The 72089-nt window shown below is 37.9% G+C and overlaps 1 long non-coding RNA gene across 4 annotated transcripts; it reads right to left on the bottom strand.

Moving 5' to 3' along the window:
* Positions 1 to 14479: 14479 nt before the first annotated feature.
* LOC308420827 lies at positions 14480 to 51216 on the bottom strand. 4 transcript variants are annotated; one of them, XR_013975037.1, is made up of 6 exons: positions 51182 to 51216; positions 47464 to 47524; positions 37843 to 39261; positions 35559 to 35812; positions 15193 to 15269; positions 14480 to 14923 (listed from the first exon to the last, which is right to left on the bottom strand). It is a non-coding gene; the product is annotated as an uncharacterized lncRNA (long non-coding RNA). The 4 variants fall into 4 exon arrangements; XR_013975039.1 differs by lacking the exons at positions 47464 to 47524; positions 51182 to 51216 and having other exon boundaries at positions 37965 to 38078; positions 39137 to 42465; XR_013975038.1 differs by lacking the exons at positions 47464 to 47524; positions 51182 to 51216 and having other exon boundaries at positions 37843 to 42467.
* Positions 51217 to 72089: the final 20873 nt, after the last annotated feature.

Here is a 72089-nt window from a genome sequence, read left to right as displayed (position 1 = left end):
GTCCAAAGTGAGTAGCAGTCATCTTGTCTAGCAGGTGGAGGGCAGAATACGTTAATCAGAGTGTGAAGGGGAAAATGGTTTAGAGGCTAAGGGTTAGGTAGGGTTTTCCCAGGTAGAGCGATGTAAAAGGGCCTTTTGGCTCAGGGTATATATTACATAACCCAGACTCTAACGCAATACGTAGCTGATCATGGATGTAAGGGAAGGAGACAGACAAAAAGCTAGAATGTGGCCATCGAGTGAAACACTCAACAAAACAAGGTGGCTGTGCTCTACAGAGTTGGAATGATCAATTTCAGCTCCTACATTGGATAAATACTAATGCCTGAGTAGATTCAAGAAATTAACATTGAAGTGCGTTGTCTACAATTTCTTTGCTCTTGCTTTATTTCTGGCCCTGGTATTGGAGTCCTTTAGCCAAAGTCTTTATAAGAAAAAACATGGTTTTATCTCACCTCTGGCATTTAGTTAACTATCTTTTACCTGTTTTGAAGAGTTAGGTAAGATTGGCAAAACATTACAATGGAAGATGTGTACAAGCGTGTTAGAAAATAATCTATGAATGCGAACATTTTTTCTTTCGTTTTTTGCAAATTTTTGATAAATCTCCATGTCCAGACCTTTTCTTGTTTGCTGTTTTACTCTGGTTACTAGTGGTGATAAGGTATCTCCAGATGGGACCTGCCTTAGATAATATCATGAGTGATAAATCATTTTTGTCCCTGAAGGAATATAATAGCAATAGGTGGAACAGTCACCACTGGACTCAGATGTGTGTGTGGTGGGGAGGAGGGGCTGGCAAGCAAAGCCCTCAGTCCTGTGTCTCCTCAGTGGCTCAGCAGCTCCGGAGTCCACTGAAAAGCTTTTCATAGCCTAAGTGCAAGGTTGTCTTGATACCTTCTGTCTCCGGTGGAAAATGGATACATTGTTTCCAGAATCCTAGAACAAACTTTTATTGGTTTTGAAAGTGTTCTTTCACATTTTACAAGTTATTGCTCACTTGGACTCAAGACTATCACACAGACGTTCTGTAACCTACCCCTCCCCCCAGATATGTAGTAATTGTACAATCTTAACCTCTGTCAGAAATTCTTGACAAGTGGTGTGTGGAGTTTAATGACTGATTTCGGAAGGTCCTCAGGCCTCCTGAAGTGGATGCTCATTTTGAGTAAGATGCACATTTTAGCACTGACTCCATATCTTTCTCTAAAAATTCAAGTGGATCTTTCAACCTGCTGGAATCAGAGTCTTAATTAATCTGCTAAGAACCAGGGCATGAATCATGGAATTTGCTAGAAAACTATTTAGAGTTCCTAATAAATACAGACATTTGTTTCTGAATGTTAAAACTGAGGTCCAGAAAATTGTAATGAGCTTCCCAAGGTCATTAGCACATAGACCAACATAATTTAGATTTAATTGTATATTATCTTACTTGGCATGCTCCCTCTCACATTTTCAACTTTAATTTTTAAGTGAAAATACAATGACATTGTTTCAAATTCCCTCTCAACCTCCCAGCCCTACCCGTATCTCCTCCTTACTCCCGCTCCCGGTCAAATTCATGCCCGTACTTTTCTTTAATTATTATTGTTAAATATATAACTGCAATCTCAGGAGTTCACTCAGTGTGGCTTGTGTGTATATAAAACTAGAACGGATTTGTAGGTAGTGCTAGGAAGCTACTGTGCCATAAAATGACTTATGACCAGAATGACGGGGGGGGGGGGGATAAAGATGATTCTAGAGGAAACTAAATATTTCATAATTCATAGGCCAACTGTTAGGAGTGTCAAGCCAATATAGAAGAAACATACACCGTTACCACTATTTCTTATGTAGTTAAAACATCTAAGATTTGTCTAGGAATCCTGGATAATGTGAATATTTTGGTTAGTTTTTGTCAACTTCACACAGATGCAGGTGTGCCTACAAGGAGGGGCTCTTAAAGGAACTGGTTCTATCCAGCTGGTCTGTGGGCGTGTCTGTGGCACAAGTCCTGGTTTGCTTTCTAAGTGATACAGAAGGTCTCCATCCAGTATGGGAGGTGGCATTCCTAGGCAGGTGGGACAAGGCTGTATCATAAAGGTAGCCCAACAAGTCGGAGTAGGAAGGCAGCAAGCATCAAGTGTCTTCTGCGTCAAGCTCCTGCCTGGAGCTCCTGCCTTGGTTTCCCTTGATGGTGCAGTGTAATCTACAACCCAAACAAACCCTTCCACCTGCAAGTTTTCTGGGCTAGCATTCTATCACAGCAAGACAACGCAAATAGTACTGATTTAAGTCAGAAACATTTAGTATGTCAGGCAATTTGAAATTAAATGTGAGGATTTTTTTTCTTTTTTCTTTTGTTTGTTTGCTTAAATGAGATATTCTTCATATGACGGAACCTCTATCGGTAGTCCAGAGAGCAGTTTTAATTTTTCTTCCATAGGGCAGCCAGTTTCTTTATAGGCTGAGTAAACAAAGACACTTCCGTTAGCTCCAGATATCTTTGCTTTGCCTTCGGCAAGCGGAGAATTTTGTTTTGTTTTGTTTTGTTTTACATTTTTGTTTAAGCTTCCGTATAGTCCAAGCCTTATCCTTTCTCTTACCTATTTACAAAACATTTTGCAGCGGTTTGTTTTCTTAGAGAACCAAAGTGCCCTCTACTGTTTGTTTTCGGTCATTACAGCCGAATGAAGGGTAACGCTTAGCTGCTCTTTAGAAATTGAAGCAGTTAAGTCCATAAAACGTGTTTGAAGACGCATATCTGCCCCATTTCCGTCATCAGTATGTGCTTTCGAACCCATCTGTCAGTGCTGATATACTTAAGATAAGCCATGGAGTTGCACAATGCGAAATCTTGTGAATTCAATTTAAATCGGGTCTAATAAGTTAGGAGCTTAAATGCTTCAAAGGTCACACAGACCGTGCTCATCTGTATATAATGTTATAGCATTTTCTTCTTTTTGAGGGGGTGTGTATTTAAACCTTTTAAAAATAAGGGCCAGTAGAGCAGAGAGCACACTGATATGTGTGTGTGGGGGGGGGGAGGGGTAGTACTTTAAGAGAAACGGCTTCCTTATAATTTGCCTCAAGTTCTTGTGGAAACGCTTATCGGAACTGGAATTAAAAACCAAAAGAAACATCCGATATACTGATTTACTTTGTTGGCAAATAGTGTCCTTTGAAGAATCCCTAGTGAAGACGAGTGTCATTAAAGTGACGAGGGCGGGTTATACTATTCAATACTTCCCATAAGAAAACCTTTTTAAAGAGCCGGGCATCCGGACCCACTGACAGCGACGCGGAACAGACATCTAACAACCGCAAACAAAACCAAGTGGCCATAGGAAAAGATTCATTTTAATTCTGTCCGAATTTACTTTTGGTCAATATTCCAGTAACACTGTCTCCTCCGTCCAGTAACTCTTGTCCGCAGGACTGTTCCAGGGAGCGGACAGTTGAGGTAATGCAGGAGGGAAGTTAGGAGAGGAACTGCTACAGCTTCGCTTCCATTATGAGTCACGTTACAAAGTCTCGCAGATGTGTGTCCCACCGGGTGTTTGTATTTTGGGATTGTAAACGGGGCTTTTTCGATGTGACTGCATCTTTGTAGTCACAGGCAAAAGACACGATTAAGTTTCCAAAAATTACAATGTTAAATTTGGAGGCAGCTTCAGTGAGTTTTACTGGAGGTGATTATCTCCCAGGCATTTTCTAGTGTAAAGACTTCCAAGAAGCAGCCTACAGACAGTCTTAAGACTTCGTTCAAGATGTTTTGGTTTATTCAATAAGCCCACGTAAAACAATGGGAGTGTCCATTTTACTGTATGTAGAAATAACAGCCCTCCTTCATCGTCGTTGATTCGAATGACAAATTAATCTGAGCTCAACATGAGGAGAGAGATGACTGAGTTAAATGCCTTTACTAAAATTACATTATATGTTTTCAAACTTGGAAAAAAAGAGAAATAAAAGCAATAAACTTATTTCTAATAAAGGAAACTTCTAGCAAATTCTTCACAGTATTTACATGTCATAGAATCTGATCACTAAATAAAAACCAACTATTTGCCTCAGTGATATTCAATCATGTGCTTTATTTTCAAAATGTACATTACAGTGTATGGAAACACTTTCAGCTTCTAGCATCAGTTTCAATCCACCTCATATGACCTATTTTCTCCCGGTGCCACTTACTTTATTTTTAAAAAAGAAAGAAAGAAAAGAAAGAAAAGAAAAACCCCAGGTGTTTGCAATTTAAATATCTGAAGACAGATTTTGAAGGGTCAATTAAGATTGTCTCAATAAAATTCATTAAATGTATTGAAAAAAATTATAGGGTTATGCGGTTCAAAGAACTACAGGACGTTGAGGAATGCCAAAGGCGGAAAAGCAACAGTTCTCCGGGAGAAGAGCACACCAGCGCGTTCTGTCTCTCCAGTTCCAGTGGTCATCTCTGAAAACATATGCACATGTAACATCATTGGACTGAGCAGGCTGTACTTAGATATTTAGAAACATACATATATGCATATACATATAGGGATATGTATGTATGTATGTGTATATGTATGTATGTATATAATAATGAATGAAAAAAGACCATGAATTTTAAAGAAGGCAGCGAGGGTGGATGTATAGCAGAGTTTGGGGGGAGGAAGGGGAATCAATGTAATTATATTACAATCTCAAAAAATGAAATCAAATAATTTCAAAAGGATGTCATGTGATTGACACTCTGAATAACTTGGAATAGTCTTACAAGGTTACACACTGGCTTACTGTAAAGTTCATTTTTTTAAACCAATATTAGCTCCTTTTCTAAAGGATACTAAGGTATCTCAGATCTCTGCACTGTCTTAGCAGTTCCTTGTGAGGAGTGCATAAATATTTCCTGGTCTTTAAATTTCAGCCGGCTCACACTTACAGGTCCAAGATCAGGAGAAAACAGTCTTGCAGAAGCTCATATACTTAATTAATTCAGGGCCATTTTCTCTTTTTCACTCTTTTTCATAGGACTCGAATCATTGCCAAGCCTTTAAATTTTTTTTCCCTAGCTGTTGGGAGCTTTTTAGCTCTTGCACAGAGAGACAAATCTTGGCTGCTGGCCTTTTTGGCATCTGCTAATATTTTCATCGACCTAGACTGAACTTTCAGTCTGTTCCTGGAACTACAGAGGTTGACGATAGAAATGGCATCTGTCTATTTGTCTTTTGCACCGTTTGCTTTCACTCCCTTTCTTTCCTAAGCCACTCGAAAGTACAGTAAGAGGCAGCTTAGGAACAGGGAGAAGAAAACCTGTATCCCCCGCCTCAGCCGGGTCTCTTTATTCAACGTACCCAGGAAAAGGTGAAGCGAACACATTAGAACTGATAGTGGGAAAGTGCATCTGACTAGCCTGCTGCCAGCCTTGATTTTATAATGTGGTCACCGGAGCCACTTTCCTGTGCCAGTTACACTGCAGAAGCAGCAGTGAAGGTTCACAGGCAAGCAGGGATGACATAGTAGGGCACTGCAGAAGCAGGGGGTGCCTGCCAGAGCGCAGGGAGTTCATACTTAACAAAAGTGCAGAACTCAAAATTCACATTGATGCCCAGTCCTCCCTTGGCCTTTAAATAGCACGTTCACCTTTTCTCAAGCCCAGGGGAAATGCTTTTAGGTCCTCTCTCCTGCCCCAGGGACTCTCTTCCAGGGGAAGAGGCATTGGTTGCCTAGCTGCTGGGTCACTGCTCTGGGATTTTGTTCCAAAGTTCAACGCATCTGGATCAGAGTTTAGCCCCATGTAAAGGCCAGAAGGCCACAGGTCATGCCTGGCTGTGAATCTGGGTAACAGTAACTCCCCTACAGCCAGGTTGCTCAGAGACCAGGACATTGCTACTGATCTAGACTGTAGTCCTCACTCAAATCTCACTGGTAAAAATGTCAGGTGGATAGCTGGAAGATCACAGTAGGATAATTTTTGTAACATACTTTTTCTGAAAAATTTTCTTGTCCTGTTTGGTTTTTATTGTGATACAACCTAGTTGCCTGGGAAGAGGGACTGTCAGTTGAAGAACTGCCTAGATCAGATTGGCCCATGCCCATGAGAGATTGATGATTTATAGAGAAAGTTCTGCCCACTGTGGATGGCTCCATCCTAGACAGGAGAAACTGAACTGTATGAGAAAGCTGAATACAAGCCAGAAAGCTGGTAAGCAACACCTCTCTACGGTTTCTCTTTCAGTTCCTGCTCTGGTTTCTGCCCTGACTTCCTCAGTAATAGAATGTGTCCTGGAAGTTGAAATAAACCCTGCCCTTCCAAAGCTGTTTCTGGTCACTGTTTATCACAGCCACAAAAAAGCAATCTAGACTAGTGTGCCAGTTTCATATTCAACATGGAAGGTAATTCTCAGAACTTCCACAACACAGATCATCTTGAATTTTCTAGCACACAAAGCCAAGGGTTTTCTCTGAGATGGGTAACTAATGCTGCAGTGGGGTCTCTGACATTTTGTGTGTAGGTTTCTGTTAAGGCAATATATGATTAGACAGTGGAGAGATAGGTGGGGAAAGAGGCTGGAGGGAGCAGAAGAGGGGGAGAGGAGAAAGGATTCGGGAGGCATCATGGAAGATGACATGAATGTTTCGGCAAATCTCTAGCTTGATGAGGTTGTTATGATTATTTCTAAAGGTTTCTATGGGTTTAATATCTTTTCTGGATGGGCAGTTTATATCTTCGTCTGCTGGTTGTAAGCTTATTGTGTAGAGGGTTTGTGGATTGAGAATTTAACATATAAATCTGTTTGATAACTTGATGGTTGTGAGTCATGTTTTTACTGGGCTGTGGGAATGTGAGGTATATTCTCAGCTGATTAGAGGAGCAGCTGGGGTGAGTGGTTTAAGCGTGGTGGCCAGTCAGCATTGTGTTCTAGAAAAACCTTTATATTAGTTACTTGGCCTGTCACTAAGGCAAAATATTGACAAAAGTAATACAAGGCTGGAGGGCTGTATATTGGTTTGAAGTCTGAAGGTAGGGCCCACTGCGGTTTGGAAGGCACAGGGACAGGAACATGATGCAGTTGCTCACATTGTGGCCAGTCAGTAAGCAGAGAGAGGCGAAGCTGCTCCTCTTTATCCAGTCTAGAACCTCAGCATCTGGAGGTGCTTCCTAGAGTTGGAAGCTTTTCCAATCTCAATTAGCCCAATGTAGGATGTCCCTCACGGCCATGCCAGAGGTTTGTTTTAGTGGTGACTCTAAATTTTATCAAGTTCACAAATACTAACTGTGACAACATTCAAGTTTGGGATAGATGATGAATGCACTCAGGAGTGGGAATGCAGAGCCAACTGAACACGAGGAAAACTGCCATCATGAGCATTAAAGTCCTACTTTAACATGGCCTTTGAAGATCATTTTGCCAACAAACAGGACACAAGCAAATGAAACAGAAGTTCTGTAAATAGATCGAGGTTCCACATAAACTCAAGGAAAGTGTTGAAAAATTTTGTTTTCATGAGCAGGTAGATTTAAACATGATGTAATAAACATATGATCACATCATAACATACCTCATTGATATGGACCATTTTCATGTATTCGCTAAAAATAAATTGAAGTCATTGTGGCTGGCTTCTGGGATAGAAAGGCAATACCAATATTAAGAGTTATAGGCTGGACATTTTTATAAGCTGCCTTGAGTCGTGGAGTCTTATTTCTAGACATCCACATTTCTTTCACCAAGAATCAAAGTCTAGCTGCTAGGCTTGCTCACTGCTACTCTGGTCTTTGCTTCTTGGCCCTTTAAAGAGAGAAGGGGAGACTGCACATGTAAGTACTCCAATACAATGCACAATCCATACATGTGTGTATGCAGAATCCCTTAGAGATCCATAGTTCAGAACAACATGCCTGGTTCTGATCCACCCCCACAGGGTTGTCTTGCTTCTATCATTCCTCATTTATGTCCTGCTTTTTCCACAGTGAGGACTCAACTCACTACATTTACTCATTTATCCAACTATCTAGCATACTTACAATGGGGTAAGAAAGACTTCCCACATGACACTATGATAATACTGTAAGTTGTTGGCATCTCTCCCCCTCTCCCCCAAGAAAAAGGATCTACAGTTAAAACATTGCCTAGAAGTTGTTTATTGGTTTCTTCCTTTTCCTTGTTTTGTGACCTGCTGTTCATTGGAAAACCAACTAGGTGTATGCATTTCTACTGTAATCCCTCCTTTGTTTCACTGATTTTATTTCTGAAATACATAGAATATTATATGCTTTCAAAGCAAACTATATGATGTAGTGTATAACCAGAGTCCCTTTGTTCTGTATTCCTTCTGCCCAATTTCCCCATTCCTCACAAGTAGCCAACTGGATTGTCCCCTGGTTCATGTTTCTTGTGTTTCTTTCAGGTATATTAAGCCATTAGGTGTGTTAAGAATTTTTACTTTATACACTACAATTAATATACAACAAATGCTTTTCATTTCAACTTTTCAACTTATGTCTTGTAAATCATTCCATATCCTTACACAGTTCTTTAGTATTCTGCTGAAGAGCTGCATAATATTCCATTTGCTTAACAATCACAAATATTATTTTATGAATAATTTTGTACAAAGGTATTTCCCTATCATGTCACTGGGAGAATGTGTTCAGGTTCAGAGATTTGTGTGTTGAGATGTGGAATTCTGTCCTTTATGTACCACATGGCCACTGCCATCTTGAAACCAGAGCTGTAGGGTTACCTGTACAAGACCCTTACAAGGTTGAACATATCAACTTTCCCTTGTAGGAAGGAGAAAGGCAATTTGTTCACCATAGACTTGGGCAAATTTGTTTCTTTGGTCTATGGTTGGCTCCCTACCCGGAAATAACATTTGTTGGATGTTGCTATTTTCCCAAGTAAAGTAGTACATACAGTTAGATATAGTAGAGGCTGACAATTTCTTCTCTGTAGATAACCTTTCCCATGTCTCCTGGCCACGGAGCTGGTTATCTACCTACCTCACTTACAGAATTAATCGTAAAGCGTCTGGGTTGTTTTAAGTTTGATGGGTGGAAAGTAGACTTTGTGATTTTCATCATTTATTTTGGTATGACTATAATTGCTAAACTTTGCTTATGATTATGGACCATTTTAAATATATTTTATTAGTTGTTTGCTCAAGCTATTTGTTCAAGTCTGTCCATATCCCCATAAGATTTCTTTAGGTCCTTTTATGTAATTTTAGATCTTGCTAAGTTAAAGGGTAATGGTTTCTTGGTGCTATATGCTGTAGGTACCTTTGGTCACTTGTTATGCTGGGTGTGATGGAAGGAACAGATCGACTTCAGTGATCCCCACACTGCCATTTGTGTTTTTGGGACTCGAGACCACTTATTCTAGTGAACATCTCTATGTAATTCAATTGATTGGCCTTTGTAGGGTCTTAGTCATTTCTTAGCTATACTTGTCTTTACCTGTTGAGTTTCTAGTTTTTAATAAAACTATTTATGATTGGCCAACACAAAGGCAGATGTATTTTACTATATTATCATTATTCATCCAAAGTGTGGGGCCTGTTTTTACTTAAACACGAGCTTGATAACTATTTAATTCCTGATTGTGAAAAGTGATTTAATCTCCCTCCAAGCTGTGGATTATGAAGTCACTGAGCATCACTGCACTTTAACACAGCCTTGACGAGATGCTGACTGCTATTGCCGCTGCCTCTTCCACCGTCATCTCCCATGGATGCCCACCTCTCCCTGTCTTGGGTACCAGAAAAGGGGAAAGCAGCAGCACTGCGTTAAATTAGCAGCTGAAACAACTGCTTCGCCACCTCTTTTGGGGTTACTATACCTCCCAGAAGTACCTGCTCATAACCATATCATTAATTTAAGACAACTATAGCCAGGGGGATGTGGGAAGATTTAAGAGAGGGAAAACCATACTCACAATATGCTGTGTGGGGAAAAAAAATCTAATTTCAGTTTAAAAAAGAAAAAGGAAAAAGCAAAGAAAACAAATTGAAAGCAAAACAAGCAAAATATGAGGTAATGAGAAAGTAACGAATGCAAGTAATGACGCAAATTATGAATGAAGACATAAAGCTAATAGTCCCTCCAGTTCTGACTTTGTTACGAACGTTTTATTGTTGGTGGTGGCTAAGCCCACAAAATACATGCCATAGTGAAAAGTGTGAAATATGATGTGAAGTTTCACATCTTCAGTCTTACATGCTAGTTCCAATTGTGTAAGTTCATCAAGTCATAGAGACTGGTTAATTTAGGTGTGTGATGTACTTGCAAAACTTCTTTATAATAAAGTTTATAATAATTATAAACGACAACTGTGATCTACTGTTTCTACCTTGTGGGTAGCTTTAGACTATAGGGCTCCTACCTGTTACAGAAGGCTGAAGGGAAAGGGACCAACCCCGGTTACATTATGGTAATTCACCAGTTTAAATTAGGATAAGAAAATGATTTGCTAACTTCACTTCTTTCAAATCAGTGAGTCCCAAATAGTATTCGGTTGGGTCAGGGATGTAGCTTGCTTCCCTTGTGTGAGACCACAGGCTTGGTTACCAGCACTGGGGAAAAAAAGAAGCTGTACGACTACACAGGCAACCATTTGCTTAGCATGAGATACACTTTTCATAGCAGATATTAACATTCTAACACTTATGTTTGCAATAAGGTTCCATAAAAACCAGAGCTATTTTCTTCATTGATTCTGACTAGTTTCATAATCTCAATGATAAGCAGAAAGAATAATCAATAGAATTGTCGACTCCACTGGCATAGTTGATTTTTTTTTTAATGCAGTTCAAATATGGCATGTCAACCTAGATTTTAAACTTTGTGATTATGAGAAGCCAATGAACTGTCTCTTGAAGACTTAACCCCTCAGTCAATAGACATTGCCTTGAGAACTGCAAATTTTCAACTGTAGACAATTTTAATCATTCAATGTCTTTGTGAATTATTACTTCATGCATGTTAAAGTCTATACTGTGGTAAGACTCTTACTCGTGACTTAATTTCCTCTGTAAGTGTCCTAACCTCCTATTTGTCTTCATGTGTTATCCCGGGATGTAGTCTATTCCCATGCTTACATGCTCCTGTGTATTTTAAAAACTCTAATACTTGAAAGGTTTCCCTCCATCTCCAGATAATAAGAATATTCCAATTTGACCTTTTAAAATTCTGTAACTCTGGTACTGTAAGTCAATTGTTACTTGTCATTAGAGAACCTTGTACAATGTTCTCTATATCCCAAACACTGAGACTAAGATTACTCAAATTAGGAACTATTGGACAACAGGTCTCATGAACGGTGGCATATTCATACAATGCTGTAATTCTGGGTAGTCATTTTTTGAATTCATATTCAAATATAAGTAGATTTCTACCTTCAGTAAGTTTCTAATTTGAAGTTAACTTCTGGGGTTATTGCCAAATATATGCTACAGAAAATCATATCGAATTCTTTATGAATAGTAACTTAGCTCTGGCCAAAAACAAGAATTAAGGTCTCTGACCCTAAAACCATCTGATCAGTATCTATTTGTATCCTTATCAGAATCTGATTAGATTGTGGTGTGCGTACATTTGTATGCACATGCATGTTCACTTAAGAGGACATCTTGTTTCAGATAGGGTCTCTTATTAACAGCTGTATCAGGCCACCTGGCACGATCAGCTGTGAGGCTTGTCTTTGCTCCCCCTTTACCCAGGAACACAGGGATTATAGATACCAACTACTACACCTGGCTTTACATAGGTTCTGAATTTGAACTCAGGTCTTCATGCTTGTGAACGAAATGCTTCACCAGTACAAGCCATCTCTCTAGCCCCATGATTTAAAATTTGAATGGCAAATCAGTGTTGAGTAAGCAAGCCTGGCTTCTACTATAATATTAACAGTCATCAGTGTAACCACTAGTCAGAGGACATGTTACATTCCAGAAGCCTTGATGGGGTCAAGAGCAGTTATTTGCAGTCCTTATTGTGTACTATGTACTAGCAATGTGGCAGATGCCATGACTCGGTAAGAGATAAAATCATGGAATGGGTTGGGATGACACATCCCAGTTCAGACTGCAATACCATATATCAGAGGTACTACATAATAGGCAGCATCTGGTCTCTTTATGCATGGACATGACTGGCTTGCAACTGCATTAAACATTTAAAAATTAAATGATATTTTAAAGATATTTTATTAGTTCTTTGAGAATTTCATCACAATGTATTCTGATCTTATTTACCAAAAGCATGCCTGCAACGCTCCCCAAGTCTACCCAACCACCCCACTTCCTTATCCCTCGTGCTCACGCCCCCAACCAAAAAACGACCCAATAGTCTTTAATATCAGTCTATACTTACAGGGACTACATGCATTCTTAGTGAGAACTTACCATGCTCCGTGTCTGAGGTTGAAATTTCATGGTCAACTCCCTACTCTATGCTGGGGTTTGGTGACTTTATAGTTCCCATTCATGCTGTCATAGCCACTACAAGTTTGCATGATCAGATGACCTGGTGTGTCTGGGAGAGTTTCCACTGGAGGTACTTTTAAAGGAGCATCCATGTCTAATGTTGAAAGCCTTTGAGTACTGTTTAGGAAACTCAACGGTTTTTTAAAAAAATGAAGGACATTGCCAAGTCCTGAAAGTTGTCAGACTCTCAAGTGCTAGACATGATCAAACTACATATCTGGGTTTCTCCATTAAACCTTAATATAAAATAACATTTCTCCCCTGAGCCAAACCGGAGCAACACTGTTAAAAAAAAAAAAAAAAAAAAAAAAAAAAAAGTTGAAGCTTAAATATCTGAACTTTTGGTATTTCTTTTATTCTCTTAACAAGTTTCTGTTAAGAAGCTGTGCTTAGCATTCCTGTATCATATAAACCAACACATAAAGAATTCATACTTTTAAAAACAAAATCTATCTTTTCCTTTTCCTGCCCCTTAGCCTGAGGTTACTATTAAAAATTAACACAAACAAAACCAAAACCAAAATGGGGCTAAAGAGATGGCTCAGAGACTAAGAGCACTATCTTCCAAGTTCAATTTCTAGCAACTACATGGTGGCACACAACCATCTGTAATGGAATCTGACACCCTCTTCTTATATGTCTTAAGATGAGAGTGTACTTAGAGAAAACAAATCTTTAAGGGCTGGAGAGATGGCTCAGTGGTTTAGGGCACTAATCTTCAAGAGGTCCTGAGTTTAATTCCTAGCAACCATCTGTAACAAGATTCGATGCCCCTTCTGGTGTGTCTGGACAGTGACAGTGTACTCATATATATATAAGATAAATCTTAAAACAAAAAACCACAGCTGACATTTTAGTGACAAAGCTTTTGAAAAGTCAACAAAATGTTTGCAGTCACTCTAAAGATACATATTTTACTCAGTTAATTTCTAATCTTTAGTTTTGATTATGTTTTTAGATGTATTTCTCAGACCTGTCCCAGGAGTATACTGCAGAGTTAATAGTTCCAATTTTTCTGTAATTAGATTATCTGTAAGGGTGGGCATCTTGATACTACTGTGATTTGGGCTGAAATAATATATTGTTGGATGGCACTGTCCAAAGCATTTTTGGTGGCATTTTTCAATTACTCTAACATCACAATACACTGTACTATATCCAGAAGAGTGTTCTGTAAAGCATGTTAACAGCTGGAATTTGATCTATAAAGGGGTCAAGATTTCTTTTCTTTTGGTTAATTATAGATTTAAAAAATTTAAGTGGTGTTTGAAACTAAAAAATATTTTTCCTTAATAAAAATTTTAAAAATAGTCATAAATCATTCTCCTTCCCCCCAAATTAAAAAAAAAATCTCAACTATAATTACTCTAAAAATCTTTAAATGAGAACACTAAATGTACAATTTATATCCCTGTCTTTAAGGAAATCTCACTTAACACGATGCTAGAAGACTGATATTTAATTTATCACATTACTTATTTGGTGTGTGTGCTCTACTGTACATGCACACATCGGCCAGCAAATGGCTATCAGAAGAAACCTTATGGGAGGTGGTTTTCTCCTTTCAATATGTAGATCTTAAGGACTAAACATCAGGCTTGGTGGCAGAAACCTTTACCCACTAAGGCACATCAAAGGCCCAAGGACACTTGAGGCATCCCAGACAGCAGCTAGCAGGTGTCTCTTTCATACCTCCCAGAGTTGATGGCCCTATGACAAGGTGAAGCAGTCTGCCCCACTTTTACCTTTCTCTATGGTGTTGAAAGGTGCCAACTTTTCTTCATTTTTGTTTGTTGCTTATATAGAGATAACTTATTTAACTTTTCAATGGCTGATATTGTAATTAGTAGCCTGCTTTCTATAGTTTCAAATGAAGACTTTAAGTATATTCAAATTGGGAAGTCTTAGTCAAATTAGTTTTACAGAAAGAGATCATCATTAGACGTAACATTAATGTATTAAGACAATGAAGCAACTCATAGATGAATGAAATTGGCAAATCTTATTTTATTAAGTTTTAAACAGACTTACAATAAATTGATAAAAGCTTTTTAATTTTTCCAATAGAACATTGATCTTTACTCATATCCTTTTAAAGCGTTTACAGCATTGTTAAATTATACAAATATATAATGTGAAGATAAAGCTATAAATATGAACAAAGGTTTCAGAGTAATTAAGTTTACTTGTAAAATTATAACATTTGCATTTATATAATAGATAGTAAATAAACATACGTTTATACTGGTTAACAATATTTTTCAACAAAGACATATGGCATGTATATAAAATACATCAAGAAAACTCTGACCACATGTTTACTTATGAGTTAGCCATGTCATGGTCACTAACTATTGTTACAATGAAGACAGATGAGGAAGAAAATGGGTTGATCTTTAAGTGTTTCACAGACAATGAAATCAGCATTCTGAAATTAAATTAAAATCCACTTGGTATCAAAGATCTGAAAAGGCAAAAGTATCATTGAATACAGCTAGATATTTTACATAAATACACAGAATACACAGATCTACCATAACGTATTATTTATCTCTAAGTCTCAATACAGCAATCATTTTTCCCCATCACATTTCTATACCCCAGAAGTGGCTGACAGTCAATAAAATGTGTTTAATAATAGAATACACATAATTTTTTTTCAACAATCTTTGAAAACCTAAATCAGTATCAACTTTGATCTGGAATATCCTGATGTCTTTCTTGTTAATTTACCTCAGTAAAAAGCAGTGAAGATGAGAGCACTGCACATGCTTCCGGCAGAGCTGTCCTTGCCCCAGCAGTCGGCATCCCTGGCAGAAAGTGCAAGTTCAATCAATAGTAACTGTTCCTTTCAGAAGACTATAGAGCATTGTTTTGAAGGTTTCATTAAGCCTGAAGGCAAATCTAAAAATGTTAATGACTCACCCAAGCTGAGCTTAGCTGGTACTTTAACAGTATCTGTAACTGATATAAAACCAGTTGGTCCAGATACTTTCTTGAACTCACATGCTGAAATCACTGTTTCATACACTTTTTTTTTTTTTTTAAACTACACTAGTAGTCCTTATTTACATTTGGGGAGCTGGAAAAATAAAATACTTCTCTAATGTACTTAAGGCACGAGAATGTCTTTTGATTTAAATGACTGAGGCATGCTAGTATGCCAAGGTATATGTGAGTAAATATGTATAGATAAAACTTAATATATACATTAAGTATTTTGACATCCTAGGAGCTTGCTGTGTACTGTATCTTCAGTATCTCTGAAAAGAAGACTTGTTTGATATTGATTAGAACAATATCTAATTGTTGGGGTTGGGGATGTAGCTTAGTGGCAGATGCTTGTTAGAATGCCCAATGCAAAAGACTCACATTTTGGACAATCCCAAATTCTAGATGAGGTGTCCAATAAACATTTAATACGGACGATTTATTGGAAAAAGAAACAGGTTAAACCTGAAGTTAATTCAGTAGATTTTACTTAAAATTCCCTTCTTGTATCCCAACTGCACCCTACAACCCCACCTTTTCTGGAAATTTATAATTATATAGTTGTTAAATAGCAGGTTTCTGCCATATTGTTTATCCTACCATTCTTCCTACATGAAGATCTAAACTGCCTCTGATCTCTGGTAAAGTAGCAAGTCCCAGACACCATCAAAACACAAACTTGGTGTATAAAATGCTAGCCAAGTTGGTAAGCTAATGTGCAGGCACTTAGTGTTATATTGATTTCATACAGCAGGCTACCACAGCAACACATGAAATATAGTCTCATACAAACCTTTTATGAGACAGGTTTCTTGATGTAGCCAAGGTTAGCCCAAAATGGTAGTCCAATCTGGTTTAAGCTATTCAACAGTCTCAGCCTCCCGAGTAGTGGGATAATAGGTACACACCACCATATCTGGTCTTCTTAAACAGTTAAAAATAACTCCCAGATCTCCCAAAGATCCCTTGCACTTCTTCACACGGAGTAGTTCACCCCTTTTTACCTTTTAGAATTGACCTCATAACAGATCACTGATAGGATCAACTACAAGACACGGGCCATCTAAAATTCATTTCTCTTAGTTGATTTCCAAGGCAGAGAGAGTAAACAGCCTTCTCCCAGCTTTCTTACTTTTCACAGCTGAGAGTGTAGGATGTTTACAGTATCTGTCACTCAGTGCTCTCTAGAGCAGGTTGGCGGTGAGCAGCACAAGCCTCAGGATGTCCTGGAGCATCTGGAGATCCCATAATGCAGGAGATAAAAACCAGAGTATCTTTGTTTTTTTATCTCCAGTTCTAGGTCTGGAGAAGGTTAGAAGGCTGCAGGCTGCTTACCTTCCCAATGGTTACTCAGGTCCTGTTTTGCAGATGCCAGGATTTTCCTGGGATTTCTTAGTTTGGCCCTAACACCCAGGCATTTCTCTGCTTTCTCAAAATGGTCTGAGGAGTCTCCTTTCTAATTACCATCCTGCTCTCTAACTTCAGGAAAACAAGTCCACCTTCTCACTGTTTAAACTATATGATTTTTGTTCTGTTTCATTCCTGAACAGAACTGAGAACTATTCAACTATATCTGCAGACCATCCACAGTTTTAATCATTGATAGCCAGTTATCTTATTGATGGGTTATACAGTCATAGATCAATCAAATGAGCAGAGTAAACATATTGGTTGGGATATAAATTAATGCATTAAGCTGGTATACTAAATAACATAATCATAGAAAATGTTAAGTTTTGTATGTGGAACAAAAATATATAACTGGAGGCATACACATAAATGAAACCAATTGATTCCTAAGTTCTTATCTGACAATGAATGACTCAAAAAGTTCCTGGAATTCATTTGCTAAATTCATCTGTTGGATAGTGAAGAAGAAAGTCATCACTATACAACATCACAAAACAAACCTACGTGATGAAACTACCACCTGTTAACCAGAGTGGCATACAACTCAGCAACTGCCACAAACCAGACAAACATTTGTATGTACTTGCCACACAGCAGCAATGGTGAGGAGAAATGCACACTACCAATCTTAATCCTCCAAACCCAACCTTGAACAGATGCATCGATCGTAGTGTAGGAGGTACTGCAGTGGGTCCAAGACACAGCCCTGAGATAGATGGAAAATGAGACACTACTGATATTAAGTTGTTAGATGAAGATGTGTTATGTGGACCTCAGAGGGCTGCACACTGAAGAGGATACTATCTCACAACAGTCATAAGATGGAGAAAGAAAAGTCTATGCTGAGACATTCCAAAATGTAGTAGTTAGATGAGGGGTCAGAAATGAGACTAGTGAAACAGATGCTAGGGAAGGAAGATGGGTGCCTTAAATACCAGGCTGTATAAATGGAAAAATTAAAAACTATAAATACACACAAAGAGAAAAGCAGAGAGATAGGGAAACTGAGGTTTTAGTGACAAGGCTCTCCAAGGAGAAGCAAGTGATGGAGAAACCACATATCGATACTGACATCCCCCAGAATCAGGTTCAGAAGGCTCACAAACCCAGCTTGCTGCATACTGGGCTTCTGTTGTCCTGAAGGAATGAATGCCATCACAAAAAAACTTCAAGAAGCCTGTTTATTCGACTGTTTCTAAAGTCTGATCACCTATCTAGTCCCATACTGTCTCAAATCCCAAATCAAGCATTTCTCTTCCAAAGCAGTCCCCACTGATCTTTGGCTCAATCTGTGCCCTGTCACCTTGGAGGAACTGCCTATTCTGTCCTTTCTCCACCACTATGCCTTGTATATTTATCATCAACTCATGGTTCATTATTGCCAATATTATAATTTTCTCTTTATGAAACCAAGTTACCTGGTTTTACTCAATTTCATTCTATTTAATGAAAATCCACAACACAGTCAGGGTTTATTAGCTATAAACAGTAAGTATTTAATAAATAAATATATGATCTAATGTCTGGCAATTTAATGACTTCAAGAAAACTATAAATTTATGAAAACAAACAAAACAAAAAAAGAAAAGGAATAACAGTTTCAGAAACAGTCTTTGTAATTACTTAGTACTTCAAAATACAGCTACTGTAGTTTTCTATGGCATTCATGGCTAGGAAGAGGCTACCAATCTTTTCTTAAATGATAGCAAGACCTTGAGGAAAGGTGACCTTCCCTGAGAACCACCTGCTTCTTACATTTTATTTCTCTGACAGATTCCAAACAATGAAAAGTCAGGGTGAAAAATAACCTCAGAGAGGTCCATGTAAATAATATGTAAACAGTTTAAAACTGGACAGGAATGAAAGGAAACTGCTGTAATAGTTCTGAATACTGCATAATCATTTAAAATGTTCTAAGCCAAACAGTAAGAACTAAACAAAATCTTGAAGGTAACTTTAGTTATGGTAAAGTGGAATCTGGTCTTTTAAGCTTTCCAAGGCTTTCCGGAAATTAAAACTTGGCCACTTTCAGTTCTAAATAAAAAAGACACTCAAGTGTCTAAAGGTTTGAATGATGAAATATATACTTTTCAATGACATAAAAAGAAAATGTTCAAATAAAATTTCCTCACAGCCAATTTTACTCCTCTCTCCACATGAACTATAAACACAGATCACTTTGACACTGTTAGACACAATTAAGAAGTATGGGTCTTATGTTGAAAAGCTAGCTAGTTCGGGTTATGGGAGTGTAGCAGTGGTCAAATGGAAGGTTTGTTCAGTGTTAGAACAACTTATTAAACAACTGTAAAAGTTAATCACTGCTTTTTAATGGAACTGGAAAATCGTAATCCTATCAATGTTTTCCTTAAATCTTGGGCATTTACTACAGTTGCACACTAAAGCAACTTTAAAACTGTTGCTGAGATAGAATATCAAATTGTTAATGGCATGACTTAGGATGCTGGACTGTACAAATACTAGCTACTTTGTTTCAAGTCTACAAGCCAACAACAAAGTATGTGCATGCACTTTAGGAAAAGGTATGTGGAAAACACAGGAAAGTGGAAGCTTTAATATGGCCAGAGAGAGGAGAAAGGAGGAGCTGAGTACCAAAGATGATTTTTAACCTTGTTGTCAGTATTAATTTTTAAAAAGAGAATCTATTCCTGCAACATTTATACAAATGCAAAGTTTACATCAGTGTACTGTGATCAAAATAGTCATTGTTCAGCATTCATCTGAAACTATAACTTCACCAGAAATGGAATAGAACTGCTAACCTTGCCTTTGAGTACCCTCAGATGTTATGAAAAATATGGTGACCTCCCATGATGTGTCTGTCAGGCATGTTCTCTCAGAGTACCAATCCTTAGAAGCACTTCCTGTGATACTATTATACAGACATTCCAACTTTGCTACATAATAATGTCTTCATTCTTTTTGGCCTAATCTCTCCTGTAGGAAGAGGACAGCTCTTTCTCTTAAGCCAAATGTAGAATCCAAATGTGGTTGCTGCTTCTAGCAACCATAGCAAAGCTTAATAGTCACAAAAAAAGGAGGCCTTTTATGACATTGCAATGAATTAAAATGATTCTTTCTCAAAAAGTGGTCTAGAGGGGGAAAAAAAGTACCAGCAGGTGTCACTAGAACCCAAAGCACCATTGCTTCTGCACTACAGAGCAGAATTGGAGTTCCACATTGCAGTACTAAGATCAAGCAGTTCCCAGAGCTGGTGGCTGACACTGCCACACAGTGGCTGCCTAATCTAACGAGGAAAGAATATGCAAACCTCAGTTTAAAAATACTGCAAAGTAAACAGGGACTAGAGGCTATCAATGATTTCAAATGTAGCAAGTAAATCTTTTATGGAGGTCAAGAATTTTGTATGTTCAGTTTTGTCATTTAGGCAAACCTGAGTGGTCACTCTGTGGAGATTATTGATGGAGACAGATTCAAAATGAAGGAGCCTAGTGATCACTCAGCACTAATTTAATCAGTGTTAAATTAACTATGATCTTAAATTGATTATAACAAATTAAAGAAGCATATTATAATCACTTCAGTGAATATTATAACAATGCCAGGAACTACAGCATTAAAAAGGGCAGCAGAATTAAAGTGCTATGCTAAAAGTTATCTAAGATTTACAAGGGGTTGGAGGGCTAAGGAAAGGATTTCTTGTGCAATCCTAATGACCTCAGTTTAATCCCTGGATTACAGGTAAAGATGAAAAGGGAGAGAACTCATGCTATAAAGCGTTACACACACACATGGTGTAGCAGGCATGCCCATCCCTGCAAGAGTAATAATAATTATATAAAGGCAGAAAGAAAAAGGCTAAAGAAATAAAAACAAATACCAAAGTCACAGACCTAAATTCAACACTGCTACTTAGAGTAAGTCTAACCCAAAGGCATGGATGTGACGGTATAAATTAGACTCACCTATATGCCTTGTCAGATTCAGGGCTGCTGTACTTCCTTCTGTTTAAACTTTAATCTCTCAGCTCCTTTTCTCATTATAGCAATTTGGTTATCAACTTATGAATGACAAAACTATCATTATATTGTACTGGCTTCTCAATTTTTAGATCAAAATGAGCAACAATCATGCCTTATTTACTGCATTTGATTGTACAATCTTCTACATGTGTAGGTATTGTGGATACTTCTCAGGAGATCATGCGATGTCTTTATAAGCTTCTGTCAATCAATGTTAAAACAGGTAATTGTCAAGAATGCCTACTGCTAGCATTAGGTGTTAGCAGTGACCAACAGTAAGGTCAATAAGCATTTTGAGTTAGCATTTTATAGCTACTATTTACACACACACACACACACACACACACACACACACACACATACACACAATCCTGGCATGGCTCATAAATCTGTTATGCTTAAGAAACTAAACAATAACAAAAACCCTCTACTTTTGATGCATTAATATTTTAAGATAATTTATCAGAATAGCAAAGTGAAAGAAAAATCTACATGATTAGTCAAAATAGAGGCAATTTCAGGAGTAATTTGACATAATGTATTGTGTCAATATAATATATTCCCATAAGTTGTTCATATATTTATTTATAACAGTTTAAGTATATGGTTACTTTCAATATAATACAACTGCAGGGCTACAAAAATGAACCAGTACTGAAGGAACACTGTAAAAATCTAAAACCTTGAGGAGAAAGAGGAACCCTTCTCCACTGTTGGTGGGGTTGCAAACTAATACAACCACTCTGGAAATCAGTCTGGCGATACCTCAGAAAATTAGACATTATACTACCTGAAGACCCAGCTATTCCACTTCTGGGCATATACCCCAGAGACACCTTAGTACACAACAAAGATATATGCACCACAATGTTCATAGCAGCTCTATTTATAATAGCCAGAAGCTGGAAAGAACCCAGATGTCCTTCAGAAGATGAATGGATACAAAAATTGTGGTACATTTACACAATGGAATACTACTCAGCCACCAGAAACAATGACTTAACCAAATTCTTCAGAAAATGGATGCATCTAGAGAATATCATTCTGAGTGAGATAACCCAGTCACAAAAGAACAGACATAATATGCAGTCACTGATAGTGGGATGCTAACCCCAGAGGCTTGCACTGCCCCAGAAACAACTCACAGACTGTATGAAGTCCAAGAAATAAAGAAAACAAAACAAAACAAAACAAAAAAATCTCTATACAACAAGAAAACTTTGACTATTTCCATGTTACATTTTGTTTTACATGTACTTTATGCTCATTGTAACTATTAAGTTCAATGCATACTATCAAACCTTTAAAAAATCAAGTACTGACTAAAAAATATATTCATACAGTTTTATGCAAAAATTATTTTAAAATCTGAAAAAAAGTACTGACAAAAATGTATTGTATAATTTTATGCAAAAAATGCTTAAAATCAGTACATTTATCTTTGTTTTGTAAAATAAAGTTGTTAAAAAAAATCTAAAACCTTTACAATTGAACAGTAGTATGATGAAACAAGTTTCCTTTGTGGACTTTTTCTTACTACTTTTTCAATGTTTCAGTAACTTTTTATGACAAAGAAGAACTGAGATTTTATAGCCTCATGATGTTAAGTTCTATGATAGATATTCTTTTTAAAGAGATAAACAGGTGTTTGCTTTAAAACAGCAGCAGCAATGCAAATATTCCTCAGGTAACCGACTGTATTTGGTGAAAACAGAGCAAAGGGCACCTTGCATTTTAGGAAATCTGACAGTGATCTCTCGTCACAGCACAGAGGGCAGTAGACGAGGGCAGGATTTTGTGGCTGTTGTATATTAACATGTCACAGTGTTTTCTTCTGATGAAGAACAGAACCTACGGGAACAAAGGGAAAAGAAATGTGCTAAGCTTATACAACAAACTAGCACTGGAATGCTTTGGATACTGTCTCAGTGAGGAAAGTTTTCTCATCACACAGACCTACGTTAGATCTACCTACCAGTTTACCTTTTTCACTACATTAAAGGGAGAAACTATCCACTAGAAAATTAACTTATGAGGAAAGGCACTGTGGCAAAGAAACATGTCATCTAAACATCAAAACTTCTATCTAACTTAGTTCATTCTTTTTCCTCTCCATCACACACACACACACACAAATATCTTTGGTGAAAGGTGTAATCCTGTCACTGAAAATTCATGTGAGAACAGTATGTTTCATTTCTTACCCTATCAGATGATATAAACAGTATGTTTCATTTCTTACCCCATCTGAAGATATAGAAGTCCAAATACATACACAAAACCCTTCCTGGCTCCAAATCTAATTGCTTAAGCCCAGTGCTAAAGTGTTCTTGGGTAACTAGAGACAACTGAGAGGCTGAAAGAATGAACTTACAAGTAATCAAGCTATGTTTCTCTACCTCTTACTCCCACAGGGAAGGAAAAATAAAGCAACACTAATTACATTTTCACGAATGAGCAGTTACCTTAAAAGTGGGCCAAAGACAGGAAAATTAAAACCAAATTGGTTAATTCTTTATTTAACTGGTTGATATTAGGAGTACAGGGAGAAAGGAGACTGCCAGACTAACATGAAACTCGAGCTTCCTCCAGGGTTTACCACACTCCGTTTTTGCTAGCTTAGCTTTCTTTACTATGATACAAGGCTAACACACTAGTAAGAGCTACTGTGTAAAACAGTACACTGTCCTTTATGTTCATTTCATTTCTTCTGTAAAGACATTTTAACTAGGAGGTGGGGTATTATGTTCCTGTGCTGAGACATAATATGAACAGTGCAGAGACTGAGTTTGGGTCTTGGTTTCACTTACTATTTGTGTCACGATGGGAAACAATAAACTTAACACATACTCAGCTTAAAACAAAAGACACATAATGATCAACTTTCATTAAGATATACTTCAAGTTTCAAAATATATAAAAGGTGCCAATATATATGGCATTGTTCTGTGTACAAGAGATCCGAGTTCCTAGCATTATAATATGCATACAGAAATAAATATAATTATAATGAGAAATACACTATATGTCAAGGTATCAGTTGGGAAATCCCATTTTAGATGTATCAAGTCATGTAAGGCAATTCTTATTAAAGTGATAATTAATTGACCAGGAAAATAAATAAAGCAAATGTTTACCTGGCATTTTTACTTATCTGTTTAATTGCATCTAGAGTTTTCCACATCTCTGTATGGCATAAATACATGTGTCTTATATATATATATATATATATAAAATTGAAAGATGTCCAGAAGCAATTAACCATCAAGAAACTAAGGAAGAAGGGCAGCAGATAGCAATGTTGAGAAAAGGAAACATCTCTTTTTTTCTTTGGGCAATGGGTTACACACAGACCTTCTAAATCTGAGCAAAAGGTAATAGGAGAGGTGGACACCTAGAACCAGATTCCTGCAAGCAGTAATCTCCAAGGGACCAAAGACTATTTCTTATCCCCAGTTTTTTAAAAGGGTTACACAATTTTAGACTAAGGAATAAACTGCACTGGAGAAGGGAGAATGGACTGTGGCAGGTTAAATAGGAGTCCTTGTTCAATTGCCTTGTGGTTTTTTTCACCTATAGACCCTTTGAGACCTGTGAACAGGACTGATTAACTCAGAAGTCAGCTCAGGTACAGTGTACACCGAACCAAAGAACTTTCATAAGCTGATTAATATGAAACCTCTGAGGCAACAGTGGACAAAATGGGTATTGCATAAGCAATTCTCTGAAAACTCTCTAAAGAGCATCAGACTTGGGTAATGTAGTAAAAGATTGACTCATTGTTCTGTTAGGATTTTCCCCTTAGTAAAAGGATTAAAATTCTATTTGGCAGTTTTAAGTTCAAGGACATTTACTTCATTTGGCACTGCCACTTTAGCACATAGACCAGACAGTGAGAGCTATCAGCAGTATTTACCTGAATTAATGGCATGAGAAGTCTATGAATATTAATATCCAATGCTTTAAAAAGCAAGCTGCTCCAAATTCCAGTTTCTTAGGGCTTGTTTCCCAGTTCTACCAGTTTCCCAATCTGTCTAGACATGGCATTTTATGACTTTGACATGACATTTCAGACTCTCAGCAATTTGAACAGCTTCCACTTCAGCACACACAATTTCTAAGCTCTCGTCTATGCAGCACTTATTTGGCAACTGCTTCTCACTCTTCTGCCATAGTGCCTGTCAGTAAGGGATAAGGATGGCAGGGACCGTACCGCCTTGTTCACAGCTGTACCACCAACCCTATCAGAATCCTACTTCGACTAACTGATAGACAAATATTTATAAACTGAGCGAGCACATATATGAAATCCTCTGCCTTGGACAGCAATCATATTTTTATTTTATTTTTTAAGAAGCTATAAGAGAAGGTTAAGAGGACATTTATATAATTTGGGTGTTTTTATTTCCTCCTTTTAAATGTGATTAGTGGATGTACAGACAGAAGAAATGTGTTATACAATGCATTGTACAGACAGAAGAAATGTGTTATACAATGCATTTGTTTCTCTAGATATTCTTGTGTTAATTAGAATCCTAACACAGAGAGAATCCTAAGTGCTGCACACATGTGCCCCAAATGTGCTAATACTAACAGAAACTCAAGTGTTAAACTCTAGCCCTCACTAACTGCACTTTGCCTGGACATTTCCTGTGTAACATGGCAACTTTTGCTAAGATGGCCAGTTAAACTAGAGAATAAAGGTTTTCTCAATTGGACATAAACCTTAAAAAGCATAATTATGCTGGATGAATTACTTGGGGTCCACAGGACTTGGACAGATAAGTGCAATGAACCAAGTTAATGTCACTACTAGACAATGTATCTAAGTAATTCCTTATGTAGTATAGGTGACAGCTCTTGTGAAGCTTAAAGATAATTTTAAATCATCCTTAAATTATCTATTTATATTTATCTATATTTAAATTATCTATTCAAATTCAGGAAATGAAAGGACAGAAAAGGATCAACTGGGGCAACAAAACAAGTGAGAAAAGGTGTTTACATTGCCATTAAGCCCAAGCTAAGTAATACTGACTGAAAAAGGCAACATTATGGGAGAATAAAACTATCCTTAGAAACCAACCAAGTATTTATGGAACCTTTATTGGCACTGTTCTAGTGCTGTGGGGATAGAGAAGTAGCAGGCACAGTCCCCGTGTTTTAAAGGCACAATTCAGTCAAAGAAAGACTAGCAATTACAACTCCATGCCCAAACATCAGAGGCCTCAATATATTCAACAGGCACAGCACAAATGCTATCTGTAGCTGCAGCTTCAATTTACCAAAATGCTGCTGCAAAGGGATCTATTTCTTTCTTAAGAGAAACTAAAAAATACAAGCACACTTCAGAAATTACATTTTTGTTTAGTTGTTAGTTTTAAATGGTATATGATTCACTTATCTGGAAAAGTTAAACCATGGAGATTAGTTCCTTCATAGAAGTACCCTCACCTACAAGCTGAAGTACACAATCTATGTTTTGGGAAGAGAGTAATATGAATAATGGGTCAGTGATATAAGGTATTCTAGATCTCTGTGGGCTCTGAGTACTTGAAGTTCATAGTGTAACTAAAGACTCTGGAGAGGTAAGACAGAATCACAGATGAAACATTATCTGTCATTAAAAAACAACATCCTATTATACTTAATAGCTGTGCAATCCTACAGTCAGTTGTCTTTACATGATGTTCCCAGTTTATAATATTCTTTCTTGATGCCTTTATTAGGACTTTATCTAAATACTAGGGAAACATGCCATAAAATGAATATATGCTACCCCAAATTTTGTGACCTTTATTAAAGCTGGTCCTCAGTGAAGCAGAATGTCTTTCAGAACCAGGTTTATAATTTACATGCCTTTCTGAATCTCTGACTCTTCCTTCTCTTTTTCCCTTTTAGCTGTAAAGTGCCTAACTTCCTGTTACTGACAAGGGTCACTGGTTAGTGAAGATCTACACTGTTCTTGTGTCTAAAATCTGTACCACTTCCTAGGTCTTGGAAAAGGGTTCACTTTGTTCCTTGGCAGATGTCCTCTTTGTACTACTAACCAACTCTCTACAGTCTTAAGAAACTTGTATCTGTAGCTGCCTTGGAGAACTTGTATGAATGGGGTCAAGCAGGAGTATTTTTTCCTCTAGTTCCTGTAAATTTAGTTCTTGACATAAAGCTATCTGTGTATAAAACTTTTTAAACTACCAAGTCTTACAGTGCAAACGTTAAAAAGTAACTCCATTGTTTCTGGCCTAGTTGAAGACATTCTAAGGCCTCTGTTATTGATAAAATCACCTTTCTAAAAGACGGCTACTTTCTCACTAACTCCCTTAAGCAAACTGTTTGACTATCAATATAGAGGCTCCTGCAGCTCTTCCTTCCCTTTCTCCCTTTGTTGACATGATGAAATGAAAAAACATTACACAAAGTCCAACAAAGTAAGCAAATGCTCTCAAGTGCATAGACATCTTCACTCTAAGTGCCCATCCTGTTAGGGGGACAAAAGAAAAAAAATAAAAACTTCCTCAGATCCATTCAAATATAAAAATTCATTACTACACTGAGTTTTATAAAATCCCATTGTTAAACACTTCCTGTCCAGCTCTTGCCAAATGGGAGGATTACTGCTGAAAGACATAAGCATTATGTGACCTCCTCCCTCTCCCTGATGAATGTCAGGGTTACACTCTGGCACACATACAGCTCTATTTTCTACAGAGGATGCAGCTTTCCAGCGATGTGAAGGATCTGAAACAAAAACACTGGCCTTCACCGGCCTACTTCCTCTATTGGAAGGGAGTCTCCCAAATAGTAGCCTAAAGGAAATACTGCAATGAAGTCAGCACTGTTTAGTAATGTACGTGGCTTGATGATGTGATTGTCTCACAGTGGTGACTCAGGTGCAGAAGTCAGAGCTACAAGTAGAGTCTCTGTGATACCTATTGCAATACCCAGGAAGGAAATCTAGGGCCTTGTACATTTTAGACACAAACTAATGTAATTTTACATGAGCAGCTGCATAAATGCACAAACTGGAAGGATTTCACCAAGTATTAGCTTAAATTATATAAATGATTAGAAACATAATGTTAAGAAAAACCGCTATTATTTGCTAGAGTTGAAAATGTTAATTTAATAAAAAGGCACAAAGTTGTGTACAAAAAAAAAGAGCACAATTTTCTAACAAGTAAGGTAGTTGGAATTTAATAATACACTCTAGCAGCCATTTGTTTTAGTTAGAAAGCTAGTATTCTCACTGTGATATACAGTGCCAGGGATAGTCTTAAATGTCTACATGTTAGAAGAACAAATGTTTACAGCTACATAAATACTACTTCTTGAATATATAGTATTACATATCTGAGATCTGTAAAGTCTAGGCAGGTCTTATTAATTCATAAATGGCTGAGATAGAAGAGAGTACATGTTAAGCAGTAATTGCAAGTGGCCATGTGTCAGCAGATGTTCTCACTACAGAGCACAGGAGAGCCTCCTTTAATTCTAATATACCCTTAAAACGTCATAACAGACTAAGCTACAGAAAACTTGCATGATGTCCCTTTTGACTGGATGTTTCAGTCATTATAAATATTTTTCTTGTCACTCACTGAGATTAGTTCCCCATCAAAAGATATATCAAGTGAAAAAAATTGTGAAGGTATTCATATACTGCCATAGTTTTGAAAGCAGATTTATGAGCTGTGATGATTAATCTTGACTGTCAAGTTGATGGAGTTTAAAATAACCATGAAAACAAACCTCTATGCATTTCTGTAAAGTTTCTACCCCCTTTTGGCGAATTCTTTACCTAATACCATAAGATGTGAAAACTTCACTCTGAGTGTATATGGCAGTGTACCATAGACTGGAGGCCTGAACTGAGCTATTTATTATTGAATCAGCGATGCAAATAGAAAAACCAAAAACTAAAAACTTGTAGTTTTGTGTGTGTGTGTGGCTACAGCCACCAAGTATATCAAGGAGGCAAACCCCACAGAGCTTAGCCCCCAAGACAGATCAGCAAAAAAAGGAGAAGTTACTTCACAGTGACATCCGGGTAATTGGTTTACCTTTTCTAAGAAGTAGAGAAAAGTGGTCATCTCAGAGAAATATTTAAGGAAAACTAAATGTTAAAGTTTAGATTTAGGGCTGGGGCTACATAGAATTGTGATAAAGAATACTTGTGTACCATGCCCATGGTCCGTGTTTCAATTCTCTGGGAACTAAAGAGAAGTTTAAATCCCATGCAATAAGTAATAGAAATGCTACAAGCCTACACACACACACACACACAAAAAAAAAAACAAAACAAAAAAAAAAAAAACAAAAAAACAAAAGAAACCTCCAGTGAAACAGAGAAAAATCTTGGAGGAGAAAACTACATCTTATTCATATTTTTTACTCAATATATGAAGGTAAACTTGTGTACCAAGAAACTCAAACTTCTTATATAATTTGGTAGATTAAGATTTTGTTTCAAAATAAACTTTAAAAAAACTGAATGGCTTCCCCCTAGAATTTTTCAGAAGGCTTGATGAAGATAAGTCATAGTATGTATAGAAAAATGACATCCTGCTATGGCTAACTTTGCCCAAAGGACTTCTCTCTTTAGAGGTTCAGGATGACCCAGACTCTCTGGAGAGCTTGGCCATTATGACTGGTAGCATGGTGCTAAAGACACCAAGGCAAGCAGGAGACAATGGCAGCATGAGAAGAGCCTTACTGAACAGAATACATAATTTCATTCAACAGCTAAAGCTCATTAGCTGTGCTGGCATGAATGATTCTTTCCAACTACAAGAAGAAAGGAAACAGATAGCCTATTTACAGATGCAGCAACAGTTCATTGCTGTCCCTGTTTTGAAGCTTTGAAGGGACACAAAACAAGGCTGCATAATAAGTTTAACCTATAACTCAATTCTGTGTAGCTTGCCATTAAGTTTGGAGAGCTATTTTTGCACTTTCAAACTTCCCAAATATTCTTATTTTCCCACCATACTTCGTCCAGACACCTCTGAGGACACGTACCCACCTTGCATTCATTTCTCTTCCTTGTATTTAATTTTCTCCACCTGTGGAGAGTATACTTCACATGCCTTCCACTCAAACTGGTTGGTCTTTATCATGTGAGCCTAAGTAATGTATATTCTTAGATTCTCTCCCACTTGCTTAGAAGCTCTATGCAACCCAACCTGCTTTATATTCCTTATTTGTAAAGATAAGATGCCACTTTTTTCACAATGTCATTGTGATAGTTCAGCGGTGACAGATACAATAGAGCACTCTGAAAAGTGTTTGGCACATGACATCTACAATTTTACCAATGGCACCAATACTTAAGGCACTAAGCAGCAACACATTTTTCTCATAATCATTTAAATGCCACTACAGGGGAAATTGCTAACAGGCAAGCAGTGGCACCCAGGGGAAGGAAGGGTGTACATACACATCTTTCTTTGTCTTTCTTTCTCTCCTTTCGATTTTGTCCACTCTCCTGCTCAAACAACAGCAAGAAATATGTCCACACTTGGTCAGTAAATGATCACAGAAGGCTCATGAACATGGTCCTTATCCCTTCTGTACAGACTTCCTCAAGGATGCTTTCCTGTCTACATTTAAATCATATGCTGTGACCAATTCTTGGTTTTTATTTCCCTTTCATTACCTAAATCTATATCCCTTCATTATCTTTTGTTCATTAGTAGCCCGATCAGAGTAAAGAAATATGAAATTTGGGTATATATAGGGGTTGAAAAAGTGCCCTGCTTAGTGGTAAAATTTTATTGTTTGTTTCTCCTCTTCTTACCATGGAATTCTTATGGGACCTTTCCTGGGAAGACTGACTGGTCTCAGGTCACATTCAGACAATGCTGGTCACTGATCCACCTAACATTGCATCTCTCTACCTATTAGTACCCCAAGGAGCAAGAGGGTTTTTCTTTCTTTCTTTCTTTTCTTTTTTTTTTTTAATGTATATCCTCACTAGACTTCCTATAAGTGAGCCATTAAAGCAAACTGATAATCATTAATTTTTTTAAAATCACATTCTGGGAGAATTGAATTCTATGTATAAGGTCTTATCATTAAACTAAATTCACAATCCAAAGTATGTTTCATAGAGACAAATATCAATCTAATGTCCATTAGCATTCTTTAAAGAGGACACTATTTTTTACCTGGCTACTGCTTAACCTCTTTGGGACTGTCTTACTCACTGCATCCTGGAATACTTCCTCGTTTTTTATTGATACAACATCTGACAACTTATTACTTGCTGTCCTCTGCATTTCACATGGTAAAACTTGTGATTCCTGTGACAAGAAAAATGAGGCTACAGCATAAACTAAAGGGAATAACAAAATCCTTCCCTAAAGAAATGCCATCTAGAACCAAAAATTAAAAAAAGTATGAGAGTGCATGCATATGTACTGTGCAAGTATGCTGAGACATTATGTGTTTCCATGTAGACATGGGTACAAAAAGAACATTCACCCATGCAGAGGAAGAAGCTAAAGCAAGAGGGAAAAACGCAATGGACTAGAACAATGGAGACAGCAGAAGATGGCACAGGGCAGATAGGAAGACTTCTTCAGAAGAGTCTCTCAACACACTAAACTGACATCCACAGCTAACATACATTCTTACATTAAAAGCCAATAAATATATACCTACTAACTGTAGGAATTATGACTACAAGTGATACTGCCTTATGACACTGGGTTTGTTTATATATTCAACTGTGACATTTAACTTGTTTATGTAAAGTTTGCCTTACTTACAGACTTTTTAAATAAGTATTTTCAAGAATTTCACTCCTTGGCAAAACAAAACAAAAGACAAAAAACAAACAAACAACCCCCCCCCACCAAATCCAAAATTTAGATATTGTGATCAGCCTTGCAAAAAATCTGAGTGTAAAAACTTATGAGACAGTATCACACTATTTTATGTTCTCTAGCAAGATTCTGGTATTACCCATGAATGAAAGGGAACTTGATGCACATTCTTCATTAATTTCTCTAATCATGCTACTAAATAGACAATAAGTTCACATTTAGTATTTGTGCTGAACGAATCCCCAATCTACTCTATATTAATTTTCATTTTCCATCCAAAAGCTTTCATTCTAAGGAATACCACACCATTAAGCTGGTATAACGATTAAACCTATAGACTAGAAAGACAGATTAAGTATCACTTGACAACAGTAATTTGCTCACTTCAGTCACAGTACCTGATTTTAAGGATGTATTAGTGAAAGATTACCTGTCATCAATAACCACCAAGGAAATTTATTAAAGAATATTTAACTGATCAACTCCCATTTGCAAGACTAGCTAGCTAGCGTCAGTGCATTAAAAGTCATCAGTCTTGAAGACAGTTTGAACCCATTGAACCATTTAGTTAGCTCCACATTTAGTGGACTTATAAAAACAAACAATAAAGCACCACCAACAAAGAACTCTTATTTACTGAATTTCTGGCATTAAGAGGAATAAAAATGAAGAAAACTAATAATCATAAACTTCAATGTTAAAGGCTCAGCTCTATATTTGCTCGGTCCTGTATATAAGCAACTACAATGTAAACTAACAGCCCTAGCTTCCCAACTCTTTAGAATACCCAGTGCTTATTCTGTACTTCTTCAAGGGCCACATAAAGAAAATTTTCAGTTACTTTAACAAGTCTCTTAAGATATAGTTCACTATCAATTATCTTTAAGATTTCATTTAATCACTGCAAACGTTAAAAGAAATAATTAATGTCCTATTAACTCTCCCAACAGACAAAAATAACTAGCAACTTCAAATTAATGTTAATAAACCATCAAAGCATGGTGATACATAGAAAAGACTTATTTCTTGATGGTAACATTTAGGTAGTACTTTAGCAAAAAAACATAATCTAATATCAATGCAGGCAGAGACAGTGTTCACAGGTTTAAGAAATCAGTTAGCTAGTCACCACAACTCACAGCTTGCAGCTGTCTTCTCAGGGAGCAAAGGACTCACACATGTATGCTATTTATGGAGCCATCCCTATAAACTTAAGTGCAGGTCCAAGCTAGAGTTCTAGGGTCAGGAAAAATATAAGTATCATTTAAATCAATCACCAATGTCACTTTCAGATCTTAAATACCTCCTTTAGAAATTTCCCCTAAAAGGATGTCACAATTTCTATTTTGGATGAATACTATAGTTATTCAATTACAAATTTAAATTACAAATAAAAAACTGTATTTACATTGCTTAAGGTTATGTAGGTATGTTGTTACTTTTAGAACAGTACTGGCTTTGAAGCAACATGTGAGTTCATTTCTCCAGCACCAAGGATGTCTGTTTTTTCTCAGTAACTGACCTGCTGATGGCCACTTGAAAACTCTGGGCATATACTTAGTTTAAGAACCCTTGCCCAGCAAGCACAAGGCCCGACAGCAAAGGAAAAAAGGAGGAGGAAAAGGAATATAGTTTTATGTTGTGGTTAATGTAAGATGCTTTATTATGCAAATATGGATGTAATTCTTAAATTATTATTAAAGAAAATACATGTAAAATAATGAGCAATAGTTGACTGTATAATATTTAAGTACACAATACTTTAATAATATAATTTTACAACATAATACTGCTGTTTCAGACTGAAGTTTGTTTTCATAAAATGGACGTAAAAAAATCCAGATCTTATTTCAACTATAAATAGCACACTGTTGATATTCTAAAACAGTATTTTAGATTATTACCGTGGAAATGAGGAACACAAAACATTACAGGTATTAATTTCAAAACTAACCAAAATAGCTAATAGAGGTTTACATCTACTGGCTTAAGAAATGTCTAAGACTTAAGCAAATTTTACAAGTTAAAAAATTCCAGTAAGTAAGTATAAAAGGAAATAACCAAACAGTAGTGGACTGTGGATAATTAGAAGTCAGTGAAGCTCGGAAATAAGTGTGAGGCAACACAGGGTCAAATGTAACAGAACTGAACGTCAAGTAATTTCGTCAAACCTATAGCCAGTTCCCTGGGAAATGCTGTTAGTTTCCCTGGGACACAGCTGGGTTACTTACACTAAATGTTTTCAGTTTACCTATTAAAGCAATGTTGCTCAGTTTCAGACCCTGGGGCTTCTCTATCCAGCCTTCTGTGTTCCAGTGTTAGTCAACTAACTCTTCATGCCTGGCATGACTAATTGAGTTTTCTCACTTGGTGTCTTTATATAAGAGGAAAACTCACTTCTCTCCACCTATCTCTCTAGCCATCAGCATGGCCAGCACTTAGGGAATGGAATACCCTTTTAGTCTGAACACCTATTAATAAGATTAATGATATTAACTGGAAGAATAGAAGCTGAAGTTTCTATAGTAATGAAACTACTGTTTCAAAAAGTGTGTTTTACAAGATAAATATGTTGTCTACTTCTCTTTGTTAGGTGTCTCAATCCCATAATTTAACTAAATGAACATTCACATTAAGTCATAAGAAAAATACAGATTAACAAAATGGGCAAATTAGAAACTATGCCTTTCAAGGATGGGTGCTGGGCTTCCCATTCTGAAGTTGTCTTCATGAAGAATAAAATCTGATGTACTATTTTAAAGGCAGATGAGTTAGTTTATCAGTTCAGTTAAAAGGAAAATCTCAACCAAGACTTTACAGTACTTTTGGTAAAGCAAAACAAAGCAGATACTCTTTTCAGAGTTACCTGAGGCAACGTTAGTGTTTTAGATACTTTATTAAGGTGAAAATCTTCATTTCATTAAAGACTAAACCAACAAGGGGCAGGAGGTTCAATTCAAGCACTATGAAATATGAATCTGTTTTATATTTTATTTTTTCTCTTTTCAAATAATTTAGCTACATTAACAGATTTTTTGAGAATTGACCTAAAAAAAATCTACTTTGAGATTTGATATAAAAATAGTGCACTAAAGAGCCTACTTTAAAAATAAATTTTAAAAGTATTGTCCTGTTTTTTAAAAAATAATACAATAACACATTTATTTCTTTGCTTATCTTAAGAATACTGTTATATTTTAAAAATACATATACTGCATATTCTATGCACAGGAAAAACACTTCTGTTGTTTTGAACGTGTTTAATTTATCTTTTTCATCCAGGCTTTGTAAAAATAAACCAAAGAGAAAGTGAGGTATTGGTTTCAGCCAACACAATTGCTCCTTGAAGTAGGAGGCAGTAGGCAGCTGCAAACATCCGACTGAAAGCCCATTTGTAGCTTCACAGCTTCCAGTCGAGGATGTTTACAGTCGCTCACTGTCAACATTGATATGCCTTCTTCAGCATTCTGTCTGCCTGACCTGAGAAGTTCCCTGTAGGTGTTTCTGAAATGTACAGGTAACATTCTGTAAAATGTTAAGCCTCGTTGAGATAGGCCAGAGAATATAACTATAGTTTATATAATATATAATTTATGTTTCAGGAACATTTGTTATTCATCTACTAAGTGTCAAACACCTTACAAAAACAACACACGTAAATGGCTTTCACCCATTCCTGTTGTTGGCCATAAAAAACAATCATGCAAGTGGTGAGGAAACTTACTAGGACTAGACCGTGCTTAAGTTCATCAAAATCCTTCTTTGAGCAAATGTAACCAGGAAAATGTTTTAATTATGTACAGAGCATTCAACATTCAACATTAAACACTGGATAAGAACTATCAATAAGAAGAAACAGACTTACTTTGGTGCTTTTACAGATCACCTTTGTTCTGAAATCTGCTCCCACAGAGGCCTTGTATAGTCAGCTGATGTTTCAAAGAGTAAGCAACAATCAGGAGAAAAGCAGAAGAGCAAGGAGGCCTGGGTCGGTATGCATCGCCTGTGGATCAGAGTTTCCCACTGGAAAAACACAGAACCTATCGCTGGCAGCAGGGGCTGGCAGCAATGACGCACATTAACTCCACATCTGAATGTTCTGAATTCCACTCCCATTCTCTGGTGAAAATAAATGAGGAAAAGGGAAGGTTAAGCTCTATCAGTCACTACTTTTCCTGAAGTAATTCAAAACCCCAAGTCTAGTGAAAGATTAAGCTGATACAGAAAAGTGGGTGTGCCTTTCCCTGAAAGTTGGTTTTAGATGAAGTTACCACAAGGTTAAGTTGCCAACGCCTTAAGATTTTATGATAAAAAATCCCCACAGAGAGCTAGCTCCATGTTTGTGCAAACTAACAAATGTGATGAGCTCCATAAATTTCTTTTTCAAAGTAAGGGGTAGTTCCATCCCATTATGGTTTAGAAAGTTAATCTTTGAGGCAGCAGGTGAAAACAAGCTGAATTATGTTGAGGCCATTTTCTTTATTAACTATACACTTTGAACTATTAAAACGTCCCAGGGAACCACAATTTCTCAATGGGTCAAGTCACACAGGGGAACAAAGCAAACTCTATGAGTGCTGGCAAGTCTACATTCCAAACATTCTTAGCACTTGGCATTCCTATACCACTGCTGCCCAGAGCTGAGTCAAGCCTCAACTGAGCTACAACCACCAACCTTCTCAACTTCTCACCAAGACACCCACTTTTTTAAAGTGGCCCGCAAATAGAGAGGCAGAGTGCTCTTTAATTTAAACATAAATGCCAGAACTATCACATCAGAGGATATTATACATCAGAAGCTGTTTACAGAAAGAATTTTCACTCATAAATTTCTCAAAGTGAAGGCTCTCCTAGTGGCCTGAGAATCTGTCCACTTTGAGTAATAACCTTAAATTAGAAATGATAAATGGTAATTTCTTGCTATATACTACCCAAAAAACTTCCAATAACAATCCTATGTGAAGTAATCAAACTTAAGCACAGCTCTAGTATTTAGCTCAACACTTTACAAATAAACATGAAAAAAAATCTCTAAAACTAAAGATCATAGATCAAGAGCTCAAAAATTCAAGAGCATTTAACAAGTATTAGTCCAGTACTTCAGTCTATATGTACAGAGTGTTTTTGCAAGACACAAGCACAGCAAAAATTCATATGAAAGCAAAAATCAACTCAGCCAAATGGATGCTGGGTAACTTTGACTCTTTAGGTGAAGCTCTATATTAAATAGTTGTTTTAATGCTTTTTTTGTTGTTTTGTTTAAGATTTTTGTTGTTGTTGAGCAGTACTTCAATTGAAACCATAATTTTCAAAGCTAGAGGGGAGGACTGAGAAAAGATTACTTAGTTGGTTTCTTCTAACCCCACATACCTGAATTTCATTTTGCCTCATTGATTCTACAACTCTTGTTCCAAAGAAGGGAAGTTGCTAGTGTGTATACCTGGCAATTAAAGTTTCTGCTCTACCTTTTCAGCAGAGAACCACTGACCTAAAATATCTGAATTAAGTTTCCTTCTGACTAAAAATGTCTTCTCCATTATCTGGAAAATGTGATTAATATCTGTTAAAAACATGTGTTAGCAAATATGGAAGAATAAGACTCAATTTTTTTCAGTACATCAGACCCTCATCTCCCTTATACAACCCTTGAACACAGAAAACAAGCTCCCACTTCTAAACTGTGAGCACTCTACAGCTCCAGACCTGTGAGCCAAAGTCCCTAAGTTGGTCAGCCCAAAAGGGCAGTTCTGGTGTCTCTGGAAGGTTGTATATATTCCTCACATCCTTTTTATTTTAACGAGTTGACTAACTTATTCTAATGGAGGAAACTTTAAGACAGATCATAAAATCTTTTAAAACTTTTACTTTACTAGTCATGGAAATGAAAAAGTACAAGATACTTTGCCTCTCCAGCATATGATTCTTCCTCCTTCTACCTTGCTCCTTCCTACCCATATAACTTCCCTCCCAACTTCACAGTGGCATGTTTATAGTGATAGTCCAAGAATAAGAGGCTCCTTGTCAGCACAGGACCCAATGCCCAGGTTGTGCATCCTTCTGTGCTTAGCTCCAGGGCTTTGGAACCCTAGGGTGCAGGCAGCTGCATGAGCAGTCCTGGCATCCCACCTCTTGTTTTTAATTTGACACACCTGTAAAAGAACAAATGGCAGCTGGTCTCTCTCCTACTGTAGGAAGGATATGTAGAACTCATCTGAAACAGAGAATAATTAAATGTACAAACAGAATTCTGCACTTCCAAACCAATCTGTACCTTCTCTGACTCATTCTTCTAGGCCTAGTATTCCTCCTTGGCTAGGCTCCAGGCTTGTGCCATCTGCATTGTTTCCTGCTACTGATGACACCAATGAATCTTCTCGTGACTTTGCTGTTGGTGGGAGTAATATGAATATAAATAAATATAAAATAATATACCTTGCTTTGTGAGAATGAATAGAAGCTATGAAAATTACTCAAGAGAAACTCTCATGAAGTTTGTTCTTGCAAACAACTGTTTAAAAACTCAAATTCTACAAAGAAAACCATTAACTTAGATAGTAAAGTTTAAATTTATGAATTTAAATGGTCTAGAAATGAACATAAATTATTTTACTCAATTAGCATTCTTCACTAAAATGCAGGGAAAAAAGTGAAATGTGTGTACTCATTTCTTAAGACTTTTGTATTTTAGGTGGATGGAACTCCTCATATAGCACCCTATGTAAAAGACGTTGTATGAACTATGTATGAACTATGTAAAAGACGTTGACCTTGATCTCCTGATACTTTTGCCTTTTCACCAACCAAATTTAGGATTATAGGCATGTATCACCATGCTTGGTCTTGCACATATTTATAACCTTGGTTTAAATGAGCCTCACCTAAGTATTTATTGCACGTTAAGATCTACTACTATGCCACTTTCTTCTTATCCCTGTGACAGTGTGACAGTATAATGAATGCACTACAAGACAACTACATCATCAACATAATGCTAATGATGATTTCAGGCTTGCACCACTTAGGTCACATCCATGGCTCATTGTTGAGTCCTCTAGTCTGGTATTCTGGGACCAATTGTGGAGGATGAGATGGTATACATATGAAAATTAAGAGACAATTAACAGCTCATTAATTATATTTTCATTATAAAATTAACATCAAATGATAACCAAAAGATTCAGAGCTGAAACCATCCTTTTTGATAAAGTAGAGCTGTTTGCTCTCTAGGTCAAATTTTCAGATATTTTTAAGGCATCAGGACCTTGGGCTTATCACTCATTTTCCACTCACCACTATTAGCCAGTAGTTCTCCTCTCCTACTTTCCCCAGTATTTCCACTAAGGTGGGAGGAGATTCCAGAAGGCCAGGGCCTCCCAGCCTCCAAGCTAATAAATAGGGGACTTTCCCACTCCATTCTATCCACTTCAGCCCCCCTCCCTTTACCTCATGGTCAGCAGTTCCCAGGCAACCTCCCTCAGACCACAGGCTGCTGGCTCAGCTCTTTCCTCTGGACTGCTGCTTCATTAGACTCCTTCAGACTTTCAGAGAACAGAAAAGCCCTCCTGCTTCTGCTGAAATATAGCATGCTTCTAAAGAAATACCTGGTATATTTAAGTTTTATTCTAACAATCACAGAGCAGAAATGAGATCAAATGCTGAAATACTTTAAAAAAGAAACAAATTCCCAAATAGTAAAAACTCGGCATCGCCAGTACTATTCGTTAAAGATAATATATTGCTTCAGATGTGAACAATTTTACAACAAATTTTGCCTTTAAAAATATTTATTTTAACAGGCATGGGAAGCATGCTTGTAATCACAGCACTCAGGAGGCAGAAGCTAAGGCTATGCTGGCTACCAAGAATATATAGGATGTTTCAGATAAGGCAGGGCTATCCAGGGAAACGGTCTCAAAACAATTATTTGAGGTGGGGCTGCTATACACTTGTGGTTTTAGCAGGATCACTTGAGACCAAGAGTCCAAGGCTAACATAAATATAAAGAGTAAGACTTTTTTTTTTCAAAAGTGTTTACCAACATCACTAACTAAAAACTACTGCTTTTAACTTCAAGATAGATAGATAGATAGATAGATAGATAGATAGATAGATAGATAGATAGATAGAAAGAAAGAAATCTGGTATTGCTAAATATATAGAGTAACCTTCTTAACCCAATTTTGAATAATTTTAGCAAGCATTTATAAAGGAATATTTTAGAATCTTTAATAACAATTGCCATAAAATACCCAGAATATCATAATTCCATACTGACTCATTCTGAAAGCAATTATGTCTATGCTTTCAAAGATATGCCTTACAGAGTACTAAGCTTTAAGTATTAGACTACCAAATTTTTTAAAAATGTCAAGACAAAAACAAGTCTTCTGTTACTATGTTAAACTCTTCTTACTTCCCTGCTTTTCTTTACAGTGTAAATTACTGAAAACTGACTGATTTCAGACAAACCAGTATATTCCACATATCCCCACAAAAGCAAGTCTGTGGAAAGGAGAGACTACCTTTAGTCTGTACCTGTGGCTATGATTCTACCTCTACATCTACTCAAGTGCCCTGCAGAAAGTGGGTGCTTGCTATATGCTGGCTGAATCTTCAAGACATCTTTTTTGTTTCATTTTTGTTGTTGTTGTTTTTTGTTGTTAAAGATTTATTTATTATATATAAGTACACTGTAGCTGTCTTCACACCAGAAGAGGGCATCAGATCTCATTACAGATGGTTGTGAGCCACCATGTGGTTGCTGGGATTTGAACTCAGGACCTCTGGAAGAGCAGTCAGTACTCTTAACCACTGAACCATCTCTCCAGCCTCCAAGACATCATCTTAATTTACAATTATACAGCCTTTTTTTTTTTTTTGTGAGCATACAACTCAACAAAGACAACCAACGTCACAATAGGAAGGTATTAACCTCCACCCTCTGTCGTAAGATCAACTGGTGACTCTTAAATAACAGAAAGACAAGGAACGTTACGTGGCAGAGGGGATAGGAGCCATCTGTAACTGAGCCTAAGCCACTTTCTCTATGAAAGGAAATACCTGTTCTTCACAGAACTCCCTGGAGAAGTGACCAAGGTACGTGTAAAAAGACAAGGGACCAATGTTCCTACTAGTTATGTTCCCTTATTACCATTTTCTGATTATCAGCAGTTAGGGTAGTTTAAATAGAGCAGCATATAATGGAAACATACTATTAAAATGTTATTTGGACTTTTAAACCTGATTTTATTAGATCACAGTGGATGTCAACTTTCTCCATAAGAGGGTTAATTAAAATCTCTACAGAATCTTTAAGCTATAAAGCACTATGATTCTAATTTCTTTTTTTAGTTTATGAAATACAGTGGGAACTACATAAAGGAGGTAGAGGATTTTTAAAATTAAAGATATATAAATCATGGAAGCAGTTTTCCTTTAACTAGTGATATTTCTTTCCTAATACAGAGTTACTGATTACCCTGAATTTATAACCATCACTTTCCACACCCACATCTTTTAAAATAGAAGCATTATACAACTGTTTGAAAGTATCTACAGACAGCAGTTAGAAGCTAACTTATAAAGCTTTCTGTAGAAGAACTTGTCTACAGTACTGTTGGGTAAGAAATATGGGAAGCAAGCAGGGAACAAAAGAGGTACAGAGCAACAAAGCACATAAAACTCAGGACAAGTCTTACTCAAAACCCAACCTTTAAATCAGCTTTCACAACTTTATACAATTTTATAAGAGGATGGGCAATGTAGCTGAAAATACCTTGCTTAATCTGAAAATTAGACAATTTCAGGAGTTTTATGGCAAGTTAATTTTTGACTTAAAAGTATTTTGAGTTATCTAAAATTCAGTGGCTCAAATAAGATTACCACTTTTTTAGGTTTTTCTGAAACAACTATAAATCTGCAAAAATCAAAAAACAACAAAAACACTTCTATTCAAATAAGTTACCCAGTTAATAAGCACTCAGCGGATTTGCTGAATGTGAATTGCCAATAGGAATGGCTGACATTTCTTCCCAGTGTTACTGGCTCAAGTTTCACTTGTAAAGTTAAGAATTAAGAATGGAGGTTAAAAGACAGCCCAGGCCAGGTGAACAGCACAAGCACAGGAAGAGCAGCCATAAACAAGCAGCGGTTGTGAAGCTCAAGTGTCTGGGAGGACAGTGCAAGGCAGCTTGGGACCCTCTGACAAGCTTCTAGGCCCAGGTTCCATGTCTGTCCAACATGGAAAAGCGGGCACAGTGGCAATCTAGAGTCTAATGAGAACCGCGTCAGAGGAGGAGAAATGTTTTCATGACAACAGGAATTAAATACAAGGGAAAAGAAACAAAGTTTGTCCACTCCTCTCTGTGTCCTAGAGTTCATGAATGCTTGAACAGAATGCCAGGGTCATGTCCTGACTGGAAAAGCATTGTTAATTCTCTTTATTTCACATATGGGCCTCTAAACAAACCCTGTCAGATGCCTCCCTATCTGGGGAACAAACTGTCACTTGGAAATTATTTTCTCCAAATCTACAGTTCTACCATTTAGTTCAACATTTTGTTATTTAATGTGGCTATTTTTCATAAATATGAATGAGTAATCTACCTCTTATACACATACGATAAAAAGTGAAGGAGAGGTGTAAAAGTACCAGAAAGTTTAAAATAAGACTGGCAATATCTTTTTTTGAGATGATCACAATTTCAATTACTCTGTCCTATTATGATCATAAATCAGAAAAAAAATACTTTGAGACCCATGATCTAAATAAGGATCTTTGTAAGTGACCAAAATAGAATTTAAAAATTAAGACTAAAAAAATCCCTCCAAATTCTTTGTAACCTCAATGTTATAGCCTGTGAATTGAAAAGTGCTGCACTTTTATCTAGATGACTATGAAAATATTTAAAAAGTCCTACTTTTACACTTTTAAAAAATGCTCAACCCTAGCTTATATTCTCTAAAGAAAAACTTGCATGTTGGTCAGCATTCTAAGCACCAAGTCTTAATTAATTTCCTTTCTGTCTGCCTTCCTTCCTGCCTTCCTTTCTTCCTTCCTTTTTTTCTTTCTTTCTTTCCTTCCTCTAAAGCTATTCTTAGCCTCTGGCGTTTTCTAAATATACTGAAAAGTGCTGGTAGGTTTTTAACTAGTAAGATCAACATAGCAATGGAGTATCTGCAGTCCTTCTAACAGTACTGTTTGTATTATAAGCCCTATCCACAATGGCTACCCAGAAAATATCCAGTATAAACAAACATTACTGAGATACCAGTGGCATCTTAAAACAGTGTTCCCAACTCTCAGAATGCAAAAGGAAGAAAATTTCCACTCCCACGAGTCTCAACTCCCTGGCTCAGCATGTCAGGCAAAAGACAGTGACATTCATTGCCTGTTACTGTGAATTTGGGGAGGAGGTGTGGGTGAGAAGCAAATCAGCAATCCTCCTTTCAGTTTCCATCAGCCTCCCAACCTCAATTTATCTCTTCATTCCCACAATGTTTCTTTTCTCATTTCCTACATTTAACCACTTTCTCACCTCTCCTGAATTCAGACAGAAAAGACTGCTTTGCCCTTTAATTTGGTTACTTACTATCAATCTCATAGTTACAAAAAATTGCAAAACACCACTGAGCAGTATTTTCAAAGAAATATAGGAAGGGCAAGAGGAGGATGAACTGGCCTGAGATTAAACCTAGGAGAAAAAAAAAAAAAATTCTCCTATTATTTACAAAGTCCAGGCTTCCAACTGAGGGAAAAGAAAAATCCTCCTGGACAAAACTGCCTGCGTCAGCCAAAAGAATGCCAGGAGGGGAAGAAGTGAGGGCTCCTCACCACTAGAGGCTCCTCCACCTGGCTGGCTGGTGAAACCTGAGAGCATCTGACCTGTGCTCTCAGAAGCCACTGAAGGAGGCATGCTGCTCTTTATACTGGGCCCATTGAGTCCCATCTTTTCCTAATAAACACACCCATATTTTCTCAGATCCTGCACAGCTGTCTGTTACTATTTAGTGCCAAGACTGTTACCTACTTTTCTTACAGTCTGTCTGCCCAACTAAAGACACTACCATAAATACATGTCATAACCCTCTCCTTTGTAAAATGAATAATATAGGAAATATTAAGTCAACTGACACTTATGAAGTGTTTAGGCCAAAATTTAGTAAGTGAAAACTCATAAATTTGTTAAATAAATCACCTGTGACCATCTCCAGTTCTAAATGATAGAACATTTCTTATAACAAAATAGTTAAAAAATAAATAGCAAGCATTTACTTTTGTTAATGTATTATCCATTCAATACTTACTAAAACTAAAAAGTTTTCTGTGGAAATCAGTCTTTATATTAAAATTATGTTTAGTTATATCCGATATTAAAATACTACCTACTGATGAAGAAATACACTGAAATCACACTATACAAATTTGAGACATCACCCTTGGTCTGAGTATCATGCATACAATCACCGCTGCACTAATTTGCATTCTTTAGGATTTCCTGAAATAATATTATGTCTCACAGTATATCCTCTATCCCTAGAAAGGAGTCTGAAGTTAAATGTCTAAGAGAAAGTGACCTTTCATTTGGAGGTGGATCTGCCATAAAATAAAACAGAACAGCTCTAATGGAGGACAGGGAAAAGCAGAACACATGAGACAATACAGAGAACTGATCAGAAGTATCAAATTTTGTGGCAAGAGAACTGCTTGCTTTACTTGAACTGTAGGAATAAGTAGATGATGTCTCTCAAAATTTACAGTAGAATGCATTGTAAACACAAAGATATATATAAAAAATCTAAAATGGTTAGAACATATTATTTTTTCAATCATAATTTAGAAAAAGTTATCATTTTTATAAATATTGAAATATTAATTTAGGAGCTGAAGAGATAGTGGTGATCTATTAGAGGACCCAGGTTCTACACCTATCATTTACATGGAGACTCGAAACGGTCTGGAACTCTAGTCTCAGGGTATTTGACACCCTTTTGCATCTCCGTGGGCATCTAGTACACATATGGTGCAGATAAGTATTCAGGCGGCATGTCCATACACACAAAATTAAAAGTTGAAAAAAAATTAATATTTTTGAGGATGGGTCATGATTGTAAGACCAGTCTAAGCTATGTACAAACTGTTACCATTTTACCATGGAGAATATTAAGTAAACTAACCAAAAGAAAGAAAGGAAAAAAAAAAAAAACTCACCCATTTAGAAGTCAATAGAGCTAACTATATCAAAAATACTTCCAAAGACCATTTTCATAAATTTATCCCATAAGTCTTAAAATATTTCATCAGATATTCTCTGGACAAAACAATAAAATGTTAGCATACTAAAAAATTAAGTGGAGCTTTGTGTTTTTTACAAACTGTTTATAATAAAATTATACTGACAATAAGTCAAGAAATACAGTTTACTATGAAAACTGTTTTTTTGAATTCTTATTCTAAAAATCACTTGCCTTGGTAGTTTCAATCCATAATGACAGACATGAAAGACTCTTAGAAGTTTGTTGAAAAACACAACTTTAAGTGTTAAAAACTGTTGAAATTCTAACATTGTGCCTTGAAGAGCTCTGGTTCTTGCATGAATAAAAGTACTCTTCATTTCGCCAAGCAATTCCCATTACAGATGAAAAAGCAATACCCACCTACACTAATGACAGGGAAAGACTTAAATCCAAACCTCTATCATTACCTAGCCTGCAGCCAAGTTTTAAAAACAAAACAACAAAACATAAGCATAACTCACATTTTCAGAGAGAAGGAAACTTTCTCTAAATAAGCAGCAATTATGCCAGAGACTTTATATGCTAAGCACGACTGAACGTAAAAATTCCAAAGCAGTCAACCATAGCTTTAGCACTTTGAGTATGATTAACAGAATGAACCTTCAAAGGTCAATTAAATGTCAACACACTTTAAAGAGATATTCCTAAAGTCTGGTCAATGTGTAACAGCATCTCATGATTTCAGGGCATCCTTAACTTAAGTGTTATGTGCATGTGAAACACACACACACAAACACACACATACACATATTTTATAATACTCACCAGCCAGATTAGTGAATGGTCGGTCACCTTGTATCTAGCCTTTCTGTCTGTGATTTTTAGTTGTAATATACCTTTGGCTTTCACATATGACATTCTAGTTTATGTGGATTGTGTTTGTGTGTGTAAACGTATGGCAAGCTTCATGTCACATGCCTAAGAATTCCAGCATTTGGAAAGCTGAGCTCAAGAATTATAAATTCAGGGACAGTATAGACAACACAGTAAGTTCCAGTCCAGACTAAGCTAATGCAACACCGTGTCTCAATAGATAAAACAAATGTTATTTATATTAAGCATGCACAGACTTTAGCTTTTCACTACTCCTGAACAACACAATACAGCAACTACTTACATAGTATCACATTGCATTACAAAGTCATCTAGAGATTGCTCTAGATGTTACAAAATATGTGGAGCTTATGTTCATACACTAAACTACTTTCCATAAAGGCTTTACACTCAGATTCTGGTATCTACAGAGGGGTGGGTCCTAGAACAAATACCCACCCCCCATCTTTTTTTTTTTTTTTTTTTTTTTGGCTTCTTAATACCTAACAGGCCCTAATTTGTCCCCCAGCTAATTTTGATATTCCATATACCATAAAAGGTATATGGAATTTTAAAAGTAACAATTTTATATTTATAAATCTCTTGGATAGAACAGGTCCTAAGGCATTCAGTTCTTATAAAAACATTTACATCCAGGTATACTCAATCCCTCAGAATGAGAAGATGCTTACTGTGAGATCATATCCATTCAAGGATGGAGAAAGTAGAGTAAACTGACTTGGCTCATACAAATCCCTGGTAAGTCTTAAAACTCATTTGGTCCAGTGCTTTTTTTCTATCAAGTGCACCAAATGTTTTCATTAAGACTTTATAACTAGGTTATAATTGGCTAAATGTCTGTAGCTACTATATGAATTCAAGGAGGGTGAGAATTTTAAGAGGTTAGAAATCTGGGAACTATCTAGGACTAGAAAATGAACAATGGTTTTATTTTGTGTTGTTCAACAAAAGACATTGCCAATGAGCTAAGCCATAAAAGTTCCTAAGCCTATGAAGAGATAGTTCTTAGAGCAGGATGGGACTCTAAGTAAAAGTAAAAAGTAAAAAGAAGGGATGAAGAGAAATGATCTAAGTGCTTTATTGGAATCGTTTCACTTATGCTGATAGCATTTTTAATGAGCTTTTAGAAGGAGCAAATGAACTGGTGCTAGAAAAAGTACTTTGACATATCTAAATACTAAGCACACGTAGTGTTATAAATTCCTGGGTAGAAACCTCTTTGGCAAATGCCTGTGTGATAAAGCAAATCTGAAGTTGAATTCTGTCTGTATCCATCCCTAGCATCATGGGCAGAAAGCTATTCCCATGAATAGCTAGACTCTACCACCTTCCCATAAGAAAGAAAACAGCTGTTACCCTTAAGCCCATAAAGTTCAGAATCAGTAACACTAAAATACAAAGCCAGGATTCAAAGACTGGGACAGTGCTTCTCAAACGGACTCAAGAAAGTTTATAATTAAGTGCTAAAATATGGTTCAAAGAGGGATGAGGGTAGAGAAAGCACCTGAGCCAGAAGGCTACCACAAAACCCAAGTTACTAGCTGGCACTGCAACCTCCATCTTCCTCCTAACTAACCTCTTGGCTGCTCAACAATCCCTACTTCCTAAAGTGATCTTCCATGCACTCAGCTATACTTAACTCATCCAGTGTATGTTTCCGCTTGTCCTTCTTCAGTGACTCTGCAGGGCTGAAAAGGAAAACTGAAAGAGATACAATTAAAATTACATCTACTGAATATATACAGTGTGCTCATTTATTTGCACATGATATTTTAATGTATAATCTTGCATAATTTTCAAAACAACCCTATGAGCAAGGCAGTATTATCCCCATCTATGCAGTAAAGCAGCTAAGACACAGGAAGTCAGTCAGGGGTATATCTGGCACCACATGCCAGTAAATAACATGATTGAGATCAGGTCTGGTAGACTATTCAGCCTGTGTTTCAACTTCCCTTTTACATTTTTTTCATTTTTTTTATCAATAAACACAAAAATCTTCACAAGTTGGGGGACATTTGCATACAGAGCTTACATACAGAAGCACTTAGAGAAATTTGTCAACAATGGGCTGGAGAGATAGATGGTTCAGTGGTTAAGAACACTGACTGATCTTCAAGAGAGGACCTGAGTTCAAATCCCAGCAACCACAGGGTGGCTCACAACCATCTGTAATGAGATCTGATGCCCTTTTCTGGTGTGTTTGAAGAGAGCTACAGTGTACTTCTATATAATAAATAGGTCTTTAAAAAGAAGAAATTTGTCAACAAATATCTGTGACTATAGAAGGCAGGGCACATGGATATAGTCACACACTTGCCTGCCAAAGTATCGGCATTTTACCCAAATTTTCTAATGTGAGTGTTAAAAGGATAAATGGACAGCTCTCCATTGAGCATTCTCATCTGGTCTCACAGGCTACCATCCCGGGGCCATTCTCAACTTCTAACCTGAAATTTGGCGAATGTGGCAAGCACTAGGTTACTTCCACCAACAGAACCAAAAGGAAGCTTAGGAACACTAGCTATACTCTAACAGGCCTTAACTTGGTTGACCTGCATGCAAAGACAGTGGATGAGGGATGAGACCATGTCTGGTGTTATAGGGAAAAGCACTGCGCATCTGGGAAACTATCTTAAAACAGCAATTCTTACAATTTTATGTGACTCTCACACTGAAAGGAGTTTCTGATTACAGATTCGTGTTCCATTCAAAGCAATTTAACTCTGTAAGTATGGAGATGCTCAACAGTGTGAAGTTTTACAAGTCCTACAAGGGAACCTTGATACTGTCTATAAAGGGCATACCCTGAGATATACTGTCCCCAACTCTAACACTGCTGCACAACTAGGAAACCTGACTAAAGAATACAAATTCTACAGTAAGTGTTCAGTTTCCAAATGTTAAAGCCTTAGTGTTCTCCTGAAGCGTCAAAGCAGGCCACAGTGTAATCCACACTGGATCTTTCCCACACCCAGTGCTTGTCTAGGGCAAAAACCTTGGCAAGATGCTATTTTTGATGTTTAATTTACATTTGGTATAAGATTTGAGATAATTTTTTCTCTCTGAGATTTACTTGATTTTAAAAATATTCCTTCTTACAAATAAAAAGATTTTATATTATTTTCTAAATGAGTTTAAAAATGAGGCAGCATTCAAGTGAAATATTACAGTTATGATTACAACATTTAATTAGACATCCAATCAATGCAAACAGCCGCTGATTATTTAAGAAACATACCTCTTCAATGGCTCATGTTCAAATAAAACTAGGTCATGAAGTATATTATGTTAATTCAACATTGTTATCATTCTCCTAGAAACACTGCCAGTTGTCTTTGTCTCTAAATATGTATTCCTATATTAAGCTATAAACTTTCAGGCTAGATACAAGAATTAAACTTACTTTTTCTATAAATTCTTTCTTTGCTATCTCCCTTCTTTTCAGAAAATCACGGTAAAGAATAATCTCTAAGAATAGGTAAAGTGGACTTTTAATTATTTTTATCTGGACATTGGGTATTTTAGTGAGCAAATATTTGCTGAATAACTTACAAGCTTGCACTGTTTATAAGCTTCTAAGCTCCACGGTGGGGGAGAAAATGGCCAGTAGAGTACCTGCTGTGTAAGAAGCACTCACAAAGCAAGAATACTGTGGTACGTGAATGTGTGCAGAGTCAATACCTTCTACACTGCCGACAAAGTTCTGTTCATGGCAAGGTTTGGTTTTATTTTAATGGCAAACTGTGGGTTATCATGATATCAAAGTTTAGATATCGTCATTTTACAGATCAATCTGAAATGACAATAGTTCAACGACAGTGCCAGAACAAACTTTGCAATTATTCTTTGAAATTATACACAGCACTAACACATCTCAACAAAGATGATTATGTAAGTGAGCTGACTTGGCGTCAGTGATACGAACGAACACAGTGGCTATTTTCAATCCTTCATTAAAATTAGATCAAGATGTACTAGCATTGCTACTGTGCCCGCCCGCAAGGAAGACTTACATTACTTTCAAGATTTACTTGGATTACAAGTAAAGTTTTCTTCTCCTTCGGTCACCAGACTCACCCCCCACCTCCCACCAACACCTCGGCCTTCAAGAAAACTTTTCAGTAGAGACCAGTGATACAGAAACCAAAGCCACAAACACAAGCGCCAGCCCTGTTTTACACTCTTTTGCATAATAAATACTTCATGCCTCTCCAAAACTGACTGGAGAAGGGTTTGCTGGGGGCACGGGCCACTTCACCCTCAGGATTAGTTCTGACCCGGCCCTAGGACTTCAAGGACTTTAAACACAGAACCAAGGTGGCCCCGTCTTAAGAATTGCAAATAAAGTTATGGATGCCTTATTCTGCACTCTAGATAACGTTTCAGGATCTGTGTTTTTTAAGCCACCCGACAAAAAAGTTTCTTCGGAGCAAGGCTGAAGGGTGAGTCCCGGGTATAAATAAATCCCGGCCTACCATTTCACAACTCCCGCACCACAACGAGGCTCGGAGGAAAAAAAAATCTCCATCGGAGACACATTTCAAAGCTTCTAGACTCTCTCGGAGCCGCGGACGCCTCCGAGATCCCCCACGAGGTGATCTAAGCGGTTAAATCATTGGTCCAAGGTCAAGCGGAGCCAGTGGCAAGCAGCGCAGCTCTGCGACCTTCTAACCTCTCCACCCCGCCCCCGCCAGGCCCCGGGCAGCCTTCACCCCCGAGAGGTTCCCACGGATACCGTCCCCGCGTCAGCGGCACGCCAGCGCCTCTCGCCCGACCGCACTTGTATTTGTTCTCCCCGCCCGCTCCAAGAAAAAAAAAAAAAAAAGTATTAAAGGCTCTCCTCACGCCTCGGGCCGCGCAGGCGCCCGAGCTCGCCGGCCCCGTCCCGAAGCCGGCTCTCCGAAGCCGCGGCCCGGCCCGGCCCGGCCCGGCCCAGCCCTAGGAGAAGCCGCAAACTTTTCCCGGCTCGCACGTCGCGGAGTCCGGCCCGCCGCATTGTCTCCGCGGCCTGAGCGCTGCGGGCCCGGGCGAGCCTCCCCGCACCGCCTCCGCGCTCTTTGTGTGTGTGTGTGTGTGCGTGTATGTAAGCGTGTGAATGTATGTGCGCGCGCGTGCGTATGTGTGGATGTGTGTGTGTGTGTGTGTGTGTGCGTGTGTGTGGTGGCCCCGGCTGACAGGACAGTGGAAGGGCTCGGCGCGCCAGCAGCTCCGACCCCGCCGGGCGAGGACTGCGGCGAGCGCTTTCCGCCCGGGACGCCCGCGGGACAGGAGTCGCCAGCCGCGGGGCCCGCCGCCCGCGCCGCCCGCGCCGCCCGTACCGCCCGCACCGCCCGCAACGCCCGCCTCGCTCCCTACCTCCGCAGCCCGCCGCGCAGTCCCGCTCCCGCGCCTCAGCCCGGCTCAGCGGCCCGGCGCGCTCGCTCAAGAACCCGGGGGAACGCACTCCACCCCCTCGGCTAGCGCCGTCCAATGAGCTCGGCCCGCGGGGAGGCGGGGCCGTCCAATCAGATGTCGGGACGCCCGGCAAGGCGGCCAATAGGAAGCGACTCCGGTTACACACCCGCCCTGATCCTCGTGGAGCGAACCGCTCAGAGCCCAGAGGTGGGACCTGATCGTGCTGCCCGGAGCAAGTCCACTCCGGCCGGGCGGCGTCGGGGAGGGAGTAGGCCTGGGCAGGTCTGGAGCCTGACTGTCCTCACTGTAGGCAGGTGACGCGAGCTTGTGATGTTCAACAGGAACCCCGCCCTCCACCCAGACTGCTCTCCTGCAAGAGAGCCGCACACATAGGTTGGAACGTTTATTAGTCAACGTTATTAATTTTTAAAGTTAAGTAAGGCGTTTCGCATTAGAAAACTGAATGCCTAAGCAGACAGCACTCTAACCGCTGTTTCTGCAGTCTAGGACATCTGTGCTCTTAAAGAATTAACCAGAGCACTAGGTATCTCAAACAGGTTAGTTTCTGTCCCGATAAAAATCTAGACCATCAGTGGCATAGCAATGATTTCTTTTTCTTCTTTTCCTAAACGAAAACTACATTTAAGATTTAAAAAGTGAGCATAGTATAGAAATCGTTTTGATCACGAACCTCATTGTGATTGTGTTGCTGCTGTTTTGAGATGGGGGCCTTGCTGTGTAATTCAATCTGCTTTAAACCCAATATCCTCCTCCCTCCGCCTCCTGGGTGCTGGCATCAAAAGCTCATCACAGTGTCCAGTTGAGGACCTTATTTCTAAAATAAAGTCGCACAAACTGTTCAGTGAAACTTGGGTGAAATACCGGAATAGAAGAGTATAGATAAAGAGGATATTTTTCTAAGATATCTCTGGCTACCTTAAAGAGGCATTGGTTAAAGATGAAGGTCATACTTGGAATAAATAGAGGCTGCATAGCAATTTGCTTATTTTATATAACCAGTGTGTGCTTGCTGCGAAAACCCACCATGACCAAGGCAACTTACAGGAGCACTAATTTGGGCTTGCAGTTCCATAGGGATAAGAATGTTCGTGATGAGAGTTGGGTGGGGCAGGGGTGGCTTCAGGAACAGAAGCCTAGGACTCACATCTTAATCCCCAAGCAGGAAGCAGACGAAGGCAACTCAAAGTGGCAAGCAACTTTATGTTCTCAAAGCCAACTTCCAGAGAAATACCTCCAATAGGGCCAGGATTCCTAAGCCTCCCCAGACAGCATCCCTAATTAGGGAACAAGGATCCCAACATTGGAGACAATGGGAAACGCCTTATTCAAACTACTACAACCGGAATTACTCCATTTTTTCAACACTTTTATTGACTTCCTTTCTTTGTACTTGTGACCTGTGCCTTTATATAGATTGTTTTGATGATTGATGTCATTTCTGAAAGAATGACCTGTAAAGTGAAGCAAATGGAGAAGGAGAGGGAGAGGAAAGGAGAAAGGTAAGAGAGAGAGAGAGAGAGAGAGGAGGGAGGGAGAGAGAGAGAGAGGAGGGAGGGAGGGAAGGAGGGAGAGAGAGAGGAGGGAGGGAGGGAGAGAGAGAGAGAGAGAGAGAGAGAGAGAGAGAGAGAAAGGAGAGAAAAAGTATTCTCTTACCACCCTCATTTTACAATCGAAACTCACCGTGACTAACCTGAAGAGAAAAGATGATATTCATGACTTAGTTTTTGTCAAAAAGATCCAGGTTCTGGCCTGATTTGGGGCACACTGGTTAATGACTAACTCTGTAACAAGAGAACAATGTGCCAGGCTCTCCCTGCCTCATTGGGTGAGATCCAGCCAAGATAGTGGTCAAGTACTTTGTTTTCTGTAAGATCCCATGCCAAGTGCAATGCGGTCTAAGGTGTGTTACCATTCTTCTCAAGTTCACTGTCAAAAATACTTGCCCACTGGCAGCCAATGAACGTTTCCTCAGTCTTCATGGTTTATCCACCTACATGTTTTTTTAACCCAGTAGATAGGAATTAAGCTTCTGCCCACAAGCCCAGTACTTCTGTGAGGTACTGCAGCATGGACCAGTCCTCCCAGCTGCTATGGAGGTTAAGGAAGGAGAGTCCCACCAGTATGCATGTGGAGGGAGAGTGGACTCAGAATCAACCTCATTCTCCCTTACCTCTTGGTCCCTGTCTCTCTGTTCCTGCCTCCTTCCTTCCTTACTCCATATCTCTCTCTCTCTCTCTCTCTCTCTCTCTCTCTCTCTCTCTCTCTCTCTCTCTCACACACACACACACACACACACACACAAAAGAAAACAGAGCACTACTTCTCACAGTTGACCATGTCCCCTCTACTCCACTTCCTCTTCTTTTGAAATAGAATAGCACTAAAAAAACAAGAATGTCTTTGGAAAAGAATTATGAATAACAAAGCTTTAGAAATATTTTTTATTACGAATGGCTCTTAACATATGTCTTAAAAATAAGATGCATCATAATATCAAATGCAATCCTGTTCTATTCATAATCTTCAAAAATTCATGAAAATTTCAATGTATACATACAGATTAATATACCCTGGGCCTGCTAATGTGCATAGCTTTGCATAGAAATTATAGTAGCGGTGTCAAATTTATACCCACACAATCAAGAACTGAATTATTTTTGTAGGCATTTATTATGAATTCATTTGTGGCTTTTGTGCTTAATTTCCAAAGAGGAAAGTAACATGTAGTTTTAGAGATATGTCTTTGTCTCATAATGTAACTTGTTAATTTAATTTCAAAACATTTGAGCGAGTATGAAAGCTTAATTGTTAGTCCAAACAGACATGCATATGGTAACTCTAGAACCCCTAATTATTTTCAGCTAATCTTATATTTTTTTTCTGAGAGAAAATATACATGTATATATCTGAATGGGAATTATGGGGAATTGATCTATATAAATACACTATAGATGACAATATAGCAAAGACAGTGTTTGGTAGTCTCACTAATTTATAAGGTCACACACAGTTATTAGAAGCCGTGACTCTCTCCTAAGTTATCTGGGTAACACTTGTAATTACACTCAGGTGCTGTGTCATCTACAGAGTGACATTCTTCTACAGTGGCTTTCTCATCGGTTATTCATCATGATGGATGTAGCAGATGTATAGTGTGACGGAGAGCTATTGGCTTTAACCTATATTTAAATGTTTACTATAAAAACAGACTTTCAGATTGGCATTTTTGTAAAGATACTTTTCCTACATGAAGTAATGTCTTCTCTACGCGGACTCACCTGTCTGCAGTCCTAGTACTGAGCACACACCATTTTGTGTAAGTCTTGTGACTGCACCAGCCCTGAGCACAAAGAACAACTGGATTCTGATTATTGAAACGCCTCTGTGCTTCTGTGTCTTGGACAAAGACCACTTCCACATGACTTGTCTCCAATTCACTAAATTCAAATCATTCATATGGAAATGATGCTGTTAGTAATAATGAAATAATATCTGTAGAGAGAATAGAAAAATAATTAGCTCCATTTTTCTTTCTATTTCTGACATGGATGAAGGACAATTGGCTTTGTGAGGCAAAATACAAGATCCTTTAACTCTTCTTTTTTTGAAAATTATATTTTTTTCTAAATTCTTGAGTTTAATCATGCTGTTTTCTCACTGTGTGCTGTGTTTAAAAAATATGTAGATAAATGGATGGATAGTATATTTTGAACTGTATATGTCCCCTGGGTATGATGCATTAAATGCAGCTCATATGCAGTAAGAATATTAAAGATCTTTCTGTAGCTCATCACAGTGGAACAGAAATCTTTCATGTCAGGGACCACTTCTCAAACACTTTCTCAGATGGTTGTGTAACTCTTTTGTCTGAACTGTAAAATTCCCTCCTTGAAGGAAAATGAAAGCTCAAAAGACTCAGGAAGCTCATGAAACTTACAAGACTCACAAGCCCCTCTGCGTATATAAGCAGTAACATGTTGCTATTGTAGAGGAGATTGTTCTGTGAACAGCTACTAGAACATTCACTGGGCAGGGAGTTCCATTGACCCAGCTTCCATAAGTCATCCTTCATGTTGGGGTGGGATGTTTGATGATAAACTGCCTAATTTATCTATGCTTGTCCTTGGTAAATCAAGTGAGATTCAGGGGAATCATTTCTTTGGTGTACTCTTGCTGTTTTCTGGATAGACGTTTGTTCTTGACTACCCAGGGACAAAAATATCACACAATATAAATGATGCCTAAACAGACTGATGAAGGAGCCAAAGAGGAGTCCATGAGAAACAGTTCTGTGCCCCCTGCTATGAGAGAAGTGACTTCTAGTTGAGACTGATGTGTCTGAGGCTTGTGTTCATGGAGAGAGAATAGCATTAGGGCAGCCTTAGTTCGTGTGGTACAGGTTGGTGTGTTTTCTTCCCATCGTAGCAGTTGTGTGTTGTAGTGGGCTTTTATGTGATGAAGGAATCTGACTCATCCATGTCCCTTAATAGTTCATCAAGCCAGCTTGGGAAGAAAGAATTTCTTTAGTCTGTAATTGAATCCCTTTCTGGGATGAATAGATGTTTGACTATGTCTCCTGAAAGAAATAGGAAGTCAGAAAACACCAGAAATGATAGACAAAAAAAGGGGGGTGTATTAAAATCATTTTTAAAAGATTTTTTTTTTTTAAGTAAGGGTTTCTCTGTGTAACTAGCTCTGTAGACCAGATTGGCCTCAAGCTCACAGCGACCCACCTGCCACTGTCTCCAAAGTGCTGAGATTAAAAGCATGTGCTACCACCACCAGGCTCATTTTTAAAAGATTCTAAAGTGACTTTAAAAAAAAATCTACATTTTGCCTAAGTATAATATTTATAAGACTGCAGAACTTCGGCTTACATTTTTTTTCTTTTGTTTTTCTTTTTTCTTTTTCTTTTTTTTTTTACACTTTGTTTTTTCTGCAATTACATCTCACTTACCCAGAAGTTACAAGCTGAAAATACCAAGCACCCTGACAGTGAACAGGGATACCATCTGCCCTCCACATTAGCAGAGCAATATACGCGAGACTGTAGAGGGCGTAGGAGGTTTCCATTGGAAGTGAGTGAAAACTTAATATTACTTAAATATTTAAACTAGCTTATTACATCACCAATTTAAACTCCACAGCCTCCACAAAGTGAACATAAAGCTGGCTGACAAGAGGATAAAATAGAAGGGAACAAGACCAGACCAATATGGAGAAGGACTGTCAAGAAAACAACTAAAATGTATTGGACAAGAAACAGAAACATAAGCAAATCCATTCTAAACCGCAACCATCAAACTGAAAATAATAATACGTTTGATAAAGCTACAGCAATAAGAAATTTTCTAAAGCAAGAGAACTATACCCTATCTTATGTAGCTGATGATCAAGAGGATAAATAATATAAAAATAAAATAGAGTAGTAATTTCATCATTTACATTTCATTTCTATTCATGTTGCAATGTTTAGCTCTTTACGTGTAGAAACGGAAAGGGCAAATGATGGAAAACCATTTCAGTTTGGGAGGTTTATTGTACTTGAATAGAAGGAGGGTGAAAATCATGTTAGATTGTTGTATTATCTCAAGAAAAGGGTTTTCACATGAATTTATCAAAAAAAAAATAAGGGTATAATATATGTTGTAGGGCAACATCTGAAGGACTATAAAATATGAACATGAAGAATATAAATGATAGTTTAAAGACACCAGCATGATATTCAGTGAAATTATTCTATATAGTTTGCAAGCAATTCATAATTAAGATTTTGTACACTTGCATGCATGCACACACACACATACGCACACTAAATAGAGAACAAATGTGTCCTTGGCTTCCAGAGATTTCAGGGCAAAATGATGAGGGGGAAGTGTCTGCTAAATGCCTATTTGGTTTTTGATGAAGCATTGTATCATTTAAAGTTGCTTGACAGAGGATACAAAGAAACCCAATTGAAATTTTGCAAACTGAGAGCTTTATGGCTTCAGAAAATTATGGAGAAGATTCTGTGGAAAGTTACAAAAAGAATTAGAAATGTGGAACACAAGTGGTTTGAGAAATTTTCTTCTTTGAGCTTTCTAGTTTCCAGATATTCAGATAAAATTCATTTGGTAATTCTCTTTATAAGCAAAGGAGACTACTTTACCCACTGTAAAATACTTTGGGTCCCATGGGTATGTTAGAATGAGTATGTCTTAGATAGAGGTAAATTAGACTGTTGTCTTTCATGCTGTGACGTGAGTACTCAAAGGGAAAGAAAGTTGGTGCTATTGGAAAAGTATTGTGTAGGCATGTGTATATGTGTGCACACGACTAAGCAGAACTAAGATTTGATAAGAAACAGGGCAGGAAATAAAGCAAGGCTGGGATGAGTAAGGAAGCATGGGAGAGCTGCTGTCAACTGTGACATTTAATCTTAATGTGTATAGCATACGCGTTATATATAACATACCGGAATAGCATACATCATTTAGAGATAGTACACTGAAACAAGAATAACCCTACCAAAGCATTCTCATTTGATCGACTCTCCCCAATGTGTAAGTGACCTCAAAAATTCCACCAGAGAACTCCTAAACCTAATAAATAACTTCAACAAAGTACCTGGAGATAAAACTAACTCAAGCAAATCAGTAGTTTTCCTCTGCTCAAAAGATAAACAGGCTGAGAAAGAAATTAGGGAAACGATGCCCTTCACAATAGTCACAAATAATATTTTATTTTTTTAAGATTTACTTATTTTATGTATCTGAATACCTTGTCATTGTATTCAGACACACCAGAAGAGTCGGATTCTGTTACAGATGGTTGTGAGCCACCACGTGGTTGTCGGGATTTGAACTCAGGACCTCTGGAAGATCAGTCTTCTTAACCGCTGAGCCATCTCTCCAGCCCCAGTTGTTAATTTTAGAATACTTAATTGTCCTGTCATTTGTTTTGTTTTCTGTTGTAAAAGATGGGCTGTGCTACTTCTATTGGTTAAATAACTATCCCAGACTGTTAATAATTAATTGCCTTTTATGTTTTGATTCTGGTAGTTTCAAGTATATTTCAGACCAAGCTTCTTATTTTTTATCATAAAAAAAAAAAAACCCCACTTTTTTATTGGCTCTTTTCGAATTTCTCATCATGCACTCAAATCCTGCCCATCTTGCCCTTCCCTCACATCCACCCTTGCAACCTCCCCCAATAGAGAAACAATATCTTGTTGTGGGAGCTGTAGTGTGTCATATTTATTGGAAAGACTCCTTGGTCTGCTATGAGGCCTCTGGCTTCTGCTACACTGTCAATACTAAATCCTCATTGGGGTTTCTCTCAGATATCTTGTTGTGTCATGGAGATCGTGTTGTTGTGGATCTGGACCTGAGAGGTATCTGAGCTGGTCAGCCCATGGGCTCTCCTGTTCTCACACCTTCGAGGCTGGCTCACCCTCAACCCCTGCAACAAGGGTGAGCTCTACCCTGCTGTCCAGTTGAGGTATCGGGCCCACTTTCCATAGCCTTTCAGCTGGACATGGCCAGTTCTCTCACTCACGACCTTGGGGCCAGCTCTCTTATCTGCCAGAGATGGTTGAGAGGTCAGAGTGGAGAGCTCTTGGGGCCCCCTGGTAGGAATTTGGCAGGAATTTGACTTTGGGCTAGGACTCAGGAAGTAGGCTCAGATAAGAATATTTAAATTTGGGCTAATACAAAGCTCCATGTAAACTCAGCAGAGGAATGTGAGGCATTCCTTTTATCTTGGACAACTTGATAAGCCACTAGAAACCGAAACCAAAGGACTTTGCGAATTACCTTGTTTGTTTCTTTGGTATTTGTGTTTATTGCCTTATTTGTTCCTTGACCTTGAACTGGCCTTATTCTTTGCAGGTACTTAAAATGGTATAAAAGAAGGCTGGAGAAATACACTCACTGCAAGCCTCTGGACTGGCAGGAGTCCTGTTATTGTGTTGTTTAATTGTCTTTTTCTTTTCAGTCCTGGATCCCTCCCTTGAGAACTGGTTGATTGACTGAGCTGGCTTGGTCAGATCAGATCCAGGAGGAGAGAAGGCCATCTCTCCCTCATCCATGTTATTGCTCAGCAGACTAGAGTCAGACCAAGCTCTCCTCAGTCATGCCTGTGGGGGCAGCTCACCTGTGTCCCCCACATCCTGCACCATCTCTACTGTGCTGCCCAGAGAAAGGTACAGGGCCCACTCTGCACTGAAGACCTCAGGGTCCGCTCCCCTGCCTTCCATAGGTGACAAGGGACATCTTTTGTGTGTATGTCACTTCACACATGGCAGACAAATAGTCAAGCCGGCTGTCCTACACTCATGCTTTCAGGGCCAGCATACCCATACCCTTCCCACCAGAGTCAGCTCTACTCTGCTGCCTGTGCCAAGTAAAGGGCTGGTTCTCCCTAGTACCACAGCTGGTGAGCGGCAGGGACAGCTCTCCTGCCCTCATGCCCCCAGGGCCATCTCCTCTATGATGTCCAGGTGAGTAGGGACAGTTCTGCACAGCCCTCGGGTATCAATTTGTCTACAAGGGGCAGCCTAGACAAGGGATGCCCACTTCACCTTTGGTGGTAACATGATCCTGCTGCTGCTGCAGGGCCATGGGCCCAGATGTGGTCCCTGGTGACAGCACAGGCCAAAACACACCTACCCCCCTCAGCCGTGGTGGTCCAAGGTGTCATCACTGGCTACTCACGTCAGACTATTCCTTACTACCGCCAAGTCTCTAGTTCTGTCTCTTCATTATGCCCACATCCTTCCACTTCTCCACTACTTACTTGCTCTTCTTACTAGCAAGTTAGTGTGTCTGGAATTATCTTGGAAGTAGTCTATACCCCGCTTGTGCATTATGGTGCTAGGCATGGGTCATCTTAGGCCTGTCCAGGCCCCATAGCTCCAGTTTCCTCAGGCTTGGTCGTTACCCAGCCTACCTGTGAGGGTTGTCTGTCTCAGGTTCACTTCTACTCTGGGCTTATGGGCTCTTCTAGGCTCTGGCTTGCTACCCATCCCAGAGCCCATCTGAGCCTTTCTGGTGCCTGACTTGTGGTCATCTTGGGCTCACTTTCTACAGCAAATGTTAGGCTACTAATCATTCAGATATTCGTTAGGTCAGAACACTGAAAATAAACACAGCCTCTCTTCTCTCAGCCACATGCAATACAGTAGTCACATCTGCAATGCCTCTAGGGGCAGGTGTAATTTTGCTTTTTAATCTAGTAGAATTGGCTTGTGGCACATGCATTCTTAATCACTGTTAAATATGTTTTCATAACCCACTAATAAGGTTCCCTTTATTAAGCTCTCTCTTTTTTTTTTTTCCTGATTTATTCCTCTGATAAACTTTTGGGTTGTTTTCAAAATAAACTCTATTATACTCACTGCCCTAAGAATTTATCTGGGGCTCTGGAGGATTATATTAACTTTACTTCCTTCCCATCCAGCATTTCATGTTCTTTACATGAAAGCCTTCTAATTTCCCTCATGATATTTTATATTTTCACTGTTAGCAGTACAGTGAATATTGTAAAAAATTATTTTAAAGATTAATATCTCAATTGTGCATCTCGAGTGTGTTTCATTACATCTTGGATGAATGCTATTTTAGCAATAATATTGACCTTTGTATACTTATGGTAGATTTGACCACTTAACAGTAGAGTCAGTAGACCAAAAGTTATGGAACTGTGGCAGTGACGGGGTACCCAGGTTCTCTGTCGAGGTAAGTAGAAGCCCTGGGGACCCTAAAGAATGGAGGAGCTTCCTAGTCTCCTGAGAAATCAGGCCTCTCTCACCCAGCTAACCCCCCCCCCCACCACAGCACCCTATAGAAAGCTTTGAGTAGGTCACGCGCCAAGTCCCTTCTCTGTAGGTGAGGACATAACCACATGTCATATAGGCTCAAGATAGAAGCAGGACCACACCCCCAAATATGTAGATGAGGTATTCCCAAGCTCTCAGACCAAGCCAATAGGAAGTACCTGTTGTCAGATTCAGAACCATCCCAAAACTGTATATATGAGGCCTGTCCAGAATTAAAGGAGTACACGAATTACTACGTCGTCTGAGAGCTTCTGTCATAAGAGCTGTAACACTGCCGCTTGGGAAAAGATCTGCTCTCCTGAATCACCTCCACCACCAGAAGCTCCCCTGCACCCCTTCCAATCCTTCCCAGACCCATGGCCTCTGGCTGGCTCAGCCTGGTCCAGCTGAAACAGAGGCTGCACCAGCAGCAGCAGCTGAGGTGGTGGAACCAGGCTCCCTCCCCTATCAAGCTCTCTCCCCATCACCTGAACCCACCTACCTAGCCGGACCGAGATCCCCAAGTGGGGCTCCGGCATGCAGCGCTACATAAAATCACTTTAATTCCTTTAGATAACTTAAGTAAATGAATATATTACTTTGAAAATTATAAATATACTTTCCTGTTTTCTTAAAGCAATGACTATACCTTATGTTCTGGCTACATTTGTGTGTACATGTGTTATGCTTGCCATGTCTAGATTATTTTTGTAATGGTGGTAATAAGTAATGGTAAAAAAAGTGATTTCTTTTAAAGTTTTGATTTTTTTTTTTTTGAGAATTTCATTCAGGGCCTTTTTCATTTTTAAATTGTTATTGTTATACATGCACACACACACACACACACACACACACACACACAGAGAGAGAGAGAGAGAGAGAGAGAGAGAGAGAGAGAGAGAGAGAGAGTGGGAGACAGAGAGAGAGAGAGTGGGAGACAGAGAGAGATAGTGGGAGAGAGAGAGAGAGAGAGAGAGAGAGAGAGAGAGAGAGAGAGAGAGAGAGAGAGAGAGAGAGAGAGAGAGAGAGATCTATAAATACAACCCTGAAGATTTCATTTAGTGTTGTCATGTGATATATGTGTCTTGGGATTGGATAATTTATCAGGAGTTCATCCCTGGAGAAGACTAACTCTTCCTCTCTCATTAATTGCTTGTAGCTCTTCATCATGAGGTGAAGCCTTGTGAAGCTTTACCCATGGCTTGGTAATTGGTGTTGTCATTTCTCAGGACTTGTTTAGACCACCATATCTAAACTGAAACTTCATGGGCATAGCTTTCCTGATATATATAGAGGACACTATCTTGCAGCAGACATCCTGGTCCTCTGGTGCTCACCATCTTTCTGCCATTGTTCCCTTCCATAATCTTTCTTGAGCCTCATGTGTAGCAGATGGTTTGTGTATGTATCAACTGGGGCTGAGCATGCCACCATCAAAATAGTGACTTCTTCATACTGTTTCCAGGACATTATAAAATAAGATGTTGGCTATAAGCCAACAATACTTTCTCCCTCACTCTCTCCCTCCTTCTCCCTCTCTTTCCCTCCCCCCCTTCTTTGAGACAAGAGTTTACTATGTAGCCCATGTTGCCATCAAACCCAAAGTCTTCCTTATTCCAACTCCCTACTGCTAGGATTTAGGAATTCTCACTATCATGCCTGACTATTATGTCAATGAAGTATCATTTTATTCTGAGGATATTAACTACATTTTAACTCCCAAGAATATTTATTAACCGTTATCAAATTATTTCCCAGATAGATATGCCCTAGCATTTACTTTGTAACCTGTTGATGTGATCTTTAGAATATGCACATGTGAATTCCTAGGATAATCTTTAAATATTCATAATAAATTATTATTTAAATGATTAAATTACTTACCCTAAGATGATTAAATTACTCCTTCTTATCTTCTATTTAAGCTTTGAATTTTCACTAATCATTTTTAGGTCATTCTTTTCTCATTTGACCAACAACTTTTCATTGTTTTTGATTCTCACTATGAAGAATTTGACACATATTCAGGTAATTATATTTATATTAATATCCTAAAATCATATAGAATTACATATGCATTTATTATTAAGTGCTTTCAAAATATGTTTCTTCTTAGTTCTGATTTTACTGTTTTTTATGACTATATTTGCTAACATTTTTATTATTTATTCTTGCTTTTAGAAATTTCATATGGTAGTTTATTTGCCGTGTGGTGTGTGTGTGTGTGTGTGTGTGTGTGTGTGTGTGTGTGTGTATGTGTACTTATGGACTTCTATGCACATGTATATAGAGGTCAAAGGACAGTCTCAGGAACATGAGGTTTGTGTGTTGGGACAAAGTTTCTTATTGACTGATCTGCACAGAAAAGGGTGGCTGGCTTGTTGGGAACCTATGGGTCATTTTGTCTCTATCTGCTCAGAGCTGGGATTTCAAATCACACCCCCACATCCAGTTATTTTACTAGAGTTCTGGGGATGGTTGTTCTGTTATGAGGCAGCATTTGGGTTATTATTACCCTATTTGCCCATTTTTACTGTTTCCACTTTCTTTCACATTCATTTCTATATTTGTAGTTTATGTACACTAATTATAAACCTGTTTGCATTGATAAGTGCTTTTTCATTAAAGTTGAATTCAATTAACTTTTAAAAAATTTGAACAACAATATTTCAGGCTAGATACTTTTCTCTGGATGTATTCTTTTAAAAATTGATAACATAGGTCTGATTTTTATTGCTTCAAAACAAGTTTGTATTTCTGTCTCTAAGCAGTTATTTCAGAAAGCACTCATAATTGGCACAGTGTCTAAGTTTAACTTTTCCTGTTTGAGAAGTCAGAATTTAGACTCTACTGTGGTTGGAGGACAGCCTCTATGAGTTCTACCGTGGGAACCTGAGCATTTGCTTTGCTGCAGTTATGGGTGAATGTTTAGAAAACATTATGGCACAATTGTGAAATTTATGCACTTATCTTCTCTGCTGATAGAATAGTCAAATTAGTATATGCGAAAATTTTAATATTGATTCTTTAGCAGAGGCTAATACAGCATATTGATGGCTCCCATTACAGTTCAGGTTTCTGTTCATAGCTCTGACGTTTTAACAGCTTTGTTTTATAGTTAGTAACATGATCCTGTTCTACTGACAAAGGCAAATGCTGTTATGCTCCCTTTAAGTGTTTACCCATTACCTGTGCTGAGTCTCTTGGGTAGGATTACGGTCTTTTATGCACCTTCTGAAGTTAGTGTCTTCTGTTTTATTTTGTGAATGCCTGATAAATATTCCCCACTCTGTTACTGTATACTCTCTGTTTTATTTATTTTAAAGCCTCTCTTACAAGCATCATACATCTGAGTTTTTCTTGCCTTATGTTTAGGACCTTGCCAAGTATTCCCCATACTCTTTATACTTAACGTTTATCTGTTTGTTTCTTTTATATTGGATGATAATTTTTTCTCATGTATCCTTCTTAGGCCTCTAGGGTATGGCTTTTACGATGTCTCATATATTAAAAGATAATTGTTTGGCTTTTTGTGTATTAAAGATCAAAATTGTGTTTTCATTTGTGTTTCCTTATGATTATAATTATAAAAGGATAGATAAATTTGGTGTCTCTTTACATGAAATGAAAAAGTTAACTTAGTATTACACATCTGTGTCTTATTTTTTCCACCTTTCTGTTTTCTTCAATAGAATCTACACTTTGAGACACAGGTAACTGTTGATATTTTACTTTATTACAGTTGCTGTGGTGGTTTGAATAATAAATGCCCCTCCAGACTTATGTATTTGAACACTTTGCCCTCGGTTTGTGGTACTATCTGGGGAGGCTATGGAACCTTTTAAGAAGTAGAGACTTATAGGTGGAAGTAGTTCAGTGGTGGTGGGCCTGGGGAAGGGGGGTGTCACTCCATTTCTGGTTCACTTTCTCTACTTTCTGTGTTTAGTTCGAGGTGTGATCTCTTAGCTTATTGCTCAGTCTTCTTGCTTGCATGTCTTCTCTACCATTAGATTCTCCCCATGGGAGCACAAACCTAAATAAATTCTTCCTCCTCTAAGTTGCTTTGGTCACAGTGTTTTTTATCATAGAAAGGTAAACAGGCAAAAGAAAAGCAAAGGTAGTTATTGATGCACACCTTTGTCTATCAGGTTCTGATGGCTGCTTCTGCATGTGGTCCTCAACTGGACTCATCTTTTAGTCAATAAAGAGCAGTTGTAACCTTTTCAAATACCACATGTGGAGAGTTTATCTTTTGAGTCTCTGCAAACATCAAGAATATCTTTTCAATATCATTCATACCCAAGAGACACATTACAGGGGTGACATTGGAAACTCTTCCTCTGATTGTTCCCTTTAAGAGACACCTGCATTATTTTCTATAATTTTTATTGTGGATCCAGCAGGTACTTTGACTTTTATTAGGAATCATTACCTCTTTCCTTTTCTAGATGTTTGATCTGTCTTAATTGTTGAAGTATCGCCCCCCCTCCCCTGCCTCACCATGACATAACTTGATGTAGTTTCATTCACTTTTTTAAACGCAGAGATTTTTTGCCTTGAGTATGGCAGGCATGTTTGATTTTTTTTAATTATGTATACATTATACAAAGGAATGGGTTTCACTGACATCATGTATATAAGGTACTTCAAACATGTTTAGTTGTCCATTGCCCCTTTTGCCTCCTTTCTTCTCCACATCTTTCTTCCACAATCTTTTTTTTTTATTAGATACTCTCTGTATTTACATTTGAACTCCCATTTTTCTCCCCCTTCTTCCATACTCTTAACAGCCCCTTCCCTTTCATGTTTCTGAGAGCTTTGGATTCTTCATATCAGAAAAAATAAGTGATACTTGAGACTGGCTTATTTCATAGTATTAGTATTAATGAATTAATTAGTTAATAAATTAGTTTGGTAATTAGCTAATTAACTAATTAGTATTAATTAGCTAGTATTTAAGTAGTTATTTAGTTGATTTGTGTTTCATTAATTAAACTAATTAGTATTAACTAATGAACTAGTATTCCCATATTATTTCCATTTCTGCCCATTTTGTGAAACCATCATGATTTTGTTCTTTTTTATGGCTGAACAGTACTCCAGTGCAAGTATTTTGTTTTTAACAGTCTTTTATTGGAACTTTTCTCCTAATCTGGGACACCACTCATGCTCTGATTGTATTTCTTCTTACTGACATGAACCAGTCTGGAGTTCCAGTTCTCGCCTCTCATGCTCTTCCCATAGGGTTTTCACATGTTTGCCATTTTTCTTTGCTTCCTGGTAACAACCGGGTACACCCCTCAAATTCAAACTCTTTCATAACGGCTTTTTGCAGTGCAGCTGCTGGGGCTTATTGTTTCATTAGGAATTTCATCCACAAAGTATGTGTTTAAGTATTAAAACTCTGTTTATTTTATGATGTAAATTAATTTACTGTCAGACTTTTGACACCACAAATTTCTCTAGTGTAAGCTTTTACACATGTAACTCCTGGTGCATCTGGACAGGAGCACTGCAAGACTTTTACTAAGAGTACATGAGTGTACGTGGGCTTTCTGACAATAATTTCCAGTTTTACATTCTTCTATGCCATCTTAACATGTTTCTTTTAATCTTATATCATTTTTATCTCTTTTGTCTTTACCAATTTCTGCTGTGATTTAATAGAGAAATATTCTTCTCCATCCTCATAGCTATGACAGGCATTGTTGCAAGGTAGGAGAGGCAACTTTTTTTTCCATTGTTTCTTCTGTTCCTTTTAATTATTATAATGCTACATTCTTGAACCTGTCTTCAGGTTGCAATATTTCTCATATGCTTCAGAACTCTTAGTAGTATGACTCATGCCTTAAACACATAATAGCTATAACGAGAGGCAACTTTAAAAGGTATTTCTATGCAGGAGTTTCCCCATTTTTCTTCAGTTGTAATATTTTCTCCTTTTTGTAGTTTTCATCCTTTTCCTTCTATTTATAAGTATCTACATTCTTCATGCATTTTAGCAGCAGTGTTTTCTAAGTGGGATTATTCGGAATGGGATTAGTCAGTACCATACAGCCTAATATACAAGCTCTTAGTCCAGCCAGTACCATGTTCTAATTGATGTTTTTATTGCTTGTGATGCAGTCTTCTCCCTTCACCCATATATCTGTCCCTTTGTCCATGTAGTGAAGTACAGCTCTTGTAACCTGAATTCTTAGCACTACCTTCTGCTCCTTAGTTAATGCCCTTAGAGATTCCTCCCAGAGAACCATAGTTTATTCTTTAGTTGTGTTTCATCTTTTAGGGGTTAAAGCACTGTGTCAGGGTCTCAACACATAACCCAACCTGTCCTGGAACTCACAGTGGGCATGTCTCAGGAGTGACAGAGCTGGGACTGTAGGTGGAAGCAATGATGCCTGACTTTGTGCTTTCTGATTTTTTTTTTTTTTTTTTTTTTTTTTTTTTTTTTTTTTAGCTTTGAGCAAATTTGGACAAGAACACTTGGGGAAAGCTTTCCAGTGGCTAATTACCTGGTTCCCCAAAATCTGTTCTAGAGGACACTTTGGAATTTTATCCCCACATTACTCAATTAGGCAATCAATGTCAACAATGAATAATTCAAAGAATTGATCACATGCATGTTAGTGGTTTGTGTTTTTCTCCAGCTTGGAAGGTCCAGCTGACCCACTTCCTTATAAAATAACACACTTTCTTGCTCATGCAGATGTTCTTGAAGCTAACAAAGAGTGCCAACAAAGAATGGAGTGTGTTCTCCAGGCTCAACTCCCCTTGTTCTGTAGAACACAAAGCACCTCACAATTTTCTTTTATTAAATTTCCCCTCAATATCTTAGACACAATTTATGAAAATCTAAAACCATTCTTATTTTACAGCAAACCAGATTGAGCCAAAAAGCACTAACAGTGATCAGACAGGTAGTCACTCACAATATCAACATGTAATACAATTGAGATGATTTCTGTGTAGTGATTTTCCCTTTCTTAGCCCCTGAGTATACTGTATCTCTGAGAAGGCACTTGTAGTTCTTTGTGGAGTTCCTTCAAGATCAGATTCTTGCTCTGAGATGCACAGAGATATGCAGGCATATCCCTGTGGGTCCATGCAGAGGAATAGAGAAAGTAAGAGCTACCACTCCACTAACTAGAACACCCTTAAATTCAGTGCTGCATAATTAGTATTATTGATTAAATATTTCCATTCATGAAGCTGGTAAGCATTTTCATGATCTTTGAACATTTTAAAATAATTGCATTAAGTATTATCTGTTTTCAATTAGAGCAGCTTGCTTGTTCAGAAAATTACAAAATGGGTTTAATAGATCTGTTATCATAGAGAAAAAATGCACACAGATATCTTACTTTAATTAATGTCTTAGTGTTTTTAGTGACAAATTGAGGAGAGATATGTGTAGCTGCATTATCTTGTGACTTGTTGGTGCATTACCAAAGGGAAATCTCTCTCCTTCTAGAAAGAAAGGGAGAGACAAATAAAAAGAATGCTACAAATAGTAATAAAAAACTAATAATTCAGTTTTGCATGGTTACTATATTTCAGTTTCTTCTCTGCAAATAGCTCACTGAATCCTCAGTACAGTTAATTAACATTATAATTATTATTTGCCAAGGGCCAGCCTTGGCTTGGTCAGGGGTCCTGTGGAAGGAGTGTTTAGGAGCAATGAAAAGGACTGAAGACAGCCTTGTGTTTTTCTTGAGATAGCTGTCTCTTAGGAGATCTCCAAACAACTCAACCAGATAGCTTAGCTGTCTCAGACCAATACCAAATCTTTTATTTTCATATGAATTCAATCATTTACTCCAGGTTCCCTTTTAATTATCTTACAAATCAGCATTTTTTTTTTTTTTTTATCTTAGCCCCTCCGACTTCTAGGAAAAGAACTTTTCCCCTAACATTGCAAATGAATTCAGAGATCTGCCTGTCTTTGTAAGCACAGATACTAGGCTAGCTGGGTGGGATACAGTTCTGAGATCATCACTCCCACCATATTTGGGCCTAAATTCTTTTTGTCCCAGGCTGACCTTGGACTCAGGAATCTGCCTGTCTTTGTATCTGCCTGCCTTTTTATGTTTCTGACAAGTTGCCTCATAGAGTAGCTGTCTCTGTTCTTTTAGGTCTGTGAAGCCTTTCATATAATTCGTATTGCATCCTTATATTTTACATAGTTGAGAAACTACATATATTTTTGAGCTCATGATTTCAGAGTTCCTTCCCACAGCCTGAAGGTCACATTGTACTACCATTTTGCTGAGGAATATAGGCACACTTTCAACTCCTGGACTTGTGTTTCTAATTATGAGGAAATTATTAACCTTATCAGGGAGACCATTCCTCAAAGGAGGAACATGAGCACATGTACATTGTTATACAAATGAGTATCATAACCACAGCAACTGTCAACACTTTCAGAGGTCCTCACCCTACTATCCTGGCTCCAAGAGTCATGTCACACTTTCCCTTTTGTAGAAGCCATGCAGGATTCAGCAATTATTATTATTATCATCATCATTATTATTATTATTATTATTATTATTATTATTATTATTATTATTATTATTATTTTAAAATGGGTCCTCTTTAGTCTTGAACTTATGATGTTGTGACCTTAATCACCTCAGCAGTACCTGGAATTACTACCTGAAGTTAACAGTATTGGCTTCATTTTACAAATGATAACAGTTATGACAGGAAACTGGCTTAGAACCTCACAATTGTCTGTGGTGGATCCAGAAGTCACAAGCAGTCTACCAGTCTACTTAATATTGGTGCCACTATACTTCCACCCAGCCAACCAGCCAGCTAAGAGATTTTTCAACCCTGTTTTGTAAGTCAAACTCTTAAATTTAGATAGCTAATTCTTGCTGGGTAAAACATACACTCAGATAATAAGGGACAATTTAAGAGACTTTTTTCCTAAAGGGAAAGGAAAGGAAAAAAAAATCATAGTGTTAAATTGGGGGATTGCTGAAAAGGTGAGAAAAGACAGTTACATTTATTAAATATTTATTGGTATCTTTTATAAGTGTTATTATTTTTGTGCCTGACTTCTTGAATTCAAATTCCGATAAGTATATCTATCTGCTTCCCAGAATGGTCAAAGGAACTGTAAACTCAGATCAAACACTAACTATTTATAAACTGCTAAAAGTACAAGCTAAGGCACAGAAAATAGCACATAAGCATGTATTAGAAACAAATGTAAACTCACTGATTCCCAGGTAATCGTGATTATGTGTTAGTATTATGTATCCCGCTGTAATTCTATTTTGTAGCAACCCAGCAATAATGGTAGTAGGTACATATTGCATAGGTGAACAGTTTCTCTTTTATACATTTAGTTAACAAAAGTGTTAATATATGATCACTGAATGTGTGCACTATAATGTTTGTGTCAGGACACTCATAGTAACCTCAAACTGGAAACTAGAGATGGCCCTAACAATAGAAGATCAAATCAGTTACTGTCTACACACATAAAAAGTCAAGCCAAGTCCCAATGAGACTACAATGTCTTACTTTACTTGTTACACCATGGGTGGATCTGAACATCACAAGGAGTGACAAAAACATGGACAGGCAAAATAATATACAGAGCATGATTCTATTGTTTAAAAAAAACAATGGATTTGTGTTGCTAGCAGGCAGGATAATTGTAACTCTTGTGGACAGGCAGATTCTGGTGGTACTGCTCTTATTCTAGCATTGGCCACAAGGGCTATTCAGGCAAAGAAAATAAACCAAACTAGTGTATATTTATGATATGTTTGTTTTTGTACAAAGGTTACATGTCAACGAAAGGTTTTAAGACATGCTGTGATGATAAAACAAGAGACTATTACAGCAGCAAGCTAGTAAGTAGTCATAAATCTGTGTGAAAAAAATAGAAAAATCACAATTTCTGGAATGTGCAGAAGGAGGTATGTTGGTGCTTATAAACAACCAAAGAAGAGCTGAAGAGCTAAGCAAAGGGCATCTTCTACAACATGATCTTTACAGCTGCACAGTAACTAGGTATCAGATAAAAGGGCTTCCCAGGAGCCATGTGGTTTTCTCTGATAAATGGACCCATTCATTTGAGACCTTCAATTGCATCTTCAGAAAATTAAACAAAATATTTTGCTTTGGCTTCCAAATTTAAGTGAAAAATATATATCGTGCTCTTAAGGTTAAGTATTTTAGTGATGTGCAATTGTATATTTTTGTTGATAAGTGTGGCTATACCTGTATAAAAATTCAGTTAAATCCATTCCAAATATCACCAAACTTTTGACACTGTGATATGGTATTGTCATCTCCAATTCTGGAGAAGCACCCAATCAAGTGACAAATAAAGTAAAATAATCACGAAACACCCACATAATGATTTTTAAATGTTTTCAGTTTTGTATAGGGCTGCCTTCATAAGAATCCTTGGATACATATGGTCCATCTGCCATGAGTTGGACATGCCTGGACCAAGTTTATAGCTCTAATAAATTCATTATGATGAGCATAAACCTCAAGCATATGGTGAACAAAATAGTTAATTATATTTTGAGGAATTTGCTTTCAAGTGATTAGATTTGTGGTTGTAGACACATCTTAGTTCCTTCAGATAACTAGCATTTTGGAAAAAGATATAAAAGACCTGTGTGACTCCTGAAAAGTTGACAACCTCTCATTAGCATCTTCTAACCTGCAAAGAGGATGATTATTCATTTCATGACACATATTTTACATATTTAAACAATCCTGAATTCCCCTCTCTGCTAGATTTTACAATTTGCTTTTTACTGATGAGAGAAATCAAGATTCAGTATATAACTTGCCCAGGACATAATGCATTCATGCAGGAAGTAGGATTCAGAGCATGTCTCTATAGCTCAAAACCTATTCAGTTTCTACTATACAGCACTGACTCTAGGTACAGCCAACTGAAGACTCACACACACGAATATCTGTATCCTAATAGAGAACCCAAATTAGCATCAAAAGCATACAGGTACTTTATTATGTAGGCAAGCAGAAAAAAAAGATGCTAGACAAAGCATA

Source organism: Micromys minutus (assembly GCF_963924665.1).
Source record: "Micromys minutus genome assembly, chromosome: 5".
Lineage (NCBI taxonomy): Eukaryota > Metazoa > Chordata > Mammalia > Rodentia > Muridae > Micromys > Micromys minutus.
The sequence above is the reverse complement of the archived record's forward strand: the minus strand, read 5'-3'. Positions and strand labels throughout refer to the sequence as shown.